The 72,089-nt window shown below is 42.1% G+C and overlaps 1 long non-coding RNA gene across 1 annotated transcript; it reads left to right on the forward strand.

The window, feature by feature from the left end:
* The first annotated feature begins 27,211 nt into the window (after window positions 1–27,211).
* Window positions 27,212–47,262, forward strand: LOC147377988 (uncharacterized). The gene is made up of 3 exons (XR_015151200.1): window positions 27,212–27,275; window positions 30,017–30,161; window positions 47,150–47,262. It is a non-coding gene; the product is annotated as an uncharacterized LOC147377988 (long non-coding RNA).
* Window positions 47,263–72,089: the final 24,827 nt, after the last annotated feature.

Below are 72,089 nucleotides of genomic sequence, written 5' to 3' on the forward strand. Positions count from 1 at the left end.
AGTGTTCTGAAGACTATTTGACTGTGGGGGTAGTAATAACAGGTTTAATGAGTACCTATTTAGTTAATTATTTCTCCTTTGAAGCAGGTATGTTGGTATTCATTTAACAGTGGATAAATCCATTTTACCCAATCTCTCTCTCCTTTTGTAGTTGCTGAAGTGACATCCCAGACCTGTCATTATATCCTTTAATCCCAGTTAAAATAAAAACTACAAACGTGAAATAAATCATAAGAATGGTTCTAAAAGATGTGTGGATGCTTTTGAGTTTTCCATACCAAAGATGTTGAATTAGAAAACATTTTAAAATGATCTAGCAAGTCCCTGAATGCTTCTAGTGATGTGAACATATTGTGAAAAACGTGCCCCGGGAGGCACCCGCCAGACACACATTGAGAAGGATAGAAAATGGGTTTCAGCAGCCTGAAGCCTTGATGAAAGGTAAAGGAGGGTTCGATTCCACCTGTTTTTGGCTACCTTCCCAGAGCTATCACCTTATTGCTGCTTCTGGTGCATTGCACGGACAGGCAGAAGATGAGGATATGATTTTCATATTTTTAATCCCTTTCCTGTCACACTAAATAAATAACTCACCATGAAATACTTTCAGGGGAAGACTCTAAACTGCAGTAGGAAATGGAGCAATGGAAAAATTTTCAGCTGTGAAAATTAATAAACCAAGCCAAGGAACACAGCTTCATAGGTTGTCTTAGTACCAGAAATACAGGTGCCATTGAACGCAAGTTTTATCTTCGTGCTTGGTTGTCTCTTAAACTGTGAACCCATGGATTCCCTGGAAGCAACTGACTAGGAGCAACTGGCACAACAAAATTCATTTTTCCCTGCCCCCTAAGACTTGTCCACTTTCAGCAAAGCCCAGGATGGTAGATGTGGACCTGTTCTAGTTCACATCTCCTCCCAAATAACAGAACAGTTTTCCACTTTGGAGTAGCAAGATGTGAATCCTACAAGGGAAAGATATTTGTTTAAGGTGACCCTGTGGGACTAGTTAAGAATAATAAACCAGAGGTAGGACTCAAGCTTCCTACCTTTTCTTTTAATATTTCAGTGTTTAAGTCTCCCCCTTGAACATTACTTACGTCTGGAACTCACATACACACAGAGATTTCTCAAATACCTGTATTTAAGGATACTTAGCTGTAGTCCAGCTATTCAGGTCTCCCCACTAATGCTACTGTAGCAAAGAATAAAAACAAGGGGAGAATTTAATGCCTATTGAAAGCTGACACCAAGTGTGTAAAGGTCAAAAAGTGTGGTTGGAAGACTTAGCTGCCTGTTGAGTTCTTTTATTCAATAACTCAAGTAGCCTGTTGTGATCTGCTTTCACAGTATTAACACATCTGGAGCGAGTGGTCATACATTTGGGACTTTTTGGAATGTAAAAGTAGCTTTGTAGGCAAACTTGTGTTAGAAAGAAATACTTCTGAAGAATAAAGGCTAACTTTACAGAGTACACCCCTCCCCCTCTCCTGCCTCAATTCCACTGGGCTTTGGGTTGAGTGTGTGTTAAACCTATATACTTATCTGGAGTAATAAACATTGTCCTTCTGTTCTGGATTGTTTTGCTTTTAAGATAGCCCTTTGGATCTCAGATCAGATCCCCAAATCAAACAAACAAAATAGCCAGCAGAGTGTGTGGTGTCTACTGATACTCTCTCTCTGCTCCTCTGGTCCCGTCCCCGCCCAGCTGCATGCCCCAAGGGGCTGGCCCATGGGGGCTGCATTTGTGGGCTGCCTTGTCCTTTGGTTACTGGTTGACTTTGGCTAGTGGAAGGCATTGGTAGGAGGTCAGAGGGTAAGAAGATTAGGAGGCCAGGTATTTATCCTATATGTCTGGTTTCATCATCGCTAACGCCTCCTTTCATCTTTTACCTCTCTAGATTTCTTTGGATTAAATCCCAGAATAAGAGTCTGTCCTCTTGTTAGGGTCAGTTTGGGGATGGCTACATTCCTATATAAAGTCCTGGCTCCTTTCAAGCAGCTCTTTCTCTAAATATAGTCTCTTCTGGTTCTGGTAACTGCCCCTAAAGGGCCAGGACTAAAGGAGGAAGAAAGCCAAAGGCTGAAAAATCAAAATGGTTCAAGAGCAATAAAGTGAAAAAGTAAAGTGACAAGCATCTCCCACTTTATTGTTGGTCTGTGCATGGTACCCAGCTGGGCTACTGTGAACAAAAGTTGGGGATAAGACATCTTGGAGCTACCACCCACTGTTTCTTCCCCTTCCACCAGGCCTCTCCTTCCTCCTCACTCCTCTCTGAAGACTGAGTGACAGTCAAGGGCAAGGATATTTATTGAACCAAAATGCCAACGGTTGCTGTTTTCCTTGAAAGGAAAAAAGGTATTAAAAGTCAGTCCCTGAGGATGGACTCTTATCTGGAATTTACTTGCAGAAATCTGCAGAGGTACAGGATCAAAGGAGATGATGAAGCCAGACATATCACAGGCGTTCATTAAATGGAGCAGCAGTTAACGGATGCTCCCTTACTATTTTTCCTTCTCAAAGATGGCCTTGATTTTTCTGCATGCTTTCATGCTACCATTCCAGTGTGAAGGCTTGGGGGCAAAGATGCAGGCGTGGTCTGCTTCTAGATCTTCTCTAGCCAAGCAGAATGGGTCCTCCATTTACTGAGCTTCTCGCTGAGTTTAAGGGCCAAAGCCACAGCTGTCTGTGCTAGACAGCTCCTTGTCTTCGAGAGAAGATGGCTCTTGCAGGCAGACATAGCAAAATATCATTGTAGCTACCTAGCCATTTAATGGGATTTGCAATATCCACAGTCAGTCTCAGCAAGTTTCTGTCACATTTAAGTGACTAAAACACACCTAGAAGTCCTGGCTTTCAATTGTTTCCTAAGCCAGGATAGAAAGATTTGTTTGCCAGAGACAATCCTCTAAATGCTGAATCTTTTTAAAACTTTATTTTATTGAAGAATAGTTGATTTATAATGTTGCGTTAATTTCTGCTGTACAGCGAAGTGATTCAGATATATATGAAAGTGAGAGTGAAAGTCACTTAGTTGTGTCCAGCTCTTTGCAATCCCATGGATTGCAGGCCAGGTTCCTGCCAAGCTCCTCTGTCCATGGAATTTTCCAGGCCAGAATACTGGAGTGGGTTCCCTTCTCCAGGGGATCTTCCCAATCCAGGGATTAAACCCAGGTCTCCCACATTACAGGTAGATTCTTTACCAGCTAAGCTACATATACACACATATACACATATGTATTTGTTGTTCAGTCACTAAGTTGTGTCTGACTCTGCGACTCCATGGACTGCAGCATGCCCGGCTCCCCTGTCCTTCACCCCCAGAGTTTGCTCAAACTAATGTCACTGAGTCAATGATGCCATCCAACCATCTCATCCTCTGTCATCCCCTTCTCCTCTTGCCTTCAATCTTGCCCAGCATCAGGGTCTTTTCTAATGAGTCGGCTCTTTGCATCAGGTGGCCAAAGTATATATTCTTTTTCGTGTTCTTTTCCATATGGCTTATCACAGGAAATTGAGTATAGTTCCCTGTGCTCTACAGTAAGACCTTGTTGTTTATCCATTCTATATGTATTAGTTTGCATCTGCTAATCCTAAACTCCCAATCCATCCGTCCCTCATCCAAATACTGAATCCTGATGGTGGTTTCCACTCTCCTGACGAATAAGGAGGCTGGGATTTCTCTCAGTTGACTGCAAATCCTCTCTGATTTATGAAAGAAGCTTTGCCTTCAGGAGTCTCTAGATTGAGGTATCAGTATTTTGACAGCGAAACACATCACGTGCATTTATGCCATGCCAAAATTTTGGATGTTGCCTTATTAATATTCTTTTCTGCGAAGCCCACAAAGCAGCAGACACCTGGCCAAGAGCATAAGGCTTCAGCTTACACCTTACGATAGTACATGCCATAGAGACAAAGTAATTGCTGACCCTCAGCCCAACCCTGTTTAACTGCTGAGATCTGATGGGATCAGAGCAGAAGGTGAGATGGCTGGGAGCTTAATTAAAGGAACGGTTTTGTTCAATCCATTCTCATCCTTTCCCCCTTCTCCCAGTGATGCTCACACATGCCAACAAAATCACATTGAGGATGAGATTATGACCTGGTGATCTCATTCGGGATGTGACACTATCTCATTTCAACAGCCTGGGAAGAGCGATGTCATTTTCAGCTCTGGGAGAAATTTGACCAGCAACAGAGCAAAATTTAGTCCAGACTTTTCACTTTCCTGTTGCTCTCCAAGGCAAGGGGTCTCCAGCCAGCTGTGTCAGGGAGTCCAAACTCTTTCCTAACCTCTAATAAACAGTTTGCTGGCCATGGAGCCATCCCCATTCACCTTCTTTCCACAGGTTAGTGGAACCCACATATGTCCTGGAAGTGAGATATATACATTCAGGGAAGAGAAAATTATCTAGTCTTCTCATTCCAAATCTTTGATTCCTCCCCAGCCCCAAACCAGGAAAAGATTTCTGCCTTCTTCACAAAAAGGTAGAGATTTCAACCTTTTAAACCTATGACTCAACATTAAAAGGATTTGGCTACTGAATAACCTCCTTAAAAATACTTTCCTTGGCTTTCTCTTCCATTGTGCTTCGGGTCAGTTTCATTCATCTGCTCATGGCTGGCTGCCTGGATTAATTTTTTGGACTGAATACATTTCCTTGCATTACCAACATATGTGACAAATAACTAATCTGACTCATCAAAATGCATTAGAATGCAATGTTCCAGTTACTGAAGGACATTTGAAATTCAGCAAGTTGTCTCCTTACTCTTACTGCCAGAGATAGTAAAAAATTATGAAGAGGTAGAGATGGCGCGAGAGCCTACTTTGTGCCCAGAATTTGTATCAGATTCTGTCACTGCTGCTCCAGTAATCCCAGAAAACTTGGACCCACCTCTGTTTGTGTTATACTCCCTAAAACATTTTTCAAATTAAAATTTGAAATATAACCAGAATAACTTCTAAGAAGCATAGCATAGCCCAGGCTATAAATCATCCAAAACGGAATTAAGTGGATGTACTAAATATACCTAACACTGTTTAAAGTATCCTAAATATATTATTCCTATTCTAGGGCCATTTCCATATTCTACATTTGCACGCAGACCTTCTAAATCAGGCAATAGTTGGGCCACATGAGTAATAACTCTAATGAGATGCAAAAGACACGTCACATAGAACATGGTATAAATACCAGTGCTGCTTAATTGGGTGTAACGGACATCTTTCAAGACTCTCTCGATATTTCCAAGAAGAGACTGGAAAACAAATTACGCAGAGGGATTTTTACAACTCTATCTTAAATTATAATTTAGAAACTGTTTTAGCACAAAGAGCTGATATGGAGTCTGAATCCCAAGAATATTAAACATGATTGCTACACATAGACAAATACATTAAAATATTTTTACCAGTATACTAGTGAATGACTGTAATTTCTTCCCCAGCATAGTTTTATCTTGTTCCTTTTTTTCCCTCATGGTTTTATCTTGTTTCTTTTTTGGAGTCTCCTAACCCTGTGTTTTCACCATTACAAGTCTGGGGGGCGCTTTTTGAGGGAAAAACAAAACTTGGATTAAGAGTTGGTAAGAATTCGAGGGCTGCAGAGGCAAACCCTGGCTTTCCTTGACTTTCTTCCTAATCTCAGGTGATCCGCTCTTCTTTATCTGCCTTTATTTATCAGCAAAGGGAAGATTTTGAGTGAGTTGCCTCCTTGGATGATTGTGAATGTGAAAAAAAAAACATATCTCATAAAAACAGCATCAAGTGCATCTCCAGTAGAATAAGTGAAGCTGATGCAGCCAGACGTTCAGCACAGGGAGGCTGCAGATGTTCATTATCTCATCGTGGAATCTCACTGTAGATGCCTCTCAATGTTCTTAAGAGAAGTGTTCTCTTTATGCAAGAAAACGCCGTGTACCTGTGGCGTTTTGGTCAGCCTCACCAGAGAGCAGTGCAGGACATGGCAGCGTAGTGTGCCAACGTGTGGGCTCTGGTCTGACTGCATGGGTTCAAATCCTAGATACTCCACTTTTTGCTTTATGCCCTACGAAACATTTGCTTTAATTTTTATTTTAAATTGGAGTACAGTTGATTCCTAATGGCTCAGCAGGCTAAGAATCCACCTACCAATGCAGGAGACAGAGGAGATGCAGGTTTGATCCCTGGGTTAGAAGAACCCCTGGAGGAGGATATGGCAACCCACTCCAGTTTTCATGCCTGAAAAATCCCACGGACAGAGGGGCCTGGCAGGCTACAGCCCAAAGAGTCGCAAAGAGTCGGACACAACTGAGTGACTAAGTACGCACAGTTGATTACACTGTTGTGTGAGTTTCAGGTGTATAGCAAAGTGATAGACATGTATCTATTCTTTTTCAAATTCTTTTCCCATTTAAGTTATTACAGAATATTAAGCAGAGTTCCCTGTGCTATACAGTAGGTCCTTGTTGGTTATCTATTTTAAATATAGCAGTGTGTATATGTCAATTAATTTAACCTTTCCAAGGATATGGAAAATCTCCAAGGGTAATTGTAAGGAACAAAAGCAGTAATGATTGTAAACCATTCAGCACTGTGCCTGGTAAAGAGTAAATATTTATTTGTAATATTATTACTAAGAAATATATGCTAAGATTTTGGGGGTATTTAGAAACAACCCATTCCAGTGTTCTTGCCTGGAGAATCCCAGGGACGGCGGAGCCTGGTGGGCTGCAGTCTATGGGGTCACACAGAGTCGGACACGACTGAAGCGACTTAGCAGCAGCAGCAGCAGAAAGAAGAGAGCATCCAAAGGAATAAAAAGATACACATCCCCACCTCAGAGACCTGCCATCTGATTAGAGAAAAGGCACATATATCCAATATACAGAAATCCCTATAAGACTGGTGTGGGCAGAAAAGCAGTTTTCTGCTCTTGATTAAACTTCTGGAATTGTCTTATTCAGGGATTTAACAGGATGAGAACATTGGCCACATCATGGATAGAACTAAATTGGATTTGGATTAGCCAAGACTAATGGTAGGTTGGGTCAAATTTCTTAATGTGTGGGGTCAGGTTTTAGAAATTCTTGAAAGGGGAAAGTCCCTTTAGGGGAAATTTATTTAAGACTGTATCAATTTGTGTGCTTTCCATGGACAAACTATCTTTCATGTATACTATATTAGACTCTTAAAAAATTTTTTCTCCACAATTAAGATTATGTCTTCTAGAAGATGAGAGGAAAATCTCCCACTGGAAATGGCTTTCAATCCACTTGCAAACTCCCTGAGGGCCAAGCCACTTCTAACTTTCTCTTTATGTCTAGTTATACCTAGGACAGTTTGAGTTGGCATTTAATGCAATTGAATCAAACCGGATTACATAATTGAAGAATTTGGTTCTTGTTGCTATTGTTTTGAGATGGCCTTGATAAAAGCAAACAGGCTTGCATACTGGCTCTGAGCCCTTCTGTCTTACCTTATCATCTTCCTCCTGGGGATATAGTCTCTTGAGCAAAGAAAACAACTGATTAGACTTTAAAACTCTCTCTGATAACCTAGAGCTGCCTAAGCTAAGCTTGGCTTCCCACAGACTTAATTCACAGTCTTTGCATTTTATTCAACTATGCATGCATGCATACTAAGTTGCTTTAGTTGTGCCGACTCTGTGCAACCCTACAGACTGTCGCCTATGAGTCTCCACTGTCCATAGGATTTTCCAGGCAAGAATACTGGAGTGGGTTGCCATGCCCTCTTCCAGGGGATTTTCCCAATCTAGGGATCCAACCCATGTCTCTTTTTTCTCCTGCATTGTCAGGTGGGTTCTTTATCACTAGTGCCACCTGGGAAGCCCTTATTCATCTATAAAGGGCTTTTAATTTAGAGAGGAATGTATCTGAATTGAGGTGCATAAGAGCCTTTGGTAGCCATAGAGAGTTGTAAAAGTCCCCCAGGTGATCCCCCACTATCTCTTCCACCTACAGCCTCCAAAACACAGACCAATTGGAAACAACTGCCCCAAAATAACATCCTTATCTTAAGTCTGAAAGTTGACTTCTTTCTCAAACCCCCTGCCACTGTGTGACTGGGAACAGTGAGATCATCTTTACTTTTATTGAGGAAACATCACTATCCAAAGTCCTTGTGGTTGTTTAGTAGCTAAGCCATGTCTGATTCTTTTGCAACCTCATGGACTGTAGCCCACCAGGCTCCTCTGTCCATGGGATTTCTTGGGCAAGAATACTGGAGTGGGTTGCCATTTCCTCCTCCAGGGGAATCGTCCTGATCCAAGGATCAAACCCACATCTCCTGCATTGGCAGGTGGGTTCTTTACCACTGAGCCAAGAGGGAAGCCTATCCAAAGTCCTTACTCTGCCTAAAACACTTGGTAGAAAAAACACTTCTGAGGATAGGATGAAACACAGCCCAATGGAGGATGTAATACATGATGTTACAGATTAGAATTTATGTTGCTTTGTCTGTTAAACTGAGACATATTTCAGGAATGTTTGAGATAATAGGACAGAGAAAATGTGCCTGGTGTAGAACATAGGGAAAGCCAAGAGTTGGATTTTAAAAGTATGATCCAGAGAGTGCTCTTGGCTACCCATTTCCTTCCCTCATCATTAAATCACAGTCTCCCTTTCACCAGGACTGTAGTTGAATCCCAGAAATGCCTAATGGAGCAGTGTCTGGGGAAAGCAGCTCTTGACAAACCACCTTCCCTCCTCCTCTGGCAGAGTGTTCACCTCCGTGGCTAATCTGACATAGTGAAAACTTAGGCTGTTCTCTACATCTGCCTCTCTGTTTCTGCTCTGCAAATACGTTCATCTGCATCACTTTTCTAGATTCCACAGATGTGCATTAATACACATTTGTTTTTCTCTTTCTGACTTACTTCACTCTGTATGGCAGTCTCTAGGTCCATCCATGTCTCTATAAATGACCCAACTTCATTCCTTTTGATGACTGTGTAATATTCCATTGTGTACACATACTACATCTTAGAAAACAGACTTGTGGACACAGCAGGGGAAGGAGAGAGTGGGATGAATTAAGAGAGTAGCATTGACATATATACAGGATCAGGTGTAAAACAGACAGTAGTGGGAAGCTGCTGTATAGCACCGGGAGCTCAGCTCAGTGGTCTGTGTTGACCTAGGGGGTGGGATGGGGGACTGGGAGGGAGTTCCAAGGGAGAGGGGATATATATATACACAGTTGATTCATTTTGTTGTGCAACAGAAACTAACATAATACTATAGAGCAACTACACCTGAATTTTTAAAAAAGATACAAGAGAAAGAAAGAAAAAAAAAAACTTAGACTGGATGTGCTGTCTTCTAGGAAGGCTCTCAGGTTAGGAGGGCAAAGCAGATCAGAGAGGCCACAGGGAAAAGAAAACATTTGTTGGTTGCTCAGTGGGGATCCAAACTTAAGAGAGAAAGACAACGAAGGCCATGGGGGTTTTGTCTCCAAGCAGGAAAGCAGACAGGAAGTCAGAAATCAAAGCAGAACAAACAAGGAGCCCAAGGCTGGTGTTCATATGCCCTAGAGACCCTAACTATGGCTGAGCAATGGTCAATCCATACAACACACACAATGAGCTCCTGCTCATGTCCTCAAGAAGCATATGCCCAAGCTGTGGGTAATGGAATAGGGACATGACTTCAACAGAGGTGAGGAGACTGAAAGCCTGACTTGATCATGGTGAGCACACTCCATCAAAGCCAGAGAATTCAGGTTGAGAGAATAGTTTTGATCTAGAGAGAAAGGACAGCACTTAAACTTATTACAAGAAGAATGTCCAACACATTCTTTTAGGAGTGAGGTGGGAGAAGAAGAGAAAACACACACACACACACGTCAACTTGTGGCAAGAGATGAAATTAGGGAAAAAAACTGGAAAGGACAAAGGTTCAAGATGGAAGAGAAGCCTGACAATGATAATATTAGCTGCTCATATTTATGTAGTATTTCCTGTGCATTCAGGTCTCTTGCCTGGAAAATCCCATGGATGGAGGAGCCTGGTAGGCTGCAGTCCATGGGGTCACTATGGTGATGTCCATGACTGAGCGACTTCACTTTGACTTTTCACTTTCATACATTGGAGAAGGAAATGGCAACCCACTCCAGTGTTCTTGACTGGAGAATCCCAGGGATGGGGGAGCCTGGTGGGTTGCTGTCTATGGGGTCGCACAGAGTCAGACATGACTGAAGTAACTTAGCAATAGCAGCAGGTCTCACAAATAGGATTGGCAAACTTTTCCTGGAAAGAACGAGGTAGTCTTATGGACCATATGGTCTCCATCACAGCTACTCAGCTCTGCCCAAGAAAGCTGCCATAGACAATAAATAAAGGAATTGGCAGGGCTGTATTTGCTCCCCAGGCCTTAGTTCTTTACCTGATCCAGAGAGACAGTGGTATGATTATCCCCATTGTAAACGTGAAGACTGAGGCTCAGAAGGATTGAGGGAGAGTGAGTGGTCTGGTTCTCCCTTGGCTGGAACAACCACAGAGCTTGAGTTCACCTGGAAGAGATCTGTGGAATGCCAGGTATGCTAGGCAACATGGCCTGGCAGGTACCTGGCATTCTTCAGGTAGCCCTCACATTAGGACTAAAAAAACCCAACCACAAACTCAAACTGTACCATTCAACAGCCACCACAAATGTGATGATTCAAAAGCATGTTGGGGATGAAGATATGGGATATAAAGGAACAAAGCCTGTGTAATCCTCTTGGTTGCATTCTTTGGGGGCATGCGTGTGTGCTCAGTCACTTCAGTCATGTCTGACTGTTTGTGACTCTATGGACTGTAGCCCGCCAGGCTCCTCTGCCCATGGGATTCTCCAGGCAAAGGTACTGGAGTGGCTTGCCATTTCCTCTTCCAGGGGATCTTCCCAACCCTGGGATCGAACCCAAGTCTTCCGTCTCCTGCATTGGCAGGCAGGTTCTTTACCATTAGCCCATCTGGAAAGCCCACAGCCTCTCAATTCTTTGCCCCTCCTAGTGCTGATGATACAGAATCACCCAGGGGAGAGGTGACTGACTCGTGTTGGTAAAGCGTGATGTTTTCAGAGCCAGACAGCCCTGTCTTCAGGCTCCTGCTCACCTACCAGTGGGTGTACCATCTTGGGCAGTGGACAGATGGGCCCCTGCCTTTTAAGAGCTTGAAATCTAGAACAGAAGGCATATAACAGATTTCACACTATCACGGCTCTTCCTGAAGTGGTTTCGCTATTGTATCTTTAAGACTAACATATTGGAGCGTATGTTTGCCATTGAAGTCTCGTTGTTTGGCACTCCTCGAAGGTTAGGATTTTCTGCTGCATCACTTAGGGTATTTACAACACTGATGCTGATAAAAATAAATACCACAGTGACAGTAATGGGGGTCTGTATTTTAATTGCCAAAGGACTGCAGAACTTCACTAACAGAAAAAGAAAACGTGAAAGAAAGCAGAGTCATGACATGATACACATTTCTGTTTCAGTGGAAACCCTAAAATCACAAAGATGTCACCCTCTTTCACAATTTTTTAAAGCTGTGGGAATTCACAGCCAAGGTCTGAGATCCAGGCAGGCTGCTTCTTACCTTCTTATATTTTCCTCTTCGGAACAAAACAGGAAGAAACTTGCAAGTGAAGACCTTACCAGAAAGCCTGCTAATTTTCCTGGGAGCTCTGCTCTGTGTGGGGGAAAGGCTAGCACTTAAGACTGGCCCTGGGTAAGCAGGGAGACCCATGCTCCAGGCTGCACCAGACGGAAGGGCTTCACTCAAGAACAAAAGGAGCCTGAAGCTCATTAAGTGTCTTTTAATTAGACTTTTCTGACCTGACCCTTCAGTGCCGCTTCATCCCGAGAGGGCTATGGTTGGTGTGTATTCAACTCTAAGCTGCGGCTTCCGCTTGTATAATTTGTCATGTCAACCTTGTGCGGTCCGGTACAGTGACTGCTAGCCACCTGTGGCTATTTAGATTTAAATCTGTCAAAATTAATTGAAAGGAAAATTTCATTTCCTCAGTGACACTAGCTGCATTTCAAATGTTCATCAGCCACGTGTGGTGAGGGGCTAGCATGTTGGACAGTGCAGATACAGAACATTTCTATCACTGCCAAAAATCTTCTCGGATGGTACTGTCCCTGAAGAATGACAGCCAGAGAGCAAGTGTTGTCCAAGGACCTATCTTGATGAAGCTGATGCAAATGCACTCACGTCCTCATTGCATTTTCCATTGTGCAATGGCTGGCTTGGTTTAAAATTTACATGTGAACAACGTAAAAAGTGCAAAAAAAAAGAGAGAGAGGAAGAAAATATGTCAAAATATCAAGCATGATTGTTTTGAGGGGTTGGAATATGGGCTATTATTTTGTTTCTGGCTATCTGTAGTGAACTGTGAAGCTAGAGATTTTGTTTTGGTGTTTTGTTTTTTTTTTTTTTAATCTGCCCCTCCCACAGCATATGACACAGGGAGAATTCCTGGAACCAACCATGCCTGAAGCTATCCACTCCAGTTGAATTTCCTCCAACTGAGCCAGTTCAGCTGATTTGCTCTGGGTTTTTGTTACTACCAAACAAACAATGACTAATTTTGAGCTTTTATGAATTTTTATTACTTCTAAAATGTGTATATATTTCTTCTAAAAGTGGAGGAAAAAAGACTTTTGAAAAGTAAGTATGATAAATGATATTCTATTCTGTTTTTCTTGCTTGTGTTGATATTTTAATCCTTACGAAGCAGTTTATCCAAATAAGCTAGAAATGATTTCCAAAAATCCACAAGGAACACATAAACACACCCAAATAACTTTGCTTATTAAGAGGAAATTTGAGACAACTGTTATTGCCCAACTGTTTGGAGTCTTGGCAGAAAAACTCCCCCAAATATGATTGGAACATCTTCAGTGATTCCTGTCGTCAGACTTGGTTGTGAAATACAGAGTAACATCTCACTTGACCAGTGAAACCCAAATTAGCACAATTTATCATTAGAAAGCATTCTCATTTGTTAATCTGGCTAGTTGCGGGGATAGTAAATCACAATTTTCCATTTTAACAAATAAGCCTATTTGCAAGTCCTCTGATACCCAGTTTGGCTGATCAAACGCCTCTACCAGAATTGGCTCGAAACAGACTGGAGGGAATTTGCCGTGGGATGAGATCTGAGTTGGTGATGTTGTTGAAGAGATTTAGAATTATCCCATTCTGCAGATCCTTTATCCTTTCTAATTGACTGGCCAGCAATGGACTCACATAGCTATTTATATCTCTTGCTTTCGGCAGCTTCACTAAGCACCAAATGTCAGTGTCTCCTTGACTATGACTCTTGAGGCTGGCACGGTGCCTTCTTGAGCCATTCGTCTGTGTTTTCTAGGCTCTTTCTGCTTCCCAGGTGGTGTTAGTGGTAAGACCCACTTGCCAACCCAAGAGATATAAGAGATTCGGGTTCTGTCCTGGGTTGGGAGGATCCCCTGGAGGAGGGCATGGCAACCCACTCCAGTATTCTTGCCTGGAGAATCCCATGGACAGAGGAGTCTGGTGAGCTACAGTCCATAGCGTCGCAAAGAGTCAGACACAACTGAAGCAATTTAACATAGCATTTAAACACATGAATCCTTTCTTTGAAGACACACATACCACAGTTTGCTTAGAGGTGGCTTCAGAGGCTGGATAGGAATGTGCTGCCTGCTGACTTTTTGCCTTGCCCACCCCCACCCCCACCAAGGCTTATCCCTTATTTGCTATAGCAACTGCTCCTGGTCGTGGTCTCTTCCTTCAAGCCGGGAGCCTGAGCTACAGGGCAGGCAGCTAACTAAGGGCTGAGTTGTCTGCAGCTGTGCAGGAGGAAGTGTCTGACATCAGCACACTGGATGTTCTGGTACCGGCTCCCTACACAGAAACCTCTCTTCCTGCTATTGTTATCCTGTGGATTTTCCCTTTTGGCCTCCCCAGAAGCAAACCTTCTCTTCTTTCCTTCCCCAAACTGGCTCCCTTTTCTCAACAGCCTCTCATTTTATGTCTGAGCTTCCCAGCATGGCCCTTATGCCCAACAGCATCTGTGACTTGTATAAATCTGGGATTTCTCCAGGCCATCATCTCACATGAATGATATCGCTGTGGTCAGGGGGCACACTTTTCAAAGGTTTTTCATATTTGCTATCTCATTTGAGCTTCATACCCTCTCTGAGAACTAGATAAGGTGGCCTTATCATCTGTATTTTGGAGATGAAGAGGCTATTACATTTTTTCCTACTTAAAATCTAATAGGACATCATTTCTTTTCACTTGACTTTTTGGCTTTGAGGCTTGTCAGTAATGAACATTCTAAAGGGTATCGGAGATGGTTGCAATGGTTCCCAGTCATAAGAAGAGCAGAAAATAATATAGTTTATCAATATTTCTACTTATCAAAAATATGTTTTATTTATTAGCTTTAGCTGGGCACTCTCGTACAACTGCGTTAAGGAAGATAAAAATGTATTCTTCTCTTTCTGTTTCCCACTGGGAAAAATTTCTACAGCCTGAATATTATTACAGCTAATAATAATAGTAACTTAAATTTATTGTGGTGTTTTCCTGGGTGTCAGGTACTATGCTATATTCACATAGAGTATACTATGTAATCCTAATAATATGAAGCATTTATTTTAAAAATAATTACTAAAATAACAATATATAAAGACTATATACGAGGCAATATAGCATCCTAATTGTTGTTCAGTCCCTAAGTCATGTCCAACTCTTTGTGATCCCATGGACTGCAGCACGCCAGGCATCCCTGTCCTTCACTGTCTCCCAGAGTTTGCTCAAACTCATGTCCATTGAATCAGTGATGCCATCCAACCATCTCATCCTCGGTCAACCCCACATCCTCCTGCCTTCAACCGTTCCCAGCATCAGGGTCTTTTCCCAGAGTCAGCTCTTCGCATCACATGGCCAAAGTGTTGGAGCTTCAGCTTTAGCATCAGTCTTTCCAATGAATATTCAGGGTTGATTTCCTTTAGGATTGACTGGTTTGATCTCCCTGTTGTCCAAAGGACTCTCAAGAGTCTTCTCCAGCACCACAACTTGAAAGCATCAGTTCTTCAGCACTCAGCTTTCTTATACTCATTAAGAGTATAGAATTTGGGACCAGACAGTCTAGGTTCAAATCCCTGTCCTCACGCTAGCTGTGCTAGCATGGGCATGTGACAACTTCTCTGTGCCTCCATTTTCAGATATATAAAGTGTGACAAGAAGAGAAGCTACTTCCAGGATTGTTCTGAGAATGAATGAGTCAACATGTTTGTACATGGTAATTACTTTGTGCACTTAGGACAGTGCTCAGCCCAAAGTAAATTCTCTACGAATATTGCTATGATTACTATACAGCTATGTAACTAACTAGTAACTTAGTTAATCTCTCTGTGCCCTTATTTCTTGTGTTTTTCATTTGTAAAATGGGGATAACAACTTTGTCTGCCTAATAAGGTTGTTATGAGTATGACGGAGATACTCTTAAGCTCTTGGTATCTGGCACATTGTAAATGCTGAAATGAGGTTAATTATCATTGTCTTAGATCCTAGCTTGATGGATCTGGGGGCTGGTAACTATATTTATATTGCTGGGTCCATCTAATTTTAGATATCGTTGTACCCATACTCAATTTTAGGGCTTCCCAGGTAGTGTGGTGGTAAAGAATCCACCTGCCAGTGCGGGAGACACAAGAGATGTAGGTTTGACCCACTTGAGATGGGGGAAGAGCCATTTGAGTGGGAAACAGCAACCCACTCCAGTATTCTTGCCTGAAAAATTCCATAGACAGAGGAGCCTGGTGGGCTACGGTCCACGAGGTCGCAAAGAGTTGGACATACACGACTGAGTGCACACACACACACACACACACACAGCACACACATTCTCAATTTTAGAAAAAGTGAACAAAACCGTTTATAAAAATTACTTGTGAATGAAAAGAAGTGAAAATAACCCAGAATATGATCACTGTCAATTAAGTCAGTCCCACTGTTCTTTTCCATGGGCAACTCAGCCAGCTTAGTTTATCTTCTAAGTCAAAAACTTTTCCCCATAAGGAAGGTGGTCCTGAAAGCCACTGCTTCCTGGTGGAGGCATTTGGCTCTTTGCAAAGTTGCAGCTTCTGCAGAGGGGCAGGACAGCACAAGGAGCATTTCAAGGATTTTGAGGACTTAAGTACCAAATGAAAGCCCAGGTGGCCCATTCCTCCTCTGGGTGAGACCGCAGCATGGGCAAGGAGGATGGGAGTTAAGAACTGAGAGGAGAATCTGAACATACCCAGAATTCTGAACTACTGCTGGAGTCAGAGGCTCAGAGAGTGTTGAGAAAGGGCTGTGTTCGAGCTACCGATCATACCAGCAGAAGCCTGTGTTGGAGCGGAGGGAGCAGGTGTCTGGCGCCTCTCAGATCTGGAGCTGGTTCCTACCTCAGCTGACATTTAGAAGGCATAATGGCAGCACGTATCTCTGCCAAGGATTGCAAGTATGGGTTTCTACAGCCTGTGCCACCTACTCGCTCCATGTGAAACTGTGCTTTCCCGCCCACTCAATTAAGAAAATAGGATATAGAAATCAAAGGAGGAATTGTTACTGAATTGTGGTTGGTTTGGGTCACAAAGTTTGTCCCTGAGAAGAATTCCGGATTGGCACCTTCCTGGAAAACTGAAAACCAGACCAAAACCAAAACCCACCTCCATACAAATCTTTACCCCCTCGTCTCCTCCAAAGCTTCACGATTAGAAATCTTCCCTGACCACCATCTGCAAAATCACCCCAGTGACCTCTGGCTGGTCAGAAATTCAATACTGTGACAGTTCTGACAAAGGAGATGAGTCTGTCCCCTTTCTTGAGATATGCTGTGAATGAATAAAAGTCAGAGGTAGAGACTTGCTCTTCTTTGTTTAAAGCCATGTCAAAGCATGCCTTGAAAGTGCCCAACTTCACGCCTGACGAAGTCCTTTCTGAACCCAGACTCCAGAATGGATTGGTGCTCACAGGCCTTTCAAGACTCCTGCCTGGAATTTCATTACTGACATTCTTCAGGTCGTTTCCCACGGGAGTCATCACCTTAATGACCGTGCACCATTCACACTCTGTAGGGTGGCCTCAGTGCACCATCTTCCCATCCAGGGGTGTGCACAGCATCTTCCAAACTCTACAGTAGTGACAGATCTCTTGTTGCAAGAGAAGAGGAGCTATTTTCCTTGAAATAGAATTTGTCCCCCTCGAGATACGAGTGCCAGTAGCCTGCAAGGGTCCCACGAGTGGAACAAAATTTCCATTCACAAAGATGCCGTGGGACATACTGGGGAAAACCAAATGTATCCCTTAAGTCAAGGTTTAGTTGAGCCCTTGGTTCCTCTTGCCTGCTTATCAAGTTCTGTGGACCTTTTATTACTACTATGCTGCTGCTGCTGCTAAGTTGCTTCAGTTGTGTCCGACTCTGTGCAACCCCATAGACGGCAGCCCACCAGGCTCCCCTGTACCTGGGATTCTCCAGGCAAGAACACTGGAGTGGGTTGCCATTTCCTTCTCCAATGCATGGAAGTGAAAACTGAAAGTGAAGTCACTCAGTCGTGTTCGACTCTTAGCGACCCCATGGACTGCAGCCTACCAGGCTCCTCCGCCCATGGGATTTTCCAGGCAAGAGTACTGGAATGGGGTGCCAGATTACTGCTATCAGTTCAGTTTAGTCGCTCAGTCGTGTCCGACTCTTTGCGACCCCATGAATCACAGCACGTCAGGACTGTCCATCACCAACTCCCGGAGTTCACTCAGACTCACGTCCATCGAGTCAGTGATGTGCCATCCAGCCATCTCATCCTCTGTCGTCCCCTTCTCCTCCTGCCCCTAATCCCTCCCAGCATCAGAGTCTTTTCCAATGAGTCAGCTCTTCGTATGAGGTGGCCAAAATACTGGAGTTTCAGCTATTACTGCTATAGGAAACAGTAAAACACCAGCCAAAGCACTTCCTTAAAAAATCACCAAATCACAGTGCACCAAAATCTTTAAGTACATGCCAAGACTCGTCTGTGCTTTAGAAACACAGACACAGAAGTCACCTTTGTCCAGAAGCTCTGCATGTCTAAGTGCCAGAACACCACAAAGCTTCCCAATAAATATGGCCCAGACTGCAGTATATGGCATTCAACTGCCAGACACAGAATTTGCTTAACATCAGTTTTTCTTGATACAGTGAAATCTGTAGCTGTCACTCATCAAACTAGTTATAAGTTGGGCTTTGAAGGCCTGAACACCTGATGCAAAGGCTTCTGTCTGAGTCATGCTGAGTGAGCTGGGCCACCCTCACTCCCCCCCTCACTCAACCCCCCTCCCCACCACAGGAACTCCCCATTTGTTTTTCCACCCACTTTGAAAAGAGTGACTTGGGATTTGGTGCTGGTGGCTGAATTTTTCAAACCCATTTAGCTTTCAGGAGTAACTGTGACTTTTTAGAAACAGAAATGCATCCTGCCAGAGCTGGTATTTGGGCTTGAGCTGTAACTTCAAAGTTTCTTTGATCCAAGCCCTCACCAGCATCTGCCGTCTCCGATTGGTGTGCTGAGTGATCAGTGGTGCTGTTTGTCCACAGAAGACATGGTGTGATGGAAGCACCCAGACAGTCCCCATTGTGATAGAAAACATCCCAGGTTTTAAAAGTCTGCCTCAGTTAATGTGGTTGCAATTAAGGAATCGCATGATGGTTTTTGCAAGTCTTAATGGTGAAAAATTAAAAGCAGCAAAGCTTCAAATGGATCCACAATGAAAGCATGTTTTAAAGCCTCTGGTAAGTAATTTTTGTGTCACTTCTTATAAAATTATTCAGGAGACTCAGCTCCTTGAGAAAAGGAGAGGTGGCAACTTCCTTTACCACATGATCATGCAGATACCTGATCTGTGTCCATGATCTATTCGCTGGATGAAGAATTTGTGCTTTAAAAATACAATGCTGGGGGGTGCGGTCCTAAGATGGCAGAGGAATAGGATGGGGAGACCACTTTCTCCTCCACAAATTCATTGAAAGATCATTTGAACACTGAGCAAATTCCACAAAAATACAATGCTGTAAAGTCCTAAGCCCTAGGATCTTTTGTATACAATATTTAAGACGTCTGGATGTCTTGCTGGCAATCTGTTCAAGTTATTGAATAAACCTCAACATAGTAAAGCAACATCTTGCTAATATAGATCTCTGATTCCTTTTCTGAAACCCTTGAGGGCATATGTGTTGATATTCAAGATTTTTTAGATTTTAGAAAGGGCATAAATACCGTGAGCATGCCACCTACTACCTAACACTCCAGGGACATCTGGAACTCCCTATAATCAAACATTAACATTTCTGCAGAAGTGTGTGAATAGCCCCTCTTGGTAGGATAAATGCAAACAAAAGCTCCAAATAGCTATGTATCAGTTCAAGCCAGGTTTCCTCCTAGACATCTTATGAAAAGCTTCTATTTATTAAAACTCTCTGGATTCTGGAATTACGGATAAGGAATTGGGGCCTGTATTCTGTAAGGGATCTGTCTTCTCCAAAAGCAGGATTATCAATATTAGGAATGCTTCACTGTGCTATTTTTGCTTATTTCCTCCATCTCAAAATATGAGTTAAATCAAAGTGTCCTTTATGTTTTAGCTCCTCGAAAAAGTTAGCTGGCACTTTAGGAAGTTATGTTTTAGGCTGCTTTCTTCCATCTGCAGTTAGGTTAAAACAAACTACTGTCTTCCAATGCAGAACAACCTTTTGATTCCTCTATCTATCCAACCATTCATTCACAGCAAAACACTTAAGGTTTGGTATGTGCAAAACACCATGCTAGGCTCTGACAGTCTCTGAGTGGTGTGGAAGTGGTAGTGAGTAAAAACAGCAGAATGCATGAATTTAAATTATCAAGACTGATACGAAAAAACAGTACTTATAAGGTAGTCATTTTCAACCAAGGCAGCTAATGTAATTGACACAAACCCAGGGGTCTGACCCCTGGAGTTCTTTGGCTGTCATAAGCTAGAGGGTGTTTTTTGTTCTAGACTCTGTCAGGAGGCAGTGGTAATACTTAGCAGTAAACTTGGCTGTTCTAAAGAAGAAAGCAGGAGGGAAAAGACACTTAAGACAGATATCACCTTGACATGGAGACTTGGTGCTGGAAGAGTTCATGCCAGAATACACCAGAAGCTGTTATTTGGGGATAGAAAGGGATAAACACGCACACACAAACAGCGGGAAAAAAATTGCTCTTCTCTAATACCTGGTAAGCTTTAAGAGAGTCACTCAGATTAGCCAGAGACCTCGGGTCACTGTCTTTGAGAAGATAAAATCCTCTCAGCCCTTTATTCTTATCTAATTTTGCCTACAGTATGTTATAATGAATATCTCTGTCTTCTTAAAAATTCATTGAGAGGGAGAGAGAGATTGCATGATTCTTTTCCCTGAGGTTAAAAAAAGGCAATGAAACAAAGATTTCCAGAGATATTATGTGAAACAAAGAAGGCTCTAGAAAGCACAGGGGGAAGATGTAAGAAAAGATTGCTGGGGTGAGAAGAAATGACAGAGACCTTAAGTAGACACACCCTTCTCTGTGATGTTGCAGAATCCTCCCTAGTTCTTTCAGGAATGCTCAGATCCCCTAAACTGGTGCCACAGGATGGGTGATCACAAAGTGGCTTGTTCCCAGCCCCCGGATGTCCCATGGAAGCAAGCAGACGAGGCTGGCAGTGTGTCCCTTGCTGCCATGTGGTGGCCTGGCTCCATGAAGAGCTCTTTGTTTTTCTTCAGTGGCCACCACAGTGCCTCTGTGTTTTATTTTCAATTAAATTTCCCTTAATCCTAAACTGCAGGAAAACATAGCTGCTGGCGCTCCCGTTTCCCTTCCCAAAGCAATACAGTCTGCAGAGAAGCCTTTTATGGCAGAAGCCCCGCCTCGTACATGCTGTAAAAGCCCCATATGCCACTGGTTTGCCCACAAGTGCTTTCAAAAAGATGCTTCATGGGCGCCGGACCCCAGGCAGCAAGGCAGCCTATGAATAGTGCCCCTTGTTAGAGTGGTTGCTATAGCGAGTCCTTGTTTTTAATTCAACTGCACAGTAAATAATACTTTATCCACAGTGGGGGGTGGTGGACGGTCCCTTTGGATTGCCTCCTCCTCATCCATCATAAAGGAGCACGTGAGGCTTTGAGTAGCAGAGCAGGGCACCTGCTTCTCCAGCTTCCTTGGACTTTGATGCTTTCCTTCCTTGCAGTGGTGTGGAGGTTTGTAACGCCAATATCAACATGAACATCAAGATTGTATTAACATTTAACAAGAAGAACTTTTTTCCTGGTTGGGTTTATTGGCATAAAGTGGTTCATAGTATTATCTTAATAGTATTCTAATGTCTATCAATCTGTAGTGTTAGCTTCTTTTTCATGTATAGTAGTGATAATTTATATTAGTATTTCCACTGTTTTTTTTTTTTTCCAAATCTAAAAATATTGTATAAATGAACTGACTTACAAAACAGAAATAGACTCACAAACATAGAAATAAACTTATGGTTACCAAAGGAGGAGGGGAGGGGAGGGATAAATTAGGAGTTGGGATTAACAGATGTGTGTGCCTTAGTTGCTCAGTCCTGTCCAACTCTTTGCAACTCCATGGACTGTAGCCCACCAGGCTCCTCGGTCCATGGAATTCTCTAGGCAAGGATACTGAAGTGGGTTGCCATTCTCTTCTTCAAGGGAAATCAAACCCAGGTTTCCTGCATTGCAGGCAAATTCTTTTACCATCTGTGCCACCAGGGAAGCCTGGGGTTAACAGGTACCCACTTCTATATATAAACAAGGACCTACTGTATAGTACAGGGAATTATCTTCAATATCTTATAATAATCTATAAGGGAAAAGCATCTGAAAAAGAATAAATGTATTCTTTTATTCTTCATATATGTATATATAACTGAATCACTTTGCTGTACACCTGAAACTGTAAACCAACTGGACTTCAACAAAAAAGAAAAAAATGTAATTAAAAAAAAGTTTAAAGAAACACTTCCTCTATTTGTTTGGGATGAAATCTAAGTGGGAAGTCGCATAGCTACTCCCCAGCAGACCCTCTAAACTCTACCTGCCGGGTCGTTGAAGAGATGTTTGGTCACATTTACGGGACCTTGGGGAGAAAAACGCAGCACCAAGAAACAGAAAGTGTGGTCTAGCTGAGCCTGTACATCACAGGATAAATAGCTGACAGCTTTGGGAATATCTGATTGTCCTGGAAACACAGCAAAATGGGAATGAACAGAAAGAACTCAAGGGGGGAGAAAAGGGACCCTGGTAACACACAGCTGGGGTCAGGAGTGGTACACTTGTGGGGAACAAAAATAAAAGGAGCACAGAGGTTAATAAAATGGGGACACAGTCCTCTCTCCAGACACAGTCGGGCGAAAATTACTTATCACCTGCTGGAGTGGATGTGAGAAGCGGCCTGTGAGCAAGTGTGTGGCAGGGAGTATTTTGTGAGGAAGAGGCAATCTCCGCACAGCGCCCTGCAACAGGCTTCCTCAGGCTCCCTGGCGGAGCAGACTCCGCGGCTCTGTCTCCTCATTAGAGGACAACAGCTGTTTCTCCCTATAATTAGCTCACAGCTCAATAGCTGGCCCCCAGTCCCTTACACCTGTACCACACGCAACATGGAAATTACAACAGCACATGTTGTTTTTTTCTTAAATTACCTCCACTTACACACGTTGTTAAGCATCTAATAGAAAACAACCGTACCTTCCCGGCTCCCTTCCTCCTCGGAAGGCTTTTTAACAGGCAAGCAGGGGAAAGTCTTTGTTTTTATGGGCGCCAGTTTCCATTCCCCACCTCACCTCCATGCTCCACGCACCCCCTCCCCTGCCCCCGAATTGGAGAAGTTCTCCAGGGCTGTCAACCAACCCACCAGGCGTCAGGCCATAAAATCTTATTTTCAGCCACCTGCGGGATGATGGAGAGAAGAGGAAACTAGACTGAGGGAAGGGTGGGGGTGGGGTGGGTAGCGCTCCAGCTGGCGGCTGAAGATGGTTTCAACAGAATTCACTAGGGGGTGGAAGGGTGCAGAGTCTCGGGTCATTTCCTGCCAGGTCTGTGCTGCGTGGGGGGAAGGATCCATAATCACACTGTCTCACAGTTCCATTAGTGTCAAAGCTCATTAGGAGCCCCATCCACTCGGCAGCAGTGGGCACACAAAAGAAAGACCCAGCCGAAGTCTGCAGAGCGGCAGGGTCGTGGTTACAACGTGGGGGCGGGCGGGAAGGAGGGATTGTAAAATTCCCGGCTGGGTAATTAGAGTCAGCAGGGAAGCAACCGGGCCCTAGCGGGCCTCTCCTTTCTCTCCTGGTTGTTGTGGAGGATTGGCAGGGCCGCTTCCTTCCAGGGGCGAGGCATGTGCCTGGGTCATAACTCAAAGACGAAAATGATCATCAATTTGCGCCCTGCTCCCGGGATAAACTGGGGAGGAGGACCGAGATTACTAGAGTCATCAGAGTACAGGTAGAGCAGGGAGAGGATGGTGCGAGGCCCATTGCCTTGGGTGCAGTTAATGGAACAAACTTAGATTGTTGCCTAATCGACTTCTACTAAGTTAATTTGAATAGATTCACATTCCTTATGCATCGGGTAAGGAAACTTACAAAGGCTGTGGAGCCATGACAAAATACGGTGGTATTATTACGGATCCCAATTTGCTTTCTCATTACAGTATGCCATTCTGATTTTCTTCAACTGCGACGTGAAAGCTCCTGTGCTGTAGGCAAAGCCTATAAGATGGCTCGCTCTGGCTATTGTGTTTGCCTTTTATGACAGTTTTATAAATTATGAAAATGTATCCGTCCAAAATGGATGTTAAAAACTGTGTTGTGATTGAAATGTAATCTATACACGATAACATTTACCTAAGCATGCTATTTGGTGAGTTTTGACACGTGTAGACCTTTGTGTAATTACCACTACAGTAATGTTCAGAATGTTTCAATCTACCCAGAAGTTTCCTCTTGCCCCTTTGGAGTCAGTCTCCTTCCTGACCTCTCACCCCCACCTCCAGATAGCCAATGGCCTGATTTCAGTTATTCTGACTTTGCTAGTTTCTAGTATTTTATATGAGTGGAACCATAGAGTGCAGCCTTTTGAGTCTGGCCTCTTTCAGTTCTTGTACACTGTTGGCGTGTTTCAGCAATCTGTTCCTTTGAATTGTTGGGTAGTATCTTCTTGTAGGAATGTCATCACGATCTATTTACCAGTTTGCGGGTTGATGGATATTTGGGCTACTTCCGATTCAGGGTTGTGATGAATAAGGCTGTTCTGAATATTAAAGTATAAGTCTTTGTGGAGACATGTTTTCATTTCTTTTGGTGGTCTTCCCCTCTGTTGTCAAATAGGGAAATAAATAAAGTCAGATCCCTCTGACTGATCACCCAGCCAAGGAGGGAGGAGGTGGCTCTTGGCCTACGAAGATGCAGGAACAAGAGGAATTCTATGTTTCAAAATGTGACAATAGAGGAAAGAGCAGGCAACCACACAGGTGCTGTCTTGCACAGGCACTCGACAGGCACCCTGAGCTCCAGGTAGTAGTTCAGTATTCGTGTGATTGTGTGACGTGGTCACGTTCGAGGTCAGTGAAAGCAAGCTCACATCAGTTACAAAATATGCATGCTAAGTCACTTCAGTCATGTCTGACTCTGTGCGACCCTATGGACTGTAGCCCTCCAGGTTCCTCTATCCATGGGATTCTCCAGGCAAGAATACTTGAGTGGGTTGCCATTTCCTCCTGCAGGGGATCTTCCCAACCTGAGAATCGAACCCGTGTCTCTTATGTCTCCTGCATTGGCAGGTGGGTTCTTTACCACTCGCACCACCTGGGAATATGATGACTCTATTAAGCACAAAACTCTAAAACCAGACTTCCTTTTGGGAGCTTATCACCTAAAAAGGCTAGCAGTTATAAAACTGAACATATAATGTTTGATGGAAATGACAAATACATGAAAAATGATGAAATCTGGCGTACTTTGTGCTTCACAAAAAAAATAAACATTTTTTTATTTCAAAAAAAAAAGAAACAGAAGAAGACTCTGAGAACTTGTCTTTTATACACTGATGACAAAGCACTGAGCTGAGGACTAATATCAAAGTATGGAATGGCCCATGTTTGGATTCTGAAGGTACCATTCCTATATCAGATCCATTGGGTTTATGAATCAAAATGCAACAGCAAACAGCCATGCTTTGCTGAACTTGACTCAAAAAGTTCAGCTGCATTCTTTGGGCTTCATCCAGCAGCAAGATGGGAGATTCCATGGCAGCGATGCCACATGGGTTGCTGTGCTTTGGAAGAGGGTGCAGGACAGCTCACCCTCCTCCTGCTCTGTGCTGGCCCACTCATTGGCCATCATAATAACTGCCCTGTGACCAACATAATTTCTTTCATTCTCAGAAAGGTTGCACAAGTACAGAAATAAGAAACCATTTAAGCATCCATTTTTAAGCCAAGGCTTCATTTTTCAAGAACACCTGAAACATCAATGATTCTCATTGCATTCTGTTTGCCTAGCTCCTTTGTTCAGGGTCTGACCTTAACTTTGCTATTATGCATTTTGGAATTTCTGGAGCCCAGCTTTACCCTGAGGGAAAATAAGGAAACAAATAAGCTTAAAAAAAATTTTTTTTGCCCTAACCCTGCACCTTAAGGTCGCCATTGAAATACATCAGATTTAAAATCTGCAAGGTCTTCAGGCCAAACTCACAGGAAAGTCAGGAAAACTAGAAGCTGTGAAGGACACGGATCTGCTGAATATATTAACCTCGCATATGTGTGTGGATATGTGTTTTCTAATCCTCTAAGGTAAATTTATACCAATCCATACAGATGTACTCCTTTCTGTTTATTATTCCCAATTGTGTAATGGCAGTTAATGTCGTGCAAAGAAAAAAAAAAAAACAACTCTAGAGTTTGACAGCAGTCCACCTCTGTTCATTTAAGGCAAAACAAAGAAAAGGAAAGCTTGTTCTTTCAGTCAGTACTGCTCACTCCCTAATTCTACCCAGACTGGATCGTCTTAAATCTGATTTGGGATTTGAGTATTATTTGGATTAGCTCATTAGTGGGGCACCAGTTCTGACAAGCCACTAATCTGGGGCACTGGTGCCATGACAGTATTATGCTGAAAATGAGAAATCTAATGAGATTAGACAGATCCTGGTGCACATGGTCTGAAGGCACTTTGTATGGAGACCCACGAGCTAGGGAATGCAGGAGGTGGCAGATTGAGGCATCAGCTCAGCTGAGCTAGAACACAGCCGCTTGAATGCCCAAAAGTGATCTCATTCAGATAGGCAGGGGTGCTCCTTTCCTAAGCAGGTTCTGTGGAATGTCAAGCAATTGCCTAGATTGAAAAGCAAGAGTAATAAAAGGTGATTATTTTAGGAGCCGGGTGTCAGTGGGAGGGGCTGTGAGCAGAGATGAGGTTTTAAGGTAAAACACTCTGATGTGGTTTTACGTCTTCGAAGCAGAACAGTTACAGGTGAGGATTCATTGGCATCTGGAACCAGCCACCCGTTAGGGTCTGGTTACTTGCCCAGGACTGCTGTCTAAGTCAACTCCATGGATTCCGCCCCCCCTCTGTGAAAATGACTTTCTTTCTTCTCTTTACTTGTGATTTTAGTTGGTTTTAAGCTGAAGAGAACATACGGGCTCTTTTCTGCTCAGAATGGTGCTGTTGCTAAAATCAGAAAATGCTAGGCTTCCACAATGGGTGACTTACAATGTCCAGATGTAGCTCAGGGGCAACGCACAGCACACAGTGGAAGGGGGCTTGGTGCCTCCCCCATCCCTCGCTCTCCTCCTTCACTTAAAGAGGAAAACAAAAGTTTCCATGGCATTTTCTTGCTTGTAAGTGGAAAATCAAGCCATTAACAGAGACTGGGAGTTGGCCCCATGGGACGCAATTCCTTTCTTTCTATTGTGTTGGTACGCCACCTTGTGGTGACTTTCAGAACTCCATGAAAGACCTGCGGCTTGTTCATAGAGCTGCCCCTAATTTTAGCATCCTTTCTAAACCCTAGAAAGAAATTCATTGTCAATCTGCTCTGTGAATCATCTTTAGAATGAGTATGTGTGCAAGACAAAAGCAAATGTGTTTTCAGCACATGTGAGCAATATGAAATCAAGCACGTGACTTCTTTCGTGTTCTTCCTTGCCAGGCTAAAAGAATGACCAGGCAAAATGAGTGACCCTTTTGACATAAAAGTCAAGAATTATCCTGTGAGTATTTAGAAATGAATACACGGCAGAACTGATTCCACTTTCTTATTTTAACATTTTCACATTTTTAGGGATTTAGAGGAAAAAGTCAGAAACTAAGGGATGACACCTTTTAATGGAGTCCCTCCATTTGTTTTAAACACCTTAGTCAAATGGACCTTAGATATATATTAGAACAGGTCAAGAATTCTAGCCTCAAAACAAAACAGAGAAGAGGAGGAACAGATAAATTCCTGGTGTCATGGAATTCTAGGAACTTTCACAGGCTGAGGAAAGGAGTCCAAAGGAAGAGAGAGAAAAAAATTTCTACCTGAAAAGTGTATCTGTGAAAACACATTTTAACCTTTCCTGCCAGAAAACAAAAAGCACAGTCCAAAGTATTTGTCAGAATCTCAAAAAGAATTGGAAGAATCACTGGGAGATGACTTTGGACACTGTGCTGTGCTGCTCTTGTGAGCCAAGCATGGATTGTATTTGCAGGGCTTTAAGTGTTTGAAGCAGAAGAAAAAGCTGAAAAGAGTCAACCATTCCTAAAGCCTTGGTGAGGTAGGGGGAATGGTTCATGATTCAAAAGATCATTGTTCTAAACATAATTGTTTACAAGAATCCAGGCAACAGGAGAAAGAGAGGTTTTTAAGTTTTTCCATTTAAAAAAAAAATCCATTGTAGACTATTTTGTATTGCCTTTTCTTCATGAGAGTCATCAAAACCTCTGCCATTCAACTGTGGTTGAGCAGTAATCTATTATTTCACTTAAACACACTAAAAGAGCTGATGTTGATTAATCAAAAGTGGGAGAAGCAGACATGCTTTGGAAACAAAAACTCTGTTAGTGCTTCTAAAGAACGTCCACTGGCCGCCGGGACCTCTGTTGCTAGGGAGATGGTTACCAGGCACAGGTGCCAGAGTGCCTGCCCCTACCCCCTCCCCTTCGCTTGTTTGATACCCTTTGGGCTGATGTCATGAATGAAAGGTTTTCAAATATTTAATTTTTCCTGTGTGTCCTCGAAAGAAGGGACAGTGCTTGTGTGACTGATTTGCAAAGGCAAAATTAGGAAGAGAGGGAAGGAAGAGTGGACACATGGGAGAGCGTGTGCAGATAGCCATGCTGAGAATGGGCAGCTTGGGGGAGGCTGGGGCACTGAAATAAAGCCAGAGACAACACCCCACCTAGTAATACTTGAACAAAGTCCTGAGTCAGTGGCGAGTCTGACCCATGAGGACCAAAAAGCCAAGGCAATGTGACTTCTACTAACCATATTTTATTAAGGGCTGACCATGTGCCAGCCACCCTGCCTGCTTCTTACACACCCCATCCTATTCATGCTTATACTCACCCAACACAAGGCCTTATTATCACTGTTTAACATAAGAATACCAAGCATCAGAGTGGTTACAGAACTTGCCAAATGCTAATGCCCTTGTTTTGGGGTTTTTTGTGTTTCTTTTTTGGTCTGATTTCAAACTCTTGTCTGCCTCTAAATAGCTTCTTCCAAGGCCTCTCAGAGGACTTGAAATTGCTAAGATGTATTAGCAAAAATTTACAAAACACCAACTCTGTGCAATGACACATTTTTGGATGAGCCTGTGTGTTCGTATAATTGCAGACATGTGTCTTGCCTTTAGTGGAGCTCAGAAACCTGTAAAAAATAAGCTGATGAGGAAATAGTAAAACACTTATATGTCTGAAAAATTGAAGAGTGAAAAAATGTTGCGGGTAGGCACTGAGAGAGTAACTTACCCAAACTAGAACATTGGAGGTAGATGCTGGAGGCATTTCAGGAAGTTGAAGAGAGAATCTTTCCTGATCTAAAGTTAGAAGGCAGATACAACCAAACTGATGCTTCAGTTGACTCTGGATGGGTGGAAGGAATTTGGAATGGTCTGGCTTTCTGAGGTGTCCTAGGAAAGTGGGCAGACCTCAAGTGAGGTAATAAAATGGACCATTTTATGAAAGGGTACGTGTATGCTCAGTCACTCAGTCACGTTTGACTCTTGCAAGCCCCTGGACTATTGCCCGCCAGGCTCCTCTGTCCGTGGGATTTTCCAGGGAAGAATACTGGAGTGGGTTGCCATTTCCTCCTCCAGGGGATCTTCCTGACCCACGGATCAAACCTTCGTCTCCTGTGTCTCCTGTATTGGCAGGCGTATTCTTACCCTTATGAAAGGGTAGTGGGTGATTTGAACGGGGGGCAGGGGTGTGTGTGAACTGAGATTTTGACCATGTGAGCGATGGGTCTGTGTATGTGCTCAATGCTGAGTCTGGGATAGGTGGCAGGGAGGTGGCCAAATGGAAGGTGAGAAAGACAGAGGGAACAGCAACTGATAATCAAGTTGGTACAGTGGTAAAGAACCTGCCTGCCAGTGCGGGAGACTCGAGATACAGGTTCAATCCCTGGGTCGGAAGATCCCCAGGAGTAGGAAATGGCAACTCCAGTATTCTTGTCCGGAGAATAATTCCATGGACAGAGGAGCCTGGCAGGCTACAGTCTATGGGGTCTCAAAGAGTCGGACACAACTAAAGCAACTGAGCAATCAATTTAGCTTTTCTCAAAATTTTGCCAAGAACCAGTTCAGGTTAGCAATATACACATTCATTCATAGAAGTTTCTGTCCTTTAACTAAGAAAGGGAAAAAAACAAAACAAAACTATAGCATATTTGCATTTTGTTATTAATTCATGAGTAAGAAAAAAAAAGTCCCTATAGAAAGAAATATATATATGTGTTTTCAATACCCAGGAGGAGACAAGTGCTGTTCAGAGCATTTTAAGCCCTTCGTCTTTCACCACAGACACCAGCAGACCTGACGGGACGCTGCAGAGGCAGCAGCTGCAGTAAGCAGGCATGATGAAAGCACCAGGCCGTGAAGCCCCATTAGGAAAAGGTGAGGCCGTGAATTATGTTTATAGCCTGGAAATGACATATCTCATTCATTCAGTGAGTTATTTACCCTCTGGATTGAGTTCATGGACCTATGAGTCATATAAACACATCTATTGCTTTATCTTGGGGGACAGGAAGAGGGGAGAAGGTTATGCTGTGGAAGCTGGGGGGAAGGGGGAGGATGGGCTGATAAATGTTTCAAGACCTCATCGAGCAGGTCTGGGTCATGGCAGAACCTATCCTGTCTCGGTAGATTCTAGGCCCTGCAAGGGTTTAGAAGCCAGGCCTGCTTCCTCTCTGGTATGAAAGCTTGCAAGCCAGCCAATCGCTACAACCCTGGCTGAGATGCATTTCAAAAGGGAAAGGCTTCGCTCTTCTGCAGTTTGACCATTTTTTCAACTGAGAGGGGTGTGTGTGTGTGTGTGTGTGTGTGTGTGTGAAGGAGAGAAAGAGGAAGAGAGGAAGAGACCATCTGCTGGCCATGAAATTACTTTTGTACTTTTATCCAAATCACACCAAATTGGACAGGTAATTTATGGGCTTACCTTGCAATGCCTGCCTTACTGATAACTATCCCCTGGCCCTTCTTGCTGTATAAAACTACCATCTGGGAGAGGTTGGGGGGTAACAACCTCAATGCAAATACTTCTCTGCTCTGTTTTGGTATCTTAGTGCAAAATCAAACCTCCCTGTCTTTGGTCCCATTTAAATAAAAACATCACTTGCCTCCAACCAGTAGAATACATTTTCCCAGCTGATGGATGCTTTTCCATTTATTTTATAATGTATTTTTTTTCCTCAGCAAGGGATTGTTCTTCGGAATGTCAAGGAGGAAATATTTTCCAAATCATCCGCTGTGATTGGCTGGTTTGGGCCTAATCAGATGGTGAGCGGGGGAGGGGGAGAGGCAGTCATTTGTCACGCTGGAGCTCCAGCCCTGGATAAAGAGGTGCTTTGTAATGCCAGCCTGCCTAATCTCTAGGCCACAATCAAATTACCCTCCCCTCCCCCCCACTCTTCTTCCCCATCCCTCCCTCATCCCCATCTCTCTCTCTCTCTCTCTCTCTCTCTCACACACACACACACACAAACACATGAATACTCACACCCTACGTCTTCAGATCTATCACTGACAATACAGTTATTAAACAAAATCTTAGCCAAGGGAATTAATAACATCAAGGATTCATTTCTTTATCAAATGTTGTGGCCTGAAGGAAGAGGACTTCCTGCTTGCAGAAAGATTCAAGTACATTCATCACCTGAGGGCAAGGGGTGGGTTTGTGATTTTTAATACTCATCAAATGAGAAGCAGAGGAGAGAGTGGGAGGGAGATCCCCATAAGTGTTTGCAAATATTAACAGGTTGAAAACCTGCTTTTTGAAGGATTCCTGGTCCCATGGGGGCTAAAGAGATTTGGGGGGAGGTGGGGCCGTGAGATGGGCAGTGAGCAAGCTGACCGACAGTGGCCAGAGCCTGGGAGTGTCATTGGGTGATCTTTAAATCCAGGAATGTGATGGTTCTGCTGTCTTTGCAATCAGACAGCTATGGGGGCGGGGAGGGCAGGGAGGTTACAGGAGATAGGAAAGAACAGAGCTACAGATGTGAGTGAGAGAATGCTCGGCCACGTTACAGGTTGAGTCTGTCTGAGAGCTCAGCCCCCGCTTGCCCTCAGTTGACAGTAGCTGTCAGCCACCAGCGTGCGATCGCACATGAAGGATATGAAGTTTGGGCAGGAAATAGCCTCTCTTTATTCCTCTTGACCTTATTCGCTGGGACGCTTGTGACTTGTCACTCCCCTTGATACAGGAGGAGAAAGAAGTCAAGAGGCTCGTGGGAGAACTAAAATCAATGCGTGGTGGCAAGACATGCCGGGCAGCCTGCTCTGTAGCCATCAGCATTGCCAACTTAAATTGTCGATTTGAGCACAGCCGCAATCATCATCACAGGGAGAGTGTCTTAATCTAGCATCTTCATTTCCTATTCTGCGTGTCTATTGTATGAAGTGTGCTGCGCTAGAAGGTTTCTTCCTGGTGGCTGGGTTGCAATTACAAATCAGAGCCACTTGTTCACTGCTACTCCCAGGACCATCATGGAACGCCCATGGGCAGCACTCTGGTTGCCATCTGACAAGTTGTGCAGACTGGAATTGCAGAGGAGCTAATGCCCATGGGATTGCTCTTAATCAAGGGAGGATGGGAGCCTACAGATGAATTCCCTAATCTCCATCCTTTGGTAGATATTTCTAGAAAGCATTTTTTGTGCTTCTCAGAAATCCCAGCCAAATGGAGTCCCGTTGCCAACAGCAGCAACCTTGATAACGCATCTTTATATAGGCTTTTTCTTCCTTCCCATCCACTTTCTCTGCCCCCTTGCTCCTACTTCTGGGTTTATTTCCCAAATAAACTACCTTCACCTTCAGTCCTTATCTTGGGCTCTGCTTCCTGGGCAAAACAAATGCAGACAGCACCAACTGAGCAAGTCTGTTTTTTCTGAAGCACTCAGACATTAATGAATCCTTTTCAATGCCTCCTTTCTCAAATCTAAGACCCAAGCTGCTAAAGCTGGTCATTATCTGGTCACCTCCACCATGGCCTGGGGAGTGAGAGGAAGCTGGCAAGAGAGGTGGTACAGTAGCCAGCCAACATCCAGGGGTGTGGGAGCACCTGCAGATGCCTTCTCCAGTTATCAAGGGTGGGGAGCAAGTGTAGAAATGGGCTGTTAAGATGATGAGTCAGAATTCAACCACGATGGTAGTCTCTAGCTGTGGCTGTGGTTCCTTGATACTGTTTCTGCTACTGAGGTTCCAAAGTTTTCTCCACCCTTCCATCTATTCTAGAAGTCTCTGTATCACAGACTCTGTGTGTGTGTGTGTGTGTGTGTGTGTGTGTGTGTGCATGCGCACTCATGCTCAGTCATGTCCAGCTCTGTGTGACCCCGTGAACTGTAGCCCTCCAGGCTCCTCTGTCCATGGAATTTTCCAGGCAGGAATACTGGAGTAGGTTGCCATTTCCTACTCCCGTATCAGAGATTATTAAACTACAAATCTGGCCAATTATTTTGTTTTCCAAATAATGTTTTATTGTAACACACACAAAAGAAATGTGTTGTTAACCCTCCTACAGCCAGGCTGGCATCACAAAGAGGGAACGCATTCATTCAACCCTGAATTCATTAAGTGTTTACTGAAACTCTACCAAATGTTCCAGCATTGTGCTAGTGTCTGAAGACACAGTGGTAAACAAAACAGAGGGCTCTTGCCTGGTGGAACCTAGAGTCTGATAAGAAAGATATTCATCAAATAATGACCCACATCCATATCAAAGTATAATTATAATCTCTGCTAAGTGAAAGGAGCCATCACAGAGATTGGATCTCTGCTGCTGTGACTAGGAAGACTTTCCTGGAAAAGTGATGTCTGAGGGATAAAGAAGAGTTGGGGTTAAGTATGGATATGGGGGAGAAAAATACCCAGAAGGAAGAGAGCATGTGAAAATCCTTAATCAGGGAGCAGGTGGAGAAATTACCTGTTGAAGGAACAGGAAACCAGTGTGGATGAAAAGCAGAGTAAGAAAACTTGGAGGTTTCAGGGAAACTAGAAAGGCAATCAGGGGCCAGATCCAGAACGTTTGTCTTTATCCTCAGAGCAACAGGAACCAACTGAAGGTTGGGCTTTTTTTTTTTCTTTTTGAAGTTTTCTTTAATTCTATGAGTAATAATGAATATACCCTTATTTTAAAAAGATCTAAATAATATATGTAATTCAACAGTTTGCCTGTATCAGCTTCCCCAGTCCAGTTATTTTCACAGATGCTATTCCTGTGTCAAAAGAAACTGAATTTGGTGGTAGAGCAAATGGATGGTCTGATACTGTCAAATCTACACATTAAAAAAAATCAGAAGACATATATTCAGTTACATTGCTTACATATATTCAGGACTAGTTCTGGGAATGCTAAAGGAATATTTTGGCCGCTAGAAAAATAAAATTTTATTTTCAAATAGAATTTATTTTAAAATATTGTTTATCTTTTCCTTTAAACATTTCTGTCTTTAATTTAAAAATTATTTGAACATTATATATACATATATATAGGGTGTTTCCACACATATATATATCCTATATATATCCTATATATATATTTATAGGATATTTCCATATATATATATATATATAGGATGATTGCTCAAACTTTTTCACTCAATCTATGAATATAAAGCTTGGAGTCCACCATCAGAGTAGTTAAGAGCATAATGTATTATATTATATATTGATGTTTTAATATTATGTTATATATTGATTTCCTTGAGTTCAAATCTCAAACTCATCATGTACAAGCCAGATGCTCTTAGAAATGTCCTCAGTCTTGCAGTATCTCACCTCTTAACTAGGGAGGATAACAGCATTTTCTCCAAAGGGTTATTGTGAGTATTGGATTAAATAAAACCTGCAAAGCACTCAGAATGGTGCCCAGCACATGGCAAACCCTCAATAAAGGTTAACAATCACACCTAATGTTGGTAGTACCGTGTTGAGCTTGCATTCAATAGCCTTACTGAACTTTCTTTTTGGTTATAACGATATAAATGGATTCTTTTGGATTTTCTTAATCAACTGTCATTTCCTGTCCAACATGGCAATTCCAATATGAATTTCGTATTTTTTGTCTCATTGTACTGCCCTGCTTTCACACCTAAATAGTGAGGGCATGACTTTATTTCCGTCTTTAAAGAGGTGCCACCACTGTATCACCACTAATTATGATCTTTGCTGAAGATCTAGCACATTTCTTTCATCAAGCTAAGAAAGATTACTTTTGATCTGAGGTTACTAAAAGCTGTTATTTTGTATTGTGGATGGAAGGTATCAGTATTCAATAACTGAAATGAAAAGCTGAATTCATTACTTAAGTAAGAAAGAGTTAGCTGGTTAGATGTAATCTCTCTTTGCAGAGGAGTCTGATGATCTTAGATGGAGTTTGGGGTCAAGGATTATTTTGATCTTAGATGGGGTTTGGAGTCAAGGCTTGTTTTGATGCAGTAGTTGTTATTATTCAATCATTCAGTGGTATCTGACGCTTTGCAATCCTGTGGACTGCAGCATGCCAGGCTTCTCTATCCTTCACAGTCTCCCAGAGCTTGCTCAAACTCATGTCCATTGAGTCAGTGATGCCACCCAACCAACTCAACTTCTGTCGTCCACTTCTTCTCCTGCCTTCAATCTTTCCCAGCATCAGAGTCTTTTCCAATGAGTAGGCTCTTCGCATCAGGTGGCCAAAGTAGTGTAGCTTCAGCCTCAGCATCAGTCCCTCCAATAACTATTCAGAATTGATTTCCTTTAGGATTGACTGGTTTAATCTCCTTGTAGTCCAAGGGACTCTCCAACACCACAGTTCAAAAACATCAATTCTTCGGCACTCAGCCTTCTTTATGGTCCAACTCTCACATCCATACATGACTACTGGAAAAAACTATAGCTTTGACTAGATGGACCTTTGTCAGTAAAGTAATGTTTCTGCTTTTTAATACGCTTTCTAGGTTTGTCATAGCTTTTCTTCCAAGGAGCAAGCGTCTTTTAATTTCATGGCTGCAATCACCATCTGCAGTGATTTTGGAGCCCAAGAAAGTAATGTCAGTCATTGTTTCCATTGTTTCCCTTTCTATTTGCTATGAAGTGATAATCTTCCAAAATGGCAGCCTAGAAGGACGTGCACTCAACTTCTCCTTCAAGAACACCAAAATCACAACGACCTGCTTAACAACCATTGATAGAATAATGTTGGATCCCACCAAAAAGATACCCTGTGTCCAGGGGCAAAGGAGAAACCCCAACAACACGGTGGGAGGGGAGCACTACATTTAAAATCAAATCTCAGACCTGCCAGAGATGCTCAGAGGTTGAAAAACCAAACCTTGTGCACACCAGGATCAAGGGAAAGGAGCAGTGACCACAAGAGACTGAAGCAGTCCTGCCTTTGAGTGTTTGAGTGTCTCCCGTGGAGGCTCGGGTCAGCCGTGATCTGCCTCAGGAACAGGGGCTCTGGCTGCAGCAGACCTGGGAGGTGCAGCATGTGGCATAAGACCTCTTGGAGGAGTTGGTCATTCAGTTCAGTCACTCAGTCATGTCTCTTTGTGACCTTGTGGACTGCAGCCTGCCAGGCCTCCGTGTCCATCACCAACTCCCAGAGTTTACTCAAACTCATGCCCATTGAGTCAGGGATGCCATCCAACCATCTCATCCTCTGTCATCCACTTCGCCTCCCACCTTCAATCTTTCTCAGCATCAGGGTCTTTTCAAATGAGTCAGTTCTTTGCCTCAGGTGACCAAAGTATTGGAGTTTCAGCTTCAGCATCAGTCCTTCCAATGAATATTCAGGACTGATTTCCTTTAGGATGGACTGGTTGGATCTCCTTGCAGTCCAAGGGACTCTCAAGAGTCTTCTCCAACACGACAGTTTAAAAGCATCATTCTTCAGCATTCAGTTTTCTTTATAGTCCAACTCTCATATCCATACATGACCACTGGAAAAACATAGCAGTAGTTGGTTGACATCAAATTTGAAAGTGTGTTTTGGGAAAGAAAAGCTTGTTAATTGGTTTGGTTTCAAAACTGTCATTGGAATGACAGTTCCAATGACGGTTCCTCTACTAATTGATTGATCCTCAAAAGTGTGAGAGGGTCACTCACTTGGCACTCAGATGTGGGTTCAGTGAAGCGGGTGGCCATTGATCATTTAGATCGTGGTGAGTTGTCACTGATTGATCAAGCATCAGGTAGAATATGATGTGTGAGTGCCAAATTGCTTCAGTTATGTCCAACTCTTTGGGACCCAATGGACCATGGGGTCCCAGAGATGGCTACATGAGTCCCAAAATGTGACAGTGTTGTGCATTCTAAGGATTCACCATTTGATTCCTTTAAGATATATATCTTCTCTAAATAGTATGTGTGTGTGAATTTACTTTAGTCGTGTCTGACTCTGTGCAACCCTATGGACTGTGACCTGCCAGTTTCCTCTGTCCATGGGATTCTCCAGGCAAGAATACTGGAGTAGGCTGCCATTTCCTCCTCCAGGGGATCTTCCTGACCCAGGGATTGAACCCATATCTCTTACATATCTTGCGCTGGCAGGCAGGTTCTTTACCACTAGCACCACCTGGGAAGTCCCATAATATGGTACCTGGGGGGAAAAGTGGGTGGTTTTCCTGGCAAGCAGCTGTCTTTAGAGATGTACATAGGAATGTGAGCCAAATGGCACATGTGGGGAGATTCCTGGTCTTAGGAAGTAGATCCAGGGTTGGAAGTCCAGGGAAGCAGACAGAACGTACCACCTGGAGAGTGTAATAAACCAATAGATACTTGTCCTGGTTGAACTGGCAAGCCATTGTCTTTACAGATATACAATCACTAGTCATAAAACAGCAGCAAGGAAACAAAAAGCAGGTACTATTTAGATATCTAAATACTGAGAAGGGGAGCATACTGAAAAGAAGTTTTTTACTAGGAATTCAGGTGCCAGGATTTGGGGCAGAAGAGTTATCAAGATGAAAATACAGCTCAAGATCTAGAAATTCTGGGGTAACAGACAGGGTGTCTGGGCCAGGAACCAGGATGAAGGCCAAACGACGCATGTCTAGTTAGTGGAATGAGGCCACAGCATGATCAGAGGAATGTGGAAAGGCTTTATTAGGGCAAAAATCCAAGGACAGACCAGACCCATACCAAGACTGTCTTGATACCGAGTTCTGAGTATTGAAGCCAGAGTTCTGAATAGGAATGGACCTTTCAACCCAGACAGGTGGTTCTTCCTGCATCTGGGGGAAGCAATTCATCCAGAGCTTCAAAGAGTCCTTAATGGAGGGACTATTTGCATAGATGTGGACAGAATTAAGGGACAATTAAAGGATAATGAGGCAGACACAGACTAGAGATGAGGCACACCCAGGACTGAAGGGGCAAGGAGGGAAAATACTGGTAAATATGAGATAGAGCCTAGGAGGAGGGAATTTCCTAGTATTTGTTGTTGTTGTTGAAGTATTGTTGATTTATAACGTGTTAGTTTTTACTATTCAGTAAAGGGACTCAGTTATACATATATATATATATACACAATTTTTTTTCATATCCTTTTCCATTATGGTTTATCACAGGGTATTGAATACATTTCCCTGTGCTATACAGTAGGACCTTGTTGTTTATCCATTCTCTATATAATAGTTTTCGTCTGCTAATCCCAAACTCCTAGTCCATCCCTCCCCTTCCCTTGGCAACTAGAAACCTGTTCTCTAAGTCTGTTAGTCTGCTTTTCTTTTGTAGGTAAGTTCATTTGGGTCATATTTTAGATTCCACATATAAGTGGTATCATATGGTATTTGGGAGAAGGCAATGGCACCCCACTCCAGTACTCTTGCCTGGAAAATCCCATGGATGGAGGAGCCTGGTAGGCTGTGGTCCATGGGGTCACTAAGAGTCGGACACGACTGAGCAACTTCACTTTCACTTTTCACTTTCATGCATTGGAGAAGGAAATGGCAACCCACTCCAGTGTTCTTGCCTGGAGAATCCCAGGGACGGCGGGGCCTGGTGGGTTGCTGTCTATGGGGTTGCACAGAGTCGGACACAACTGAAGCGACTTAGCAGCAGCAGCAGCATATGGTATTTGTCTTTCTCTTTCTGACTTACCTCACTTAGTCTGATGATCTCTAGACCTATCTGTGTGGCTGCAGATAGCATTATTTCATTCTTTCTTATGGCTGAGTAATATTCCATTGTGTATCTATATATACCATATCTTCTTTATCCATTCATCTGTCAGTGAGCATTTAGGTTGTTTCCAAATATTGGCTATTATAAATAAAGCTGCAATGAACACTGGAGTCTATGTATCTTTTTGAATGACAGTTTTGTCTGTATATACGTTCAGGAGTAGAATTGCTGGATCCTATCAGAACACTGTTTTTAGTTTTGAGGGACTTCCATACTGTTTTCCATAGTTGTTGCACTAACTTGCATGCCCGCCGACAAGCCTTCAGTTCAGTTCAGTCGCTCAGTCGTGTCCGACTCTTTGCGACCCCGTGAATCGCAGCACGCCAGGCCTCCCTGTCCATCACCATCTCCCAGAGTTCACTCAAACTCACATCCCCCTCTGTTAAGTAGTTAGAATAGAAAGAAGGAGTCCAAAATGGTGGTGGCTAAAAGACAAAGAAAAGGAAAAGCCTGCAAAATCGGAACAAAAGAAAACCCATGAACCAGAGTGAGAACTTCAGGTGAAACAAACATGCCCCCTTCTTGGCTAGCCCAATTTGCATGGGGCAGGCTCAAGGTGGGGTAGGAGACAAACATATGAAAGGAGGAAGCCAAGACAGACTGAGGCCTCTCCTTTGAGATCAGCCCGCCCTCACGCCTCGAGGGTGTACTTTCCTTTGCTTGCTGAATAAAACTCTGAGCTCTAATCGAGCTGTAACACTGGTCCACCGTTTCAAATCTCTGCTGCGGCGAGACACAACTGAGGAAATTACACACTCCCCCAACACCTCCATGTAGGAGGGTTCCCTTTTCTCCACATCTTGGTGTGTATTTTCAATCCTGGAGATCACAGATACTCCAAGAGACTCAACACTGAAGCTGAGAGGGAGCAAAGAACGAACTACCCTGATCTCACTCTCTCTACCTCTGACCTCCTACCAGGGTTTCCCTAAAGCAGAAGCCAATGGGTGAGGAGCCTAGCTGATACCATCCACAAGGGAGGATAGACAACAGTAGAGGATGAATAGAGGGAGGTAATTAACAGACTATAACCACCAGACTCCCCAAGTAGCTAGAAGAGGATCCAGTCGTGTCTAGTCAATGGTGTTTCTGAAATGCATTTTGGGGACAGAGGCACATGACAGGCTCCCAAAGAAGAGAGCATTAGCTCCTGGTTGAGCCTGGGCATTTATGCTGGTTTGTGAGCGGAGCTTTCCTGAAGCTTCTGTAACATGGAGACATGGTGCAGAGCCAAAATCACAGTGGAGATGCCATGTTTCTGTCACTGTGTCAAATTACGGTACTCCGGGGAGACAAGAAAGCCAGCCAGTTAAGGATGTTTTGTGATATGGTGTCTGAGGCCCAGAATCCCACAGTCCATGAGTCAGAAGGAGCCTCATGAAGAGACACAGGGAGCGAATGCAGGCATTTTCCCCTTTATGCAGAATCGGCTCGAGTCTCTGCAGCAGACGATAGCCAGCATTTTGTGAGTTAATCGTGTGTGACGCAGAAAAGGAGCTGTGAAGGGAGCAAATCTCTCTTTAAAGTGAACATTTTATAGAAATCCCATTTTCTCTGGGGCTCAAAGCCAGACCGACTTAGTGGATTAAGCTCTGAGGTTTCACTCCGGGGATGGATTTCAGGTCAAGGCCAGCCTACAAATCTACATGGGGGATGGGGAGAGATCTCAAATAAGACTAACTGGTGGTATCCAGAAGGCGCTACCTCGGACGTCCGGCAGTTATGCCGCAGAGCCCTGGGGAATGAACTGGGAAGGAACAGAGAAGGGGAGGTGCTATGGAGATGATGCTAATGTTCACTGCCATAGCTGTGGAATTTTTCACCTGGGGCGATTGCCCTGTGCCAGCTCGGATGAGGGCAGCCTTAATTGCTTTGTGCCATCAAGTGCATTTTTTGTCAGTTTTAGACAAACTGACATAATTATTTCTGTCACCTCGGGATGATTTTTCCCTCCAAGTCCCTTCAGATGAGGCAAGAAGCAGGTGCTTCTTACCCTAGCCGCACCAGCTTCAAGCACCCAAAGCCTTCCACACAACCAGCTGCCACGGTCCAGATGTACATGTATTTGCACTTTCTCTGTGAGAGTACATTAAAGATAGTGCCTGGGGGTTCTTGAAATTGGTAAGATTCAAGTTAAATCTGTACAATATGCCTGATGTGATGGAAACAACCTCACACACTTCTCTTCCCCAATCCCTCTCCTCTTAGCTAAGATGTTTCTGGGTCTGACAATGGGGAGATGTTATCAGGAATACACACACACACACACACACACACACACACACATATGGTCTTCCTCAGTGGTGCAGCAGTAAAGAATCCACCTGCAATGCAGGAGACTCAGTTTTGATCCCTGGGTCAGGAAGATCCCCTGGAGGAAGGAAAGGCTACCCACTCCAGTATTGTTGCCTGGAGAATCCCATGGACAGAGGAGCCTGGTGGGCTACAGTCCATGAGGTCGCAAAGAGTCAGACACGAATGAGCAATTGAACATGCTCTCACACATACATGACTTTTAAAATTTGTTTTTTTGGTCATGCTGCACAGCATGTGGAATACTAGTTCCCTGACCAAGGATTCAACCCATGTCCCCCTACAGTGGAAGTGCAGAGTCCTAACCAATGGACAGTTAGCGAAGTCCTACAGTCCACTTGCCACTAGTTCAAAGAGGGCAGCAGAAGCTTTTGAACTGCCTTTTTAATTGACAGTGCCCCTATTTTTCTGTCTGGGATCTATAACACCCCCAACCTATAGGTACAGACATTACAGAAAAGTTTCCAGATTCATTTTTCTCTGATGTGCTCAGGGTCAGGATTGGGTTGTGGAGGACTTCTTAAGTTATGACTTTTGTGAGTGTTTATGGTTGAAATCCTAGGCATTTGGGTTATTTTCTTACACCTCCTTTGGAGCCTAGAAGCTCCATGTACTTGACTAGAGTAGTAGCTCACAGGTAGACATATGAACGGAGAAGGCAATGGCAACCCACTCCAGTACTCTTGCCTGGAAAATCCCATGGACGGAGGGGCCTGGTGGGCTGCAGTCCATGGAGTCGCTAGGAGTCAGACAGGACTGAGCGACTTCACTTTCACTTTTCACTTTCATGCATTGAAGAAGGAAATGGCAACCCACTCCAGTGTTCTTGCCTGGAGAATCCCAGGGACGGGGGAGCCTGGTGGGCTGCCGTCTATGGGGTCGCACAGAGTCGGACACGACTGAAGCGACCTAGCAGCAGCAGCAGCAGCAGCAGACATATGAAATACTTTCTAGTCCCCATGCTGTGCTGTGCCTGGGCTTGACTAAAATGTGTCATGTTCTATCACTCAAGCAGCAAAAGCTGGTGACATTGTTGGATGTTCTTTCATGGTTTGGACAAAAACTAAGTAATCTTCCTGCGGGGTCTGGATTTCCATCTCTCTTAGGTATTTCCATCTCTTTTAGTATTATTCCCACAATGATATGCTTATTTGTTTTGTAACAAATATTTATTGTGTTCTGGGCTAGCGTTGAGGCAGGAAGACCATTTGGGAAGTCATTTCATTAGTTCTTCCTCCAAGGAAAGATAACGGTGACTTGGACTAGGATGGTAACAGTGGAATCAGGGGAGAGATTTAAGATATATTTTGGAGGTAGAATTGTCAGCTAAAGCTGCATGCTAGGCATTGGGCTTTGCCCTGAGGCTACAGTGGCAAATAAAACAAGGTTTTTCACAGAGGTTATACTGCAATAGGGACTAAAGACAGTAAATAGCTATATACATTTAAGATTTGCATAGAGATTGTGATAATCTCTAAGGAAGAAATGTACAGTGATGTAACAGAGAATAATCAGGGGGATGTAGGTGGCTACTTAAATTGAGTTGTCATGGAACAGCTTCCCATGAGAATGAAACAAGGAGTCAGACATGCAAGGAGCTGAGGATGCATAATCCAGGCATATGGAAGGCTGTGTGCTGGTCTTGAGGTAGGAGACACTTGGCACATTCTAAGAATTGTCAGAAGACTGATGTGCCTGGGGTTGTCAATGATGGGGAGAGAGAATGATCTTGGTAGACTTGCCAAGATCATGCAGAGCCTGAGCTTGAAGTTTCCATTTTACTCTGAAACTAGAAACCAGTGAAGAAAAGGTGGTGGTACGGGGAACAAGATATAATTTTTGCATAAAAAGATTACTCTGGTCAGTCTGTGAAGTATGGACTTTAGGTGGGCTAGTGTTGAAGCAAGGGCACCAATTTTAAAGCTTTTGCAATAGTCTTGTTGTTATTCCGTCTCTCAGTCCTGTCCAAGTCCTTGTGACCCCATACTGCAGCACACGAGGCTTCCCTGTCCTACACCATCTCCCAGAGCTTGCTCAAACTCATGTCCATTGAGTCGATGATGCTATCCAACCATTTCATCCTCTGTCATCCCCTTCTCCTCCTGCCTTCAATCTTTCCCAGCATCAGGGGTTTTTCCAATGAGTTGACTCTTCACATCAGGTGGCCAAAGTATTGGAGCTTCAGCCTCAGTATCAGTCCCTCCAATGAATATTCAGGATTAACTTCCTATAGGACTGATCTCCTTGCAGTTCAAAGGAATACAGGGAAGAAAGAATGTATTCAAGGTCTATTTTGGACATAGTGACAGGACTTAGTGATTTATTGGATATTGTTACTAGGCAGATGGAAGCAAAGGGAAATGTTTCTGGCTTAAATAATTGAGTGGAGAGTGGTCCATTTAATAGAACAAAGACTGTAGTGGATCAGAAGTTAAAATATTTCTTTCCTTCCACTCTTCTTGTTCCATCTTCTGATGCCACATTACTTATTCAATAGTGAAATACTGGGAAGAGTACTTACTCTGCTGAGAGTTAGGAGATATGGAATTTTGTCCAGCGGATGTGCGTAAGCAGTGGAATGACTTCAACTCATTCAACTAACTCACAATGCCTTGGTTTTTCTCATGGCTACTTCAGATTTCAGAAGACCGACTATGCTTTGAATTGGATTGATTCATTCTGCTGGGACCTGAGATTTCTTCCCACTTCCAACACTACCTCTAGGGTACCACATTCAGAGGAAGGGACATGGGTCTTTACAGCCTAATATCAATTTCTGTGGTAACAATGGCTTTTGGAGAGGCAAATTCCTTGGCCTCCAAATTAATGATAGCTATTGCTCACCTGCAGAAGAGTCATCAACAGTACAGAACTAAGGAGGTTGACAGATTTTATCATTTTAAGTACACAACAGACAGTGTGTGTTATAGGGCATTGTTGAGACATTGTCATCACATAATTTGTTATTAATTCATTTGCATGAAATAAGGCTATAAAGTATCTGCATTTGTAGAATACATTTATACATGCCCTTCTGTCTCTGGAACTCCTTTAGAATAATATTTTAGAGAAGCATTTGAAAAGTTTAAAGTGCTATGCAAATACAAGGTGTTATTAATATTGACCTATGTACTAATTAGATATTGGCATAAAGAGAACTTATCTTCCCTTGTAGGTACTATTTAAAATTCCAGGAGTCAGCTAGAGTTTGAATCCTTACATTTTGACACAGCGTGTTACTGTGGACATCGTCCACCAGACGTGGCACTTTCGGTGCTGGCCTCACACCAGTTCCCGCTGAACACTAATGCTGGGCACCAGTGCCACCTGTTAAAGACAGTTGGATCAGGAGAGGTAACTCAGGGGTACTCATCCATGGTTTGGCCAGCAACTTGTGGCCAAATTCTGAGGAAATAAGGAAGCAGTTATCTGACGGAGCTGAAAAATTGCATAGAGAGAAACCAGGAGCAAACTCCAGTTTTGACATATCAGAGATAATGAATAAACATGGACAGTGAGGTAAGGAAAACACCCCATCCTCTTGCAGCTCTCATAAAAGCCCCCAGTGGCTGCTAATTACCAATGCGAGTAACATCTCAGTCCTCATCCTCTTGGTCTTCCTTTGAGCTTTGCATATGTTTGTGTTTCCTTTGGAAGCTCTCCTCCTCTAATGCTTTAATCCTTCCTCCCTTCTGCTTCTATCCTTATTTATTTAATTTTGGTTTTGTAGGATCTCATCCACTGTCTTGTGAGTCATCGTTTGGAGATGATCTGAGCTAAATTCCTTCTGAGGGTGAGCTCAAGACACCGTTCTTCCAATTTCATGAGTATCAGTTATCTGTACCTGAATTGATTTCCTAGCACCTCAAACTTTTCCCTTCCAAAGCAAAACTTACTATTTTACAGCTATCTTTGCCTCACTTTCCTGGTGGCATTCCATTCTTTCACAAATACAGACTTTAAACCATGACATTATCTGTGATTTATCTTTCTCCCCCATTCTCTGTGGGTATTTTAATATATGTCTTTTGCCTTTTCAATCAGTCCTGAATATCTTCTCTTTCCATTCTAACTGATGGCCAGCATTCTCCACATCCAGATGACCCACTTCTCACTTAAATAACTTAAATAGCTATCTCAAAGAACTTCTATCTTTTTTCATTTATCTGAATTCTTTATTTTTAAATTATGTTTTCACTTTTATACATTTTACTTTTAGTATATTTTACTTGTAAAATGTCCATGACATTGTGTTTGGTTTTTAAGTTTTCCTAATTTTTTAATTGGAGTGTAACTGTTTTACAATGTTGTATTAGTTTCTGCTGTACAATAAAGTGAGACACAAACAGATGGAGAAATATACCATGTTCTTGGATTGGAAGAATCAATACTGTGAAAAGAACCTCTATCTTAAATAACTTTGTACTGCGTTACAGTTCACTGACTAATCCTTCTGGTGACATGGTCATTTTCTTGGAAAAGGAAATTATCTTACTTATCTTTCTATTCGCATCCCCACCTTCCCCCATAACTGAGCTCAACATAATTTTCTTTCACATAGGAGGCTGTGGATAAGTATTAGTTGATTTGTCTTAAGGAATTTCATTGAATGCCTTTCTAAAATAATGGCATCTGAATCTAACTCCATTGTTAGTTTTGAGTTTGTGAACTCTTATTCCTCTGCCAAATACCTTTGTACTTGGCTCATTTTGGAGGCCTGCCCTATTAACACCTATTTGCAATCCTCACTCCTCTAGTAAAACTTTTAATGCGTGCAAGTTTATTCAAGCAGGGAGAATCGCCAAATGCAGTGCAGTAAAAACAGATCTTGTGAGAGCTATGCTATCTTGGGCATGTCAGATGGCTAAGAAATAAATACGTTTAAGGGGGAAAAAAACTTACCCTCAGATTAGAAGAAAGACATTTGGTAAACAAAACAAAACAAAAAAAAACTCTTGAAGAGGGATGGAGCGAAGGAGACAAGGATATTCTTCAGGAAGTAGCTTGATGAGATGAGGTTATTAGTATAAACTGGAGCCTGACCTGACATTTACCCTTCCTTCACAGACCTTAACTGGGCTATAAGCTTTCTCAAAAATGGTAAGATGTCAATATTCATGAAAATAGAACCATTTATCCTGTAAACTTCCATATTAGGTATTTTTAAATGGTGTTCTTGCCAAGGTTCACAGAGAGACAAAAGAAGTTACATGTTCCTGTTGAAAGGAACAGTTGAACTTGAGTTATCACTGAATATTCCCAGAACTGATAAAAAAAAAAGACAGAATAGGACTGGATGTTGTCTGAAGTCTCTCACAATGTAACCATTAACATTTGGCAATTCCACTGTTTAAGTAGTAAAGTTAATTGATGCAAGCCCAGTCTGAGTCAGACTCTCCTTGGACAAGATCTTGAACTTCTCTGGACCAAAAGGCTGCTTCTGTCCTCTGTACCTTCAACTTTGTTGTTGTTGTTTAGTCACTAAGTCATGTCCAACCCTTGTGACCTCATGGACTGTAGCCGAATATTGGAGTGTGTTGCCATTTCTTCCTCCAGCGTATCTTCCTGACCTGGGTATCGAACCTGTGTCTCCTGCGTTGCAACTGCTCATGCAGCTGCTCAGAAATTGTTGCTTAGAAGTGCTCAGGAGCTACCAGAGGAGGGGACTGCTGGGGAGAGACCCCAGGGGATGGGGAAGCAGGCTGGGAGGAGGGGTGCATTTTTTTGTCCCCATCTCCCACCTTAACTCTGGCAGCTCCACTTGTATCTATTTGATATAAACTTTTGTTTGAGGAGAGAGCTCTGCTGCTTCTTAAAAAAAGAAAGACAAAGATAAAGGGGAAAAGTGAACTTTAAAAATCACAGCTCTAGCAGCTTGTGAAGTAACCTGTGCTTTTTCACTCCCCCAGCCAGCCTTCCGGGATGGAGTGGAACTGTTGAGCGTTGCCCTGGAAATGTGAACTAGAAGCTTGACGTTTGAGCAATGTCTGATCCCACCAATAAATGAAAAATTTCTAACATGTTTTTTAGAACCTTGTGATACAGACAAACACTGCCACCAAGGTATTGAAGAGCCTGGAGAGGCTCGGCGTATTTCTCAGTGACTACTGTGTTCAGTCCTGTGGCCATTTCAGGCATCATTCATGGAAAAAAAAAAAAAAAAAGTTTGGGTTTACTGGAATTGAGGTTTTGTTTAAAGCTTTATTTATGGGGGATTGGAGAGAAAATAGAAAGGAATGTAGAGTTGGATCATAAGAATATATCTGGATGTTCAACAACAACTAATTACTAGAGAAATGCAAATGAAAACTACAGCAAGGTACCACCTCACTCCAGTCAGTATGGCATCATGAAAATGTCTACAAATAATAAATGCTGGAGAGATTGTGGAGAAAAGGGAAACTTCCTACACAGATGGTGGCAATGTGAAGCTACTGTGGAGGACAGTATGGAAATCCCTAAAAAAAAACTAAGAGTGATCATATGATCCAGCAGTCCCACTCCTGTGCGTATGTCTAGTGAAAATTCTGATTAAAAAAGATGCATACACCACAAAAAGATACAAGTTCATAACTGCTGCTGCTGCTGCTAAGTCGCTTCAGTCGTGTCCAACTCTGTGCGACCCCATAGACGGCAGCCCACCAGGCTCCCCCGTCCCTGGGATTCTCCAGGCAAGAACACTGGAGTGGGTTGCCATTTCCTTCTCCAGTGCATGAAAGTGAAAAGGGAAAGTGAAGTCACTCAGTCGTGTCCGACTCTTCGCGACCCCATGGACTGCAGCCCACAGGCTCCTCCATCCATGGGATTTTCTAGGCAAGAGTATTGGAGTGAGGTGCCATCGCCTTCTCTGCAAGTTCATAGCAGCACTATTTAAATAGTCAAGACATGAAAACACCTAAATACCCATCAACAGAAAAATGGGTAAAGATGTGGTACATACATAATGGAATATTACTCAACCATAAAAATGAAATAATGCCACATGGAGCAACATGCATGGACCTAGAGATTATCAAACTGAATGAGGTCAGAAAGATAAAGACAAGTACCATGTAATACTACTTACATATGGAGTCTAAAAGACGACACAAATGAAATTATCTACAAAATAGAAACAGATTCAGACAGAACAAATTCGTGGTTGCCAAGGGAGGGGAAGAGGTGGGTTAGAAGTTTGGGGTTAGCAGATGCAAACTATTATACAGAGAATGGATAAAAAAGATCCTACTGTATAGTACAAGGAATGATATTCAAAACCCTGTGATAAACCATAATGGAAAAAACACGTGAAAAGGAATGCATGTATGTGTATAACCAAATCATTTTGCTGTATAGTACAAAGCAACAAAACATTGTAAATCGACTATACTTAAACAAAAATAAAAACAAAAGAATATGTCTGGGAGATAAGAATTAGGCATAGGGAGGAGTGATGAGTACAAATAAAAATCATACCTCCTTATTTTATTAAATGCTTTCCAGTTTACAAGATGATTTAATATATACTTGCTTACTTGCCAAGTCACTTCAGTCATGTCCGACTCTTTGTTACCATATGGACTGTAGCCTGCCAGGCTCTTCTGTTCATGGGATTTCCCAGGAAAGAATACTGGAATGGGTTGCCATGCCTTCCTCCTAACATATACTATTTCACTCCAATAAACAGACACCACATATTCTGCAGTTGGAAGAAAGAAAGGGAAGATCTTTCATCTCCTTAACCCTCTGTTAATCCCACCTATAAACACCATATTCCAAGTTACCTCTCTGTCTGCTTGCTCTGTTCCTGCTTCCCGGCTGCCAAAACTGCTGGAGAATCATGCAGTCTTGACCTATGATAATCACGTGTCCAAATCCAACTTGGCCACTTCCACACTCAGATTTGTTCTTCTCTTCCATGCCCCAAGGCTGCCTTTCTGTATCAGTTAATCCAGACCTTTTCCACTCCCCATATAATGGGTTGAATGGTTGTTGTTGTTATTGTTCAGTCACAAAGTCGTGCTTGACTCTGCAACATCATGGACTGCAACACATCAGGCTTCCCTATTCTTCAGTACCTCCCTGAGTTTGCTCAAACTTATGTCCACTGAGTCAGTGATGCCATCCAACCATCTTATCCTCAGTCTTTCCCAGCATCAGGGTCTTTTCCAATGAGTCATTTCTTCACATCAGGTGGCCAAAGTATTGGAGCTTCAGCTTCAACATCAGTCCTTCCAATGAATATTCAGGACGGATTTCCTTTAGGATTGACTTGGTTTGATCTCCTTGCAGTCTGAGGGACTCTCAAGAGTCTTCTCCAACACCACGGTTCAAAAGCATCAATTCTTGGGCACTCAGCCTTCCTTATGGTTCAACTCTCACATCTATCCATGACTATAGGAATAGTGGTCTTCAAAAAAATATATACATCTCACCCCCAGTCTGTGATTGTTACCTTGCTTGGAGAAAGGTGATTAATTTAAGGACCCCGAGATGGGGTCATCCTGGTATATCTGGTGGGCCCTAAATCCAATGACAGAGGGAGATCACACATACACAGCAGAAGGCCTTATGAACAGGACCAGAGCTTCGACAAATGCAGTCACAAGCAAGGAATGCTAGCAATATCAGCTAAAAGGGATGGGGATAAATTCTCCCCTGGAGGCTTCAGACGGAATGCAGTCCTGACAACATTTTGATTTTGGACTTCCAGCCTCTAGAAACATGAGAGAATAAATTTATGTTGTTTTGAGCTACCTGGCTTGTAGTCATTAGCACAGGCCTAGGGAAATAACACAGGCTTCCCTGGTGGCTCATATGGTAAGGAATCCACTTGCAGTTTAGGATACCTGGGTTCGATCCCTGTGTCAGGAAGATCCGCTGGAGAAGCAAATGGTTACTCATTCCACTCGTATTCTTGCCTGGAAAATCCTATGGATAGAGGAGCCTGGCAGGCTACAATCCTTGGGGGTCACAAAGAGTCAAACACAACTGAACGACTAAACATACACACACACAGGGAACTAACACACTCATAACGCCTCTGTTCTTTCCATCCTTCTTAGCAGTTGATGGTTCAGACTTCTGCTTTTCTGAAGAGATTGACATCATCTTCCCTAAATCTCTCATTAACCCTTTCTTTTAGTCTAACCTATTTCTTTATCTCCCCAAATATGTCTCTGTAGAAGTATATCCACCGTTTTTTCCTTTTAGTTTGTCTATGAGAAAGATTCCCACTCTGCCCTCTTTGCAAATGCTGAATTCTCTATCTGTGCTCCTGATTCTGTCCCTTCCTGGGACCTGAGAGACCCAGTGTTCTCCTGCCCAGCCTTCTTAGTGCCCAGCTGGGAAGGAGATCACATCCAAGGTGCGTGGCACTACCCAGTTCTGCAGATCCATCGTGGAAGGAGAAGTCTGAATCAAGGGCTGGATCAGAAGGGAGGAAGATAAACTCTGAACTAAAGAGTGGACCTGGTGGACTAGCCAATGGGATCATCCAGCTAGAGGAGTAAGAGATGGAGAAATCAAGGAAGGACTAAGTAGAAAAGAGGACTCCTCCAACCCCTCTGCATGTAGAACCCCCATTCCGGTTCATTTCTCAACTAGTGGGCATTGGCTTGGTATTCCAACCTATCTCCTTTTTCTTCATTTTTATCTTTTCTCCTTCTCAATGTGATCTTGCCTTATGCCTTTAGACATGTTCTTCTTTTGTTCAGTTTTAAAGGCATATACATTTCCCAACTGCTTGCCGGGGACATAATGGGGCAGATTCACCCATTGCTTGTGTTTGTCGCATGCTCTTCTGTGTTCTGGGAGCCAGCAATCTCCTTTCTTTCAGAGACTGCCTTGTTTTCTTGTACCTTCTCATATGGTCTGTCCCACTGGCAATAGCGATTGTCCAGTCATTCCTGCAAGATTTTTCACATTGGATATAAGGAAATTTGGTGGCAAAGCTAGGGGTGTAAGAGCTACCAGCCACAATTCTCTGTGCCAAATATAGAAAGTTAGTCTACAGTAAGAGAAAATGAAGCCTAAACTAAAAGAGAAGCAGAGATGGAGTAAGGAAAGTCCTGGCAGTCCCAGGCCTTGCGGTCCCTGGTTATATCCATTCCTGAAGCTACCACCCCCAGGCCCCACCTGGGGTTTGAACAGATGAGGTGGTGAATTCACCCCATTGCCTATGTTTCCTCCAATTCAGGTACTGTCACCAAGAAACCAACAAGCTCTGACCAAGAGGTCTCTCCTTCAAGCTCCTAGTACTCTTGTGTCCTCAAAGATCACCTCTTCTTATGGTGTCCCAAGACTTCTATTTTAAAGTTGGTCATCTAGGCATATTCTAGAACCTTCTTTTTGTTTTTGAAATTTTCTCCCAACAGTATCAGATTGTCTGCTTTCAAAGATACTCAGCTCTTCACCCCTCACATTATACCAGCCTTGTCTCTGGTTTACTTGCTCCTGTCTGCTTCTTTTCCAGGGCTTTGTCATCTTTCCGTACCCAAACGTTGGTGGTCACTAAAGGTTAGCCCATGATAGCCTGTTACCCACTATTTCTGTTCCATTCTCAGTAATACACATGTTCTTTTTGTCAGCTCCCTGGAGTTGACTTTAGTCTAAATCTGTCACTCAAATTCTTATTGAATATGTCTAAGACCCTGAGTGACTTTTCCAAGGCTGGTCAGCTGGTTATTGGCTGCCCTGTTTTCTGAGACTCCCCTGATGATTTATGATGATATTGTTTTATTCTTAGCATATTACACATTGTGAATTGTGATTCACAATTTACTGGTGTATTATTATATTGGTCTAAAGCTGTGTAAATGGCCAGATTGTAGGGAGATGTTATCCCACCATTTCAACCATAAGAATACATTGACTCCATATTTATGAACACAATCATTTTAACCAGAATTATATCACCATTGCCAAGAAAGACTTTTTTGAATCAAACTACATTAAGGCAATTTCATTATTTGATCAATTCTTCTATATAAACCATTTAAACAGTTTCCATTTTTTCTATTTTCATTTAACTGAAATTATTTTTCTCAAAATCAATTCCTTCTCATGAATTTTATGATGAGAATTTGATTTATCCATCAGGTTTTTTTTCCCCAAACATATAAAATGTTACCTATTATATCTTCTGCTACTACAGGTTTTCTTTTAGGACCCTTACTTCCACAAGCATAATTGTCCAGGGTCAGATTTTGTGGATATAAATTTTCTTTAGAAGATTTGTTTCTTCTGCCACTTTTTAGTCAACGGTGAAATTTCATAAATGCAGTTTTAGCTATTGTCTGTTTTATTTGTGTCAATTATTTCAGGAAAGTGTATTTTCTCTGAGATCAATTTTTAAATTTTCAATGTTACCAACAAGATTGATTCTTTCAGTCAATTTTTCATTTGTAGTAATTTTTTCTGTGTGCAAGTTTTCAATTCAGTTCAGTTCAGTTGCTCAGTTGTGTCCAACTCTTTGCGACCCCATGAATTGCAGCACACCAGGCCTCCCTGTCCATCACCAACTTCCGGAGTTCACTCAAACTCACGCCCATTGAGTCAATGATGCCATCCAGCCATCTCATCCTCTGTCATCCCCTTTTCCTCCTGCCCCAAATCCCTCCCAGCATCAGAGTCTTTTCCAATGAGTCAACTCTTCGCATGAGGTGGCCAAAGTACTGGAGTTTCAGCTTTAGCATCATTCCTTCCAAAGACATCCCAGAGCTGATCTCCTTCAGAATGGACTGGTTGGATCTCCTTGCAGTCCAAGGGACTCTCAAGAGTCTTCTCCAACACCACAGTTCAAAAGCATCAATTCTTTGGCGCTCAGCTTTCTTCACAGTCCAACTCTCACATCCATACATGACCACTGGAAAAACCATAGCCTTGACTAGTCATTGTCAATTTTGGTTTGTGTTTTCTTCTATGAGTAATATTAATTATGAATTAGACAAAAGACTGACAGTGTGTATTTCATTAATTCAGTCCCAAGTATGGGGTGGGGGATCCCACAATACCATGGGTGCTATTCTAGGCACTTGAAATGTAACTGTGACAGCAGAGAATGTAGTTTTCTTTCTAATGTGGGCTAGGAGAGAACACACAGGCAAACACATAAATGGGAAAAAGGGATTTTATATTGAAAAAAGGACTGTGAAGAAAATTAAATAGTATAATGTGACCGTGACAGGTTAGAGCAGTACATTAGACTGGGCTGTCAACAAAGGTCTTCCTGAAGAGGCAACATTTGAGCTGAGACCTGAGTGGCAAAGTGACAAGCATGGAAAGGTAGGAAAATGAGTTTCTTAACTGCTATGCTGTGAAAATTCTAAAAATGTGTTCTTAAAACTTCCCAACATATTGTGTACCACTTTCCCATACCACATGAGGAACAAAAAACAAACTGTGGGTGATCATGGTGAAGCTAAAACATATTGTTACTGCATATTGCTTTTGTGCTTATGGCCACATATGGCAAGGAAGAAATATGCAAATGAAAATGGTTGGGCCAGAGCAGTAGGAGATTAAGTGCATTTTTGTTCCCCAGACTATTTGTTTTGGTGTATCTTTTCAATAAAAACATACAGGGACTTTCCTGGCAGTCTCATAGTTAAGACTTCACCTTCCAATGCATGGGGTATGGGTTCAATGCCTGGTCAGGAAGCTAAGATCCCACTTGCCTTTTGGCTAATAAACCAAAACATAAAATAGAAATGATATTGTAACAAATTCAATAAAGGCTTTAAAATGGTCCACATTAAAAAAAAAAACTACAAAAAAATATATAGTACATGTGCCGTGGACACTAATTTTTCACTGGTGTGGGCAATTTCCTATCTCCTCAGCGACACTGAAAGTTCAATCGTGACAACACACTGTGTCTTATTCTTCTTTTGTCTCACCTTTGAGGACTAGGCATTCAAAAAGTACTTGTGGATTGATGGTTCCTAAATTCTCTAGTTGCAAATATAAATGAAAATTTAAATGTGGATTTTCTGATGAAAAGCAGAATTTGAACTTCTACTTTAAAATAAAATAGTGAGTTATTCATGGCAGGTTTGAACCATTTGAATGAAGGTGCATCGCTAGCATGAACATTTGTAGACTTTTCTCTCCCAGGGAGACTTGCTTGAAAATAGTTAAACTCTTCTTACAAAATGTCGTTAGGCCAACTCCTCTCCTCGTCAAATGGGAATAACTTCTGGGCAAAGAAACTTGCCAAACAACAGAACAAACTCTCCTTGAAGGGTGAGAGGACAACAAGCAGCTGTTCACACAAAGATTGAGACAACACTGACCATCTGCAGTTTAAATGGCAGTCACGTTTGCTCTTTCTTCCAAGGACTCCTGCTCAAAAATGTTCCCCTCATGGCCTGGATAGAGCCATAATGAGAAGCCAGGGGGAGTTCAGCTGTCCTTTTACTCAGAAAGTGATGGGGGTGGTCTTTTCTTTCTTCCCTTCCCCTATCCAATCCCTTTCCCATTCTGTGATGTGTAAATATACACATTCACATCCACTGACACTGGTAACTTTCAGCTAAGTGTAGGTTTTGTTTAGAAAGCCCATTTTAAACAAACAGATGAAGTGCACATAATATTTTTACTACTCAAAATCTGGACTACTTAGCATTAGATCGAATCATTGAAAGAGCTCCAAGGAAAACTGTATACTACAATACACTCTGCCAATGCTTGAATCTTTTTTATTTTTCCTATAGAATCACAAGAATTATTCCTGAAATAAATAAATAAAAGCCAGTTTCTACCCAGGAATCTAGATTTGTATAACTTGGTTTCATATAAAGTGACAATACTTAAACCTTTCTGGTAGTGTACTGTCAGTGAAAACATTAGCCACAAAAATACCACGTCCCAGAGTAAGCACAGCATTTGGGTAGCATTACTGTGAAGCCATGAGCAAGTCACTTATCCTTTAAATTTTGACATTATTTTGTAAAACAAAATTTATTCATCTATTCATTCATTTTACAAATATCTTTTGAGTATCAACTATATGCCACGGACTAGTCTAAGAACTGAGAATATAAAAATCAAAATAAAATTGGTACTTGCCCTCAAGAAGTTCATTGACCAGCAAGAAGAAAAGCAGTCACATAAATAGTTAAAATATGGTATGCTATATCATAGTCTCTGTGCTAGTTTTCAATTGCTGCTATAACAAATTACCACAAACTTAATGGCTTAAAATAACATGTATTTATTCTCCTACATTTCTGAACCTCAGAAGTCTAAAGCTAAGCATTAACAACTGAGCAGTTGTGTTCTTTCTGGGAGTAACAAAGAAGAATCTGTTTTCTTTTTTCTTTCTGCCATTTTTGTTTTTACCTTTCCCACCTCTTCTAGAAGCCTACAGTCTTTGGCTTATGGCTCCTTCTACACCTTCAGATTGCATCATTCCAATATTACATAAGGTTTCCCAGGTGGCTCAGTGGTAAAGAATCTGCCTGTCAATGCAGGGGACATAAGAGATGTGGGTTTGATCCTTGGGTCAGGAAGATTCCCTGGAGGGGGAAATGGCAACCCACTCCAGTATTCTTGCCTGGAAAATCCCATGGACAGAAAAGCCTGGCGGGCTATAGTCTATAGACTCACAAAAAGTCAGACACAATTGAAGCAACTTAGCACATACACAGTGTTATATCTCCTTTTTCTAACTTTGACCTTCTTGCCTCCCTCTTATAAAACCTTTGTGATTACCTAGGCTCCACCACCATCACCTAAATCATTCAAGATAATATATATTCCTATCTAAAGATCTTTAACTTACTCATATCTACAAAGTCCCTTTTGCCATGGAAAATAACATAGTCACAGGTTCTAGGATTAGAGCATGGATGTTTTAGAAAGATGTATTCTGTCTACCATAGTATGTGTAGTTCAAGAATACAAGGGAGTGACCTCTTTATAATGTAAAATGTAAGGTTAGGAGAAGGCATCTTAAGTCTAATGAGAACCAAAGAAAGGGCAATGTTTGAGCTGGGATCTGAAGGCTGAATAAGAGTTTGCCTGAAAGAGACGTGGGAAGAAACCTTTGCAGTGAGAACAATGATACGCTGTTTGAAGAAAGGGAATTATTGTAGAGGAACAGAATGTCACAAAATAGGAGGGTACTTTAGAGAAACTCTGGCTCCAACCACCATGTTTAACAATGGAGGAAACCAGAAGGCTGAAAGGTGTGATACCTTGACCAAAGCCTGACAGGTAGAGAGGGACAGGCCACGAAGAAACTAGACACCTGGTTCCCTTCCTCCCACCCAGTCCCGTATGAAGCCCCAATGTTAAGCTATACCCTTAGGTCCAGATGGCAGGGACCTCTGCCTACTCTCAAATTTCAATAAAATTCAGTTCAGTTCAGTCACTCAGTCGTCTCTCTTTGCGACCCCATGAATCGCAGCACGCCAGGCCTCCCTGTCCATCACCAACTCCCGGAGTTCACTCAGACTCACGTCCATGGAGTCAGTGATGCCATCCAGCCATCTCATCCTCTGTCGTCCCTTATTGCAAAAATCAACACATTGTTAATGGGCAAAGTGTAGTGTTTCATTTTGACTGAGAAACACTTTTTTCCCCAAAAAAGCTTCAGAGGTCTTCTGGATTGATATTTTAGAGCCATCTGAAAGATATAAACAAAGATAATAAGCCATATTCATTTTTTAAATGACAACTCTATAAGTTCAGTAATTTCTTCTTAGACAATGAATTGGCAGATGTCAGAGGCAAAAACTGACTACAAAATGGATGTTTGTTGAATAAAACCTATGAAAGTGGAAGTGAAGCTGCTCAGTAGTGTTCGACTCTTTGCAACCCCATGGACTGTAGCCTGCCAGGCTTCTCTGCTCTTGGGATTCTCCAGGCAAGAATACTGGAGTGGGTTGCCATTTCCTTCTCCAGGGTATCTTCCCCACCCAGGGATTGAACCCGGGTCTCCTGTACTGCAGGCAGACGCTTTACCCTCTGAGCCACCAGGAATTCACTGTCTCAGAAATGAGTTCATGACAATGCGATGTTCACAGAGATGTACTATATGCACTTTGGTACATTATTTTAGTCAGTGGTGGGAAAAAGGCCAGAATTGGCTGGTTAATCTGCAGCCTGAGGGGCTTTCCAGATGGCTCAGTGGTAAAGAGACACAGGAGATATGGTTCAATTGCTGAGTTAGGAAGATCCCCTGGAGGAGGAAATAGCAACCCACTCCAGTATTCTTGCCTGGAAAATCCTATGGACAAAGGAGTCTAGCAGGCTACAGTCCATGCGGTCACAGAGAGTCAGACACGACAGAGGGACAGAGGGACAAGCACTGCCATCTGAGCTTTCATAAATACTGACTTCAGTGATGGGCCATAAGGAACCCTAATGGTGGTGCTGGAGAAGACTCTTGAGCGTCCCTTGGACAGCATGGAGATCAAACCAGTCAATCCTAAAGGAAATCAACCCTGAATATTCACTGGAAGAACTGATGCTGAAGCCAAAGCTCCAACACTTTTGTTGCCTGATGCAAAGAGCCAACTCATTAGAAAAGACCCTGGTGCTGGGAAAGACAGAAGACAAAAGGAGAACTGTGTGACAGAGGATGAGATAGTTGGATGGCATCATTGACTTAATGGGACATGAGTTTGAGCAAAGTGCGGGAGATAGTGAAGGATAGGGAAGCCTGGCAAGTTGCAGTCCATGGGGTCGCAGAGTCTACTGAGCAACTGAACAAGTCACTGTGTCCCAGCACAGTGACAGCCCTTGAGTGTGACTGCATGGATGCCTTGTGCACACATCATAATCACACATCATAAACTCCTTTCATGGGAGTTCAGAGAATTAATCCTGGTCTCCTTTCCAGATGTACCTTTGGGAAAGTTGCACATTTTTCTACATTTTTGTTTGGTTTTTAACTTATGGCAAGGAAGCAATAGATAGTTTTGCCTGATTCTGTATTATTGAAGGCCCAAGACTCCCCTTCAAACTGCTGGGTGTACTCCTGTGTTTGGTGTCTACTTTGGGGGAACCCCACAATGACCAATTTCTTAGCAATGTCTATTTGGCACAAAATACATGAGGATTTAGAGTAAGATATCCCTATGGAGTCAAAGATAAGTTAGACCTTTAAGAAGAAATAGTCTTCTTCACCAAATACCATTAAATGAAATGTGAACTCCGGGAGTTGGTGATGGACAGGGAGGCCTGGCGTGCTGCGATTCATGGGGTTGCAAAGAGTTGGAGATGACTGAGTGACTGAACTGAACTGAAGTCCTATTTGACCAGAGACCCAGAAGATGGTCACCGATATTTTTTGAGATGCGAATACTGCAAAGATATAGGAATGATGGGGCAGCCTTTGATAAGTGCAGAAAATTATTAGATCTGGATTGGGAAACCTGTATGTTAGCCTGAAAGAAGCACCTTGGCTGACAAATTAGTTAGAAATGGGTACGAACAGTTAGGAGGTTTGTCAGGGCAAATAGAAATTGGTTAGAGAAGATGAAGAGCTGGGAATGAGGGACCTCAGTTGACTGTGAACCCAATAGGAAAACTGATTAACGTAAGAAGGGCAATATCCCAGACAGGGTGTTGAAGAAAAAGACTGTCATAGTCAATGGTGGACAGACAAGGAATATAAGAATCCAGGGACAGGGAAATTAAGTTGTCAGGGGACTGGGAGGCGTGAGTTTTGCAACCCTGGTTGAACCCAAGAACCTGGTTGAACCCAAGAACCCAAACCAGACGTGATAGAATCTTGCTTTCTCTGTGTTGAAAGATGGATCAGGGAGACTGGTATTTTGAGTGCATCTGGAAAGGATTATCTCTAAGTAACATTTATATTACATTTAGCAGTAATAACAGACTAATTTAGGCTACATTGTGCAGTTGGACAAATAGAGTTCAAAGCTTTTCTAGCCAGTAATCTGTGGCTCTACTTAATCTCTCTGGAATTCAGTTTCATTGTCAATACAATGGCATTTATATCATCTCCTGGTTTATTGGTGACAATGGAATGAAATAACATAGGTAAAGTGCTTGATCCCATAGTTGGACTTGGTGAATGTTGGTTTCCTTTGAGGCCATGATCTCTATGACTCTCTGGGCACAACACCAAGGATGGCTCCTATGCTCATGATCTCCCTATTCTTGGTTCTTTTGTGTTTTCTTAGATATCTCCTACCTCCACTTCTTATGTTATGAAGAAGCCTTACATAAAGCTAATCGATGAACATGGATCTTAGCCACAAATTCAGCAAAACAAAGAAAAAAATAAAGTGCTTAATTTTTCCATAACTAAGTCTAATTTCTATCACAAGCCCCTATGTGCCTATAAAAAAATATTCCTTAAATTTTGGTGATATAACACAGCAAAGGTTGGCAGGGGGCTCTGTTCTGCATGGTGTAAGTGATCCATGCAGATATGGGCTCTGTTATCTTCTAGCTACATGATCTAATAGACATGGCCTTTAAGTCTCTGAAAAAATGAAAAGGAGAGCTGGACAAGGTATACTATTTCTTGAATGCTTCCACTTTTGATCACATCTGCTCACAGTCTTTTGGCAGGAACTAGTCATATGGTCCTAACCTAGGCTACAGAGAAGGCTGGCAAGTATAAATGAAATACATTGTCTTCTTGTAAACTTTATTAGGGCTTTTGGGGGGTGGTAAATAATAGAAGAGACCTAACTAAAACTCCATTAAGCAAAAGAGGAAGTTTATTAGCTCACAAAACTGGAAAAGGGGATTGTTACTGGAATCAAGCATGGCTGGATCCAGAGACTCAAATTAGGTAACAAGTTTTGGTTTCTCTCCATCTCTGAACTCAGCTTGGCTTGGCTCAGTCTTTAGGATATTTTTCTCTGTGTGGTATTTAATAAAAATGGCTGCCAGCAACCTCTAGCCCATATCCCCTCAGCTTAGTAAGACTATTGGAATAAACCAGTCCTCCCTTAAAGTACAGGAAAAATTCTGCGGACTCTGATTGGCCCAGCTTTGGTTCATGACATCTCTGTGATAGAGATTGGAGGGAGAACAGATTCATCTCCATTCAAACCACATGACACAAATTTCCACCTGGAATGTCGAGTTCTGTTAGGGCCCCTCTGAAGGGGAGGACAACCAACAACACTAGCTGCCCATCACAGCAAGAAACACTCTTTAAAGCTCCCTATTTCCTGCATATCACTTGGGGCCCATGAGTGGTTTCTATCATGCTAGGAGTTATATTGGGCACGATAGGTGCCCATGGGCAAATAACCAGTCAATATTCCAATGTTTTGTGGAAACAATGGTTATGTCTTTTGTAAATTTGACACAAGAACACAGCTGGGAGATATTTGAAATAGAAAACTATGATCAATGATCTGTGTCAAATCATAACAAAATTTTTTTTTCATTCTTCTTTTAAAAGTAAAAAAAAATAAGGATGCATCACAAGGAAAGGAGGAATTTCTCATAGTGGCTTTGTGGCATGCATTCTGGCCAGCCTGGATTACCATGTTGCTGTATCTCAATCTTTTCTGGGAAGCCGTCACTCCATCTCCCATGCCCATCAACCCAAATTCAATCCTGTGCCTGCCAGGCTTCCATCTGAGCAGCCATCTAGCGAAATAACCAATGATGTTAGTGACTGTGGCCTCCTGACGACTTCCCCAGTTCTGCTTCGAAAGCCCATTTAAAATACATTTCTCATTTTACTACACATTCAAATTTTATTCCTCTGGTTATAGAACTATAAATGTCTGCATTTCACATAGACTCAAAATGAAGGGTATATAAGCATATATAAATCACACTGCAAAAGTTGCATTTTCTTCACAGTGCTCGATATTTGCCTGGGTGAAAATTATATTATCTGGCGACTGCTCACATTCTTCCACATCTAAATATTCAAAAGAGGCCCACACACAATGCATTTTTCACAATTAGGCTACTATAGGTCGTATTTTAAGGTGAAATAAAATTTTCTTCCTGAAATCTTAACAATGCTCCGGTGGGTATGCGTATTTTTATGCCCATATGATCGGAGTTAAGTTTCATTGTATAAAATTTTGGGAAGTTCACTTGTTGGGAATTGGAAATTGATCTACTGTGTAAAATGTGCAAAATGGGAATAATAAGACTGGCCCTTCCTCAGGAGGTAACTTACAAAAATATGGCACAGCCTCTGATGAACATACCTGAAGGTCCTTCAAACTGGGGGTTTGATAGCCCTATAGAGGGGAAAGGCCTCTGGAGCTTCATCAAAATAGGAAAGGAATGTCTTTCCCCACTGCCTGGGAGTAGAGAGCCTGTTTCTTTATTCCTTTAAAAAAAATAAACAAATAATGACCAGGTGTGGTGGCTACATCAGAGAATAGAGTGATATGAGCCTTCGAGGGCTCCATCCTCTACGGCTGAGGATACTACATAACAGAGGTGCCCTAACGGTCTATTTATTCTGCAAAGAAAACAAATCTCCTCAGTATTTTAGAAGAAGTGGACTTAGGGTCCCTGAATTTAACCTCCTGCTCACCCAACCACTACATCTGTTTGAGAGGTCCTTAAATCACGCCCATATCCATAGTTTCCCAATAGCATGTCAATGCACCAAGGTTCTTGCACACACTAGCAGGGATCATCTCAAATAAAGGTGTATAAACACCCACACACAGTGAGTACCTGAAAAGAAAAGACATCATCTTTAAAATTCTCTCTCTTTTCTGGCAATCTTTTCCATGATCTTCAGCTTCTGGAAATGATAGAACTTTCCAACCCACAGGAGCACAGTTTCTGGCAGAAACCAGAAGGCCAGACCTGGACTCTCTAACTCCCCATTTCCTGAATGAGCTACGTCTTTAAGGATCCCACTTTTTATGTGTTTTATTCAATACCATCACTACAGTTGAGTACTCAAGAAATATGATGAACACACATGAAGAAACAAATTAAGGCATGATTGTAATATCTCTTCAGTTGTCCCGCAGCTCATACAAGACTGTATGAGTTTCTAATTCTTGCTTCCTCTCCTCAAACTTTGAAAGCCAAATAAGAGATTTTCAGCAAATTATAGAGTTTTAATTGTTTAAAGAGGGGTTTTATGTTTCCGAGAAAAGAAATAGTCTGAAGTTAAGCACTTCCAAAATCGACATGGCAAAATGTTCCATAAACAATGGATAAACATAGATTATATAGACAGAATATGCACTTGGCAATTCAACACAACTGGTACTTGAGAATGGGTAAGACTTGGTCATATGCCCATACCTTAGTTTGGTGTTAAAGTTCCCCAATGAGAAATCAGAGGAATTGATGCTGGATATGGGAAACCCAGAGACACAGCATCACACATCCATACTAGTCACACAATAGCTGAATAGGTACCATGGGGTCATAGAAAGAATAAACTCCAGTCTTACAAAGTCTTAGGTTGGAATCCTGAGTTTCACATTTTTGTTTGCATGTCTAGGCAAATTACTTACATTCTCTAAAGTCCAGTTTTCTCTCCTGTAAAGTAGGCATAAAAACGCCTAACTGCTTTGCTCACACATCAAGACAGCAAGTAGAAAGGTGCACTCCTGTTAGGGGATCTCTAAATTTAATTATAAATCTTTAAAAATAAGCAAGCCAGTGTACAGCATGTGTACCTGCTCAGTCACGTCCAACTCTTTGTGACCCCATGGACTGTAGCCCACCAGGCCTCTCTGTCCATGGAGTTTTCCAGGCAAGAAGTGGGTTGCCAGTTCCTCCTCCAGTGGATTTCCCCAATCCAGGGATTGAACTCTGGTCTTCTGAATCTCCTGCACTAACAGGCGGATTCTTTACCACTGAGCCACCTGGGAAGCAGTGTACAGCACCAGTGAAGAAATCACAAACTAGAATTGTATTTGGATTAAAATACATCACCAAGATCCTGAATGAATTACCAATTCCTGGTTGTTTCTCTCTCTTTTTGAATAATTAGGAGTATTGCAGACTTGAACCTCTATCCCTCTTAAACCCTGTACCCCACATTGAAAATGCCCGGTTTTTCCTCCCCCTGAGAATTCCCCAATCTCTATATCATTGGCAGTGCTCTAATCCCATGTAATTGTATTAGTCTCAATAGCAGATTAGCTCTAAATGCCCCACAGAAAGGGAGCTGTCAGCCTCGCTATTGTTTTCCACTTAATGTGATTCTGGGCAGCAAAGAAGAAAGGCAGCCAGAGCCCTCCGTCTCACATTACAGACCACAGTTTCTAAACCAATTAAGGAAAAGGGATTTACAGTCCTCAGGATTAGAGACTCTGTTTATATTATCCTATATTTCTTCTCATAATACCCTCCATTTTATGTCTCCTAACAGCCTTCTCTCCAACTCTGGAAAGCTCCTGTTCACTTACCCATACGTTTCCCCATTTACTTCTCTGGGTTTGCTATTTGAGTGCAGTCACCGAGCTAGCTAATTCTTACTGATTGTTTTAATTATGTTTCAGAATCCTCGTGTGTTTGCTGTCAGGAGAATGGCAGCATGAAAATGCTGGGGCTCAGCCTGAGCCTGATATTCAAGCAGACCTTGATAAAGCGGTACATTTCTGTGCAAGCCACCATTTCAATTAATGGAATAAAAACATCCTGCAGGATGTTTATCAGAGAAATAAAATTTGGCTCTCAGGAGGCAAATTGGTCAGTATCCTGATATTGCAGCAAAAGGTGCCAATTTTTTTTTTTTTTTTTTTAAGAATCACATCTGATGTGGAAGGTGAAATGAGGTTTTACTGAAGCAAAGGAGCAAATACAAAGAAGCTCTTTAAGAAAGCTCTCCAGACCATTTTAAACAAATCATGGCCTAATTTGAGTGTTGGTCTGAGTTCCCTCTTTTCTCTTACTTTTCTAAGGGAAGCTCATGCCACAGGAAGTCCCACTGATATTCTTCTACCCAAACGTATGTATAATTTTTCCCTTGGCTGGTGCCTGAACAATGAAACCCTCACTCGATGGGTTTCTATTAGAGCCAAATGGGTTTGGAGAAGCATTTTTACTCTTAATGGAGCTTTTCTATTGAATTCCATTTTTCAGAATTTTATTTTAGTTTCAGTTGAATATTTAAACAGGTTTAAATTTTAAATATCTCTGCTGAACAAGCCCCGATATATATCTTTTAAATTGCTGTAATACTTCACTGGGTTTCCTTTTTAACCCAATACAATATGCATAATCCATTATGTTAGCATTACATAAGTTGAGTATGCTCAGACACTGGGCTAAGGCACCCTTTTTGCACAGTGAAGTCACACCATTGCAATGGACTGTCTTATCAAATTATTTTTATAACAGCTTTGTTACTAACAAAGCATAAAGAGGGTTCTAAAATTCAACTCAGGGCTCAATATTGTAGGAATACTCATTCGGACTAATGAAACTTTTATTTAAAGTTGTCCTTAAACTGGATTTTCCTATTCTAGGCTTTTTAACATCATCAGGAATAAAAGCAGGGTCTCCTTTGGGGGAATCATATTTCTAGGTCTACTAGTTTTATAAGTTCTGGTTGTTATCCTGGCTTTTCCTAGGCTCTTTGAAATGAACAAATATTTGCGTGTTCTAGGCACAAGGAGGAAAACAAAGACACGCAACTAACACCTCCCTCTTTGAGAGCTTTGTCCAGTGTGAGAAGCAAGATATTAACATCAAAGTTCTGAACAGCTTAGTTTGTCTGATCAGATCTCAGCTCTGGCCCTTACTAATTCTAAGACTTTGGACAAATTATTTCACTTCAGCTTTAGTTTCCTTATCTGTAAAATGGGATAATAATTGTGCCTATTTCATAGAAATATAAATATTAAACAAGATGGTCAATGTAAAGAAGCACTTAACACAGTGCTTAGCATGTGAAAGAGCTCAATACTTACTATGGTCGATGGAGAATCTCACAGAAACAGAAAATATTTCTAAATACAGGACATGAGACATGGCTAAATGTGCAGCCAAAAATATGTTGCACTGAAGGCTAGGTAGTGCATTTGAAGATGGAAAGGGCGTTTCAAGAAGCAGAGAGATAAGGGGAAAGTCCTTGCCCTGGTATTTGGAGACAAGCTCTGGCCAACACACCCATCAGTATGAAGCTGAATCCAGGTGCAAGATTGCAAGGCAGCCTTTGTCCAAGAAGATTGAAACTGACACATGTAAGGAGGGCAGTGAGTGAAACAGCTGTGACTTTTTACTCCCTCATGATATTTAAACTGAAGACTCAGCGTACATTAACAGAGCTTTATAGAAACAACCCCTGCTGAATCTATCCAGCACAAAACCCACACTCACAATTCATTCGCTAGGCTTATAAAGTTCTCGGGCTATAGCAAATTGGAGAAATTGATGTTTACTCTGAAAGCTTGCACCATCCGTGATTTGTAGTTGCTGTTGCCTCAGTGCACGTCTGCCAGCATGCCTGGACTTAAATCCCTCCGTGATCACCTTTAACTCTTTGCTAGGAGGCAAAATCAATCCAAGGTAGAACTAAGTGGGAGGATGGAGGAGATGGAAGGTGCTGCAGAGACTCAAGGGACACACACACCATCTATCTATAGACTTGAACATATTCTGGGCACAGATGGGAGAAATCAGTTGTGTTAAATAGCTACAGTCTCAAAAGTTCTTCCTGTGCTGACACTTCTAAAGAGTTTCTGGTCAGTGTAAGAGAAAAAGCATTTCTGGGAAATGAGACTGATTACCTTGGGAAGGGATGAAAAAGCTGAAGTAAGTGTATTTCTGACAAATGCAGAAAGCACTATTCCTGTGTGAACACTGCAGGATACACAAGTGTGGTTATAAGAGGCCACCGTCGCTGTCATGCTCTTTCTCTCTCTCTCCCTTAGAGAGGCTCCATTGATTAATGCCTCTGAGAGCTTGGAAGCTCTCAGCTTCCTCCTGTCTGCTGCAGGTGCTTCAGAGGCTGTAAGGACACTGTGAGACGGTTTGATATATGTAAATTATGTTCCTACTTTGAACCTAATCATTATTATAAAATTTATAGATGATAAAACACAGCCAGCCATAAAAATAGAATTTTTACTTTGATCATGCAAAGTTATAGATTCCCTTGGTGATTCATCTTTTATGGGTCTTAAAGATCATTGCCAATGTGAAGACTTAACAGTTTTCCTAGTTGTATGCAAAGCTCCTCAAACAATAGCAGAGTAAACAAAAATAACCCAGAATAACAGAGATGGGAACAAACCTATCTGCTGAGTGGTTTCAGCCCAACATTAAAGCAGGAATAAATCAAGTATACTTTTCACGTATGTGTATGCTTAGTCACTAAATCGTGTCCAACTCTTTGTGATACCATGGACTGTATCTTGCCAGGCTCCTCTGTCCATGGGATTTCCCAGGCAAGAATATTGGACTGGGTTGCCATTTCCTTCTCCGGGGGATCTTTCTGACCCAGGAATTGAACCCACATCTCCTGCATTGGCAGGCAGATTTTACAAGTGAGCCACCAGGGAAGCCCAACAGTGATAAAATTAAAAATTGGAGGTGATTTGCAGAGTGGATGGTGGACAATAGACAGTGGAAATGATTTCTTATAACTCTACTGTAAGCTGTCTGGGGACCTTGGGCATATCGTTGGACCTCTTTGTACCTGTTTATTCACTCAGGAAATGGCGAGGTTGGTTTAAAAAATTGCCAAGGTCCATTCCATTTCCAACCTTCTACATGATATTGTTATAGATTTTCCATCACTTTAGATGTGTATATGAAGAAATGAAATCTACCATGCTGAAAAGTTGAGAATTACACAGAATCACATAGTTGATATTAGTTGGGGAGAACAGACCCCGAGTTGAGGGAAACCTGAAAATAAATTCTCCAAATGGATGACTGGCCATGTAGCTGAGAATTCACTTGTCTCCTGAGGTTTACATCTTCATCTTGTGTAGATATCTGCTTGGGATACCTGCTGCCTCAACTTAATCAGGAAGCAAGTGAGATACAAGCTATGAATGCACTTTGCGGGGAAAAGGTTTTATACAGCAAGGCTATGCAGTCACTGTCATTGTTTTTGTTACTTTCCTCAGTAGTGATGTTATAAGAGCAGGGACATTTTCATGGTTTCCGGTATCACATAGTATACGGCACAAGGCAAAGCACATCCTACATTTTTATCAAATTATCGTTGAATCAAATGAGTGTTATGTTTTCATCACTGAAACCTAGTTACTAGACTTAAACCTTCAAGGATCAGAAATGATCACATTTTGAAGGTAGAGGGAGGTAGGCAACCTCGGCAGAAGGATGAGCAGGGCTGTGGCTATGTTCCCCAAGAAAGCTCTGGAGAGATAGGGCTCTTTGCTCAAGTGAGCTGGGGAAGCATGCATACTTTCTCATCTTGGACAGTCCCAATTACCATTAGCATATTAAAAGCTTTGAGCATCTCTGCAGCAAAAAGGCAATAACCCGCAACAGTCACTTCTATTTAATCCTGTGGTCCCCAAACTTATTTATGCCTCCAATTCTTTCACTAAAATTTATTAACATACTTCAGCACCAGAGTTTTAGAGAACACAGCTAGAGAGGGATAAGCTCAGAGTTTGAACAGCTTCATTTTGCCTCTTACTTTGGACTCCAGACCAGTCATATAAACCTTCTGCTACTCAGCTTCCTCTTCAATAGAGCCATTGTCTTCATAGGGCCATTAGGATTAAGATCATTTAAGTTCCCCTTCTTATGATGTTGCTGTTGAAGATTGTCCCTGGAAAACTGAGCCAGCACCACCCTAAACAACCACCTCTCTCAACATGAGAGTCGTTTACACTTTTCCACTATCTTTTTAAACTTTGGGGAAATCACCTTAGATGTGGTAGGTCTACGACTAAGTAGGTAGTCTGTCTTAGTTTAGACTACTCTCTCCCTGTTCCTTCCATTTATCTATACAACAAATATTTATTGAGTCCCTGCCATGCGACAATGAACACAATGCTGGAGATACAGTTGTGAATAAGATAGACAAGATGGCAGCCCTCCTTGAACTTTCTGTCCAGATGGGGAGACAGACAATTAAATAAGCCATTATAATTTGGGATGATATATACTATAACATTAATAATTAATGTTTATTGTGTGCTTACTAAGTGCTGATGGACATTGTTATCATATTCAATTTATAATTGTTGAAACTGAGACCAAGGGTGATTACAAGAAGTATACGGTACTAGGAAAACATGAAAAAGAGGACTCAAAGGTGTGTCTTCTGAGACCTGAAGGTGCAATAAGAGTCAGCAGGAGAAGAAGTGCAGGATGAATGTTCCAGTCTGGGAAGAGAGGGGGTGATGGTGGCAGGGAGAGAAAGAGGGGCATTGTAGGACCCAAGAGTCTTGGTGAAAGCAAGAGACGTCTACAGCAAAAGCAGAGTGTTTGAGGTCTGTGCGTGGGTGTATGGGACTTGGAGTGGGTGGTGGAGACAGATTATGAGGAAGAGAGGTGAATATAATAGTTCAATCAAGAAGAGCATTTCAACCACTTTAAAAACTTAATTTTACACTTAAAGTAAACAGAAATCAACAAAGGACTCTGAAAAACAGTGTTTAGATCAGTTGCTCTTGCTGCATTTTAGAGAGATCTCCTGGCTTCAGTGTGGAGAAGGGATTAGGGAGTGACAACACGGGAGAATTAGCTTGAGGACTGCCATGGTAATCAAGGTAAGAAAAGGTGGCCCCCAGAAACAGAATAGAAGTGGTAATGATAAAAGGGACTTAGATTGAAAAAACATTTGAAAGGAGAAAGACAATGAGCCTTGGTGAAATCAAAGCATCAAGGATGATGCCTGGCTTCTGGCTTGGATGGCTAGGTAAGTAGTAGTGCCATTCACATACCAGTGAAGAGAGAGCAGGTTCGAGGGGAAGGTGGTAGCTTCATTTCAGGGCATGATGGATTTGAAGAATCGATAGGACATCATCCAACTGGATATACCTAGTAGAATACTTGGAAGCATGGATGAGAAGCTCAGGGAGCAATCTAAGCTCAATATAGCCTTGCACTTGGTACAGAAGAACATGGACACCTTTTAGGATGCAGAAGAAGCAAGAGAAAGTACCCACTTGAACACTTCTGGATCCAGATGCAGTTGGCATTCAAAGTGTAGAGACCATGGGTCAAGAAACAAGAAAAGGAACAGAACATTTATAGTCAAGGAGCCACCAGCTTGACTTTCCCACTGTAGTAAATGCTCTCAATTCCTTGCCCCCATCTCCGTGGCTCATCTGTAACCTTAGCCCACTGATAACTTCCTGCCTGAAACATATGAGTCCTGCCTCTCCACTCAGGGCTTTCTCCAGCTCCAGAGTTAATGCTTCTCAACCAAGGAGAAAATGAAATTGATAACTCAGCTTCCTTTTCCTCAGTGGACTGTTCTGAGGAAATGACTGTCCATTCTACAAGGCAAGCGCCTGTGGGGTCGAGGATGTTGCCTACAGTGCTAGCTAGGTCACTAACACACATGCCTTTTACTTCTTTCCCTTTTATGTCTCAGTTTCCCCATCCCTTCATTTTGGCTTCCTGGGATCAATTCCCAAATGATTTACCTATACTGCAATCACTGACTTGGGATTTGCTTTTGGAAAATGCCAAGCTAAAATCAAGACACTAGCTTACAGTCACATATTTGCTTCTCTATTTCACATTTCTTGGATAATATAAAGATGAAAAAGGGTTGAAGGAAAATTTAATAACCAAACTGATGTTAAATGGGTGAAGCTGGAACATCTTATTGTGGAGCAACAAGGAAACAGGAAAAGAATAATGAGGTCATATCAAAAGAATAATGAGCTTGAAAGGGCTCCCACTGGCCATATCTGTGAAAATTTAAGAATAAAAAAGAAAGAAAATTGAAATAAAATGTATGTGTCTATGATGATACCAAATATTGGGGAAAATAATGGCATTCACCACCAATGGAAGTGACTTGCATTAACTTCTTGATATAAAAGTGGTTGCCAAAAGACAGAGAATAGAGCATACATTTGGGCATTTTTTAATAATGGACTAATGAGAGAAAGTTCTATACACAGAATTTTGAGCCAATAAATGCAGAATCAACTAAAATTTTAGAAATTGCATTCTGCATCCCCTAATGAAATAGGCTAATTCAATCAAATCATCACTGGAAATTGAGCACATTAGGTGAAAAGTTCACTTAGCAACTAGTCATTCACATGACACCAACGAATCAGGTCCCAAATTACCTGCTAATTGTAAAAGGACTTTAGCAATACAGCAATCAAAGGCAATGCCTGGTATTTGATTGGATCTAGGTTTAAAGAAAACAGCTATAAAGAGTATTTTGGGGAAAATTATAGAAATTTGAATATGATATCAGGGGACTGCAGCTAATTTTGTTAAGGTGTGATAATGCTTTAGTAATGTATTTAGGAGAGAATTCTTATTTGGGAAGATGCATACAGTAGTATCCAGCAATGAAGAAGAAACAGTCACATTACTGAGAGAAAATGATGTATATGGATATGGTTAAAGCCAATATACATATCTATGTTGTGGGTGTATAAAAATATTCATTGTGGAACCTTTTCTCCTTCTCTGTATTTTTGAATATGTTCATAGTAAGGATTTTAAATTGTGTTACTTTACCATCAAAAAATTAGTTGACTTTTGTGAAGTATGAATTTTCAGTTTTCATTTTCTCTTTCAATTTTGGTTTGCTTATTTTTTTTTTAGTATTTTTTCATCTACAGGTGTGGGATATTGGGCTGACTCTTTGTTTACATGCTTATTTTAATTTTTGCCATCTAAATTTCAAATTCCTCTTCTTTTTTGGCCTGCTATGGTCCAGGTGCTTTCTGTGATTGTATTTTCATTTCAGTTGCTGAGGTCTACACCAGTAAATAGGATACTGACTGATATAAATCTTCTCACTGGTGTTGGGTAGGCCAACATGTGTTTTTCCCAACTTGTCCTCTTGTGATATTACTTTTCAATAATATCACATAATAATATTTTTCCCAACTTGCCCTTTTGTGTATATTGGGGGAAGGGAAGTGAAGGTAAGCTGGAGAGTAACCAGGCTTTAGAAATATCTAAAATGATTGTATTTCTTTCAACAAATTGAAAATAAAATAAGTCTTATACGGCTAATGGACATGTAAATTGGTATAACCTTTCTGGAGGGCAATTTAGCAATATGTCTCAAAAGTCTTAATATTCTACATAAACTTTGATATTTCAGTTTATATGAATTTACACTGAGGAAATACTAATGGATAGTGTTCATTGAGGCATGAATATCTTTGTGGTAAGAACCAGAAATCAGTCTAAATGTCTAACAGTAACTAAATTAGCATACATCTCTGCCATAGACTAAGTTGTGTCCCCTCAAAACTTATAAATGGAAGCCCTCACCCTCAATGGGACTATATTTGGAAAGAGGGCCTTTCAGAAGATAATGAAGGTTAAGTGAGGTTCTAAGAATGGAGCCCTAATCTGATAGGACTGATGTCATTACAAGAAGTAGTAATACCAGGAGTGTACACACCAGAGAAAGGCCCGAGTGAAGACAAAACAAGAAGGCAGGTGTCTGCAAGCCAAGGAGAAAGTCCTTACTAGAAACCAACCTTGATCTTGGACGTCTGCATTGTGAACTGCAAGAAAATAAATTCTGTTGTTTAAACCATTCAGTCTGTGGTATTCTGTTGTTTAAACCATTCAGTCTGTGGTATTCTAGCAGCCCAATGCACCCCCAAAGGGAATAGTAATGATGGTGATACAAAGAGATGCTTATATAGTACTGACTATGTATCAGGCAGAGTTCTATGTTCTACACAAATGTTAATTGACTTAATCTACTCAAGAGGATTATCTGGGGGTTCTCTTATTGTTTCTATTTTATAAATGAGAAAATTGAATCACATAGAGGTT

Source organism: Bos grunniens, chromosome 2 (genome assembly GCF_055505025.1).
Source record: "Bos grunniens cultivar Pamir isolate PY7600 chromosome 2, Bosgru_T2T1.0, whole genome shotgun sequence".
NCBI lineage: Eukaryota > Metazoa > Chordata > Mammalia > Artiodactyla > Bovidae > Bos > Bos grunniens.